Source organism: Pinus tabuliformis, chromosome 4_2 (assembly GCF_031772625.1).
Source record: "Pinus tabuliformis cultivar Carrire ecotype Pingquan chromosome 4_2, CPIR1, whole genome shotgun sequence".
Taxonomy (NCBI): Eukaryota; Viridiplantae; Streptophyta; class Pinopsida; order Pinales; family Pinaceae; genus Pinus; species Pinus tabuliformis.
Genome location: NC_142304.1, coordinates 492,470,127 through 492,542,215, shown reverse-complemented (window position 1 = coordinate 492,542,215; position 72,089 = coordinate 492,470,127).

The following is a 72,089-nucleotide window of genomic DNA, read 5'->3' as shown; positions in this document are numbered from 1 at the left end:
AGGCACCCACTAGACTAGAATATTCCATAGAGGATATGAAGAGAGCCATAGAGGCTAACAACTTAGTGTAGCATGTACTAGAGCATGTGGGAGCTCCTACATCCTAACACAGGCAGAGGATATCACCAGACATGTATACTGGTTATATGGCACTCTTGACATAACTCATTGATTCTGAGCCTTCTTCATTTGAGGAGGAAATTTCCCAACGAGTGTAGGTAGATGCCATGATTGAGGAGTATGACTCCATCATGAAGATTAATGTATGGGAGGTTGCGCTAAGACTAGAGAACAAGTCAGTGGTTGGTTCCAGATGGATATACAAAGTGAAACATGCAGTTGATGGTAGTATCAAGAAGTACAAGGAAAAATTTGTGGCTAAAGGCTTCTCTCAGGTAGAGGGAGTTGATTATGAGGAGACATTTTCCCCTGTGCCAAGATATTCCTCCATTAAAACCATTTTATCATTAGCTGTGCAGAAGGGGTGGAATTTCCACCAGATGGATGTGATGATTACCTTGCTCAATGGACTGGTTTAGGAAGAGATTTACATAGAGAATTATGCGGGGTTTCAAACATTTGACAGGGAGACACATGTGTGTAGACTCAAGAGATCCCTTTATGGTCTCAAGCAAGCACCCCATGCTTGGTACACTTGGATAGATACATATCTCAGTGGATTGGGCTTCACCAAGTGTGAAGCAAATTCAAATCTCTACTACATTGTGGTAAATGGAAAGTTTATCATTCTAGTCCTACATGTAGATGACTTGACACTAACAAGGGATGAGATGTTGATCCAATATTTCAAGGAGGACCTTAAAAAAGAGTTCGATATGAAGGACATGGGCTTGATGCACTACTTACTTGGTTTGGAGGTATGGTAGGGAGATGGAGAGCTATTTGTGGGTCAGGGGACGTATACCTCTGAAATACTTTAGAGATTCCATATGCAGGACTACAAGCCTATGAACACTCCTCTAGCTACCAGTTGAAGGAAGGAGGATGCTTCTACAAGAGAGACAATAAATTCTACCATCTACAGACAACTAGTGTGGACCTTGACGTATCTAGTGAACACAAGGCCCGACATATGCTATGCAGTTAATCAACTGAGTCAGTTTGTGGTGAAGCATACCAATCTTCACTTGAAAGCAACAAAACATGTGCTTAGATATTTTGGGCTATGGTATAGGAGGATTGATGGGTTGAAGCTCCAAGGCTTCACTGATGTAGATTGGGCATGGAGTCCATTAGACAGGAAGAGTGCTTTAGGAGCTATCTTCAGTGTTGGGTCAGCAACTATTTCCTGGTATAGCATGAAACAATAATATGTAGCACTTAGCATAGCAGAGGCTAGGTATATGGTTGTTAGTCAAGAAATATGTGAGGCCATATGGATGAGGAAAATTGTTGTTGGTATTTTCATTCAGGATATGGATCCTATAGTGATTTACTATGATAATTAGAGTTGTATTAAACTCTCTGAAAATCCAATATTTCATCACAGGTCCAAGCACTGTTATTAAAATACTATAAATGACAGAGAAATGCAAGACATATAATATGCAGAAAAACACAAACACATAAAACCAGAGAGACACAAAAATAGGTGGTTCACCCAGTTTGGGCTACGTCCACCTCGAACAACCAGTCCTTCCTTTCTATTATCCAGCAAAATGAAAAGACACAACCTACAATAGATCTGCTGTAATATCCTTTGTTTTCTCTCATAGTATCACCTCTCTGTTTCTCGCTCTCAGAATACACATATATTCAACAGCCTCAATACAATACCCTCATACAAAGAGAGGGGTTGCCTTCTAGGGAAAAAAACCCTAAACTAAACATAAATTCTACCGTCAGATCATTCGCCTAATGAATGGCCCAGATTGACTAGAAACTACTATACTTTTACAAGGCAATTTTACATCTGTTTTTAGCTTCAGGGGCACTGCCCCCGAAACCCTCACCGGGGGACCGCTGGCCCTTGAACCCCCCAGCCGAGGGGGATGCCCCCTCCCCCCTGAACCCTTGTGGGGGGGACAAGTCCCCCCCGGACCCCCCCGCATGGAGGGGTGTACAATCTTCCTGGGGTATACATCTAATTGAAACAAAGACCTTTAAATTAGGATGATAATCATGCTCCACACCCAACAAGCACATTGATACCAGGTACCATCACTTGAGATATTATGTGCAGAGGAGAATCATGACGTTGCAGTACATTCCCACACAAGAGTAAGATGCATATATTTTGACAAAGGCATTGTCAAGAGGAAAATTCAAGTTCCAAAGGTGCAGGATAGGAATGGTGTAGAACCCTTTTCTTGCTAAGAGGGAGTGTTAAAATTTAGCAAGAAAAGCCTTCATTTGACTTGTGCCTTTGTCAAATGGAGAAATTCGATTTTCCACATCAGTAGGATGAATTAGATTATAGTTAGCTGGAGTGACATGGCTTTGTCTCCTAGTTAAGTTAGTAAATTAAAGTTATAGCCTAGAAGCAGAGTTTTGCATGGGTTGATTGTTAAAATTTAGCAATCTAGTGGAGTTATTGTTAGTTAAACTCAATTATCTGAGCTCTAGTATTTAGTGGAGTGAATAGGAGTTCATTTGATTAGTTATAACAATTGTTAACTCATTGATCTCTCAGTTAACTAATCAATTTACTAAAAATAAACCTAATCATGTACGAAATTCGAATTTCCTATTTGGAGTGGAGGAAAAGGCACCTTTTAATTAGCAATTGTATATTGATTGAGTGTGCAATGCTTTTGCATTGAGTAAGTGGTCAATTATTTCAGGATTTGTGCAAGGAAATAGGGAATTATCCTATTTTTTGGGGGCAATTTCCTCCAGGATTGCACAAGGAAATAGGAGGAAGGTCGAGGCTTGAATTGGATAAGTGTTGTTCAGAGTAGGTCAGTAAGCAGGAGATCAAAATTACAGTGCAAGGTGTGCTTCAAGATTGAAGCAAAAAATTGTAATTGATCCATATTCTCATCTGAATTAATGCAAAAAAAATGGAGGAGGTTTTCCCAGTTGGGTTCTATTGTAAAATCATTTTGTTCCTTGTGTTTTGATGGTTGCATGTTATTGCATGTGTTTCTATCGTGTTTTTTCCTTTCCGTAGAATAGTATAAGCAATTTCTGTCTCTTGATTTGAGTTCAATTTCATTAGCCGTAGCAAATTTATTGTAATTTCTACAGATTGATCTCAATCTAATAAAGAAGAAGGTTGGTAGAATGAATTCGAGGTAAGTAAAGAGGGAATCATCTATGTTCTTGTGCCAATAGAAACCTTGTATTATGAAATCTGGTATTTTTAGATAAACATAATTGCACTTGATAATTTAGCACCTAAATAGAAACGAGCTTTAAGATTGAAGTGTACTATACATCAACTATTATGTTTTACTTTATTTTTTAGAGAAGTCTATTGCAAAGAAAGTCATGACAAAACTTCACGATGGATAGATAGGAGGAAATTGGTGGAGAAACTGTTGCACATGTTATCACTCAGGTTGTTCCCAAAAGTTGTAAGAAAGGGAATACGGTCGAGGTAACCATAGACCAATCTTTTAGATACAGATTCTAGCCAATCTGCATCCAGAGAGGGCTCTCTCTTTATGATTTAGCTTTGTTTTGAAATATATTAGGCTAGCTATGAAGTACAAGGGTTTTGTTTTGAGTTTGGTTGGAGTGATGGAGATTCAATAGAACAGTGAGGTAAAACTGAAGAGTTTCAGTCCATTGGGCATGATGGAGTCAAAGAAGGATAGCTTCCTGGATTAGGTTTCTTAATAGAGGAGGGTATCACAGAGCAAGGTACTCAAATATGGAACAATTTAAAGGCTGGAATAAGATGGAATGGGGTCAAGTGGGTGAAGGGCAATTAAGAATCCTTGATCATGCTTGATAGAGGGAAAATGGCTGATTACTGTTAAGGAGCAATTAAGAATTCCTTAGCAAATACTCAAGATGAAAGAATCAGGGGAAACAGGAGCAATTAAGAATTCACTGTTTATTCTAATTCTGAAGAAAACACAGAAAATAATAAAGATTGAAGACAAAGTGCACTCAAGCAAATTCTGAATTATTCTTTTTCTTTACTACTGAGATCATGAAACATAGATGATATAATAAACGTAGAAACTGTAAACACAAGTTAGAAAGGACTTATTGATCCATAAGCTGATTCAATAATTCTATAACATGGTCCTTAGCATCAATTCCTTATCCAGTAGGCCAGACAAAATGGTTCCAACAGCCTTTTATTCCAAAATTCTATATTACAGCACAGTCTGAGGATAATCTCCACCAACCAACCCCAAATACTTCGTTTGGGGGGGTATTTATACAAAATATCAAAATATCTGAAGGAGATAATATCTAGTGATGATTAATGCTTCTTTTACAAAAGATAGAGACAAACAGTCTCGGAAATAGGGAAACAATAAATTGACGTTGTGCTGGCCGCTCCCTCTTTATTGAATGTACCGGAGGTAGGTTCTGCAAGTTGGTTTGCAGTTGTCTTCCACTGATATTCCGCACTGGCTGCTCCATCTTGCCTGGATATTCCTTAGCCCTAATCTGATATACTTTGACCGGTATGACTCTCATTTATTTCTGTCTTCCACATTATGGTAAATGGTCTAAAATTTTCAATTCACCAAGGTACCAAAGATACCAAAGATAAGTTTATAGAATTTCTAACATACTTTGCCACCACTCCGGTCCTGGTAATTTATGTCTCTGAAGCTTCCTTAAAGTTTTGTCAGTCTCTGTGTATCTGAAGAAATTAGGTGGGATGGTGAACAGATGCTTCACCTCGTGCTCAATGTAGAATAAATTTTCCAGGCTGTCGTAGAGGGCCTAGCCAGATGGAAGTGATTTTACTCCTGAAGCACTCGTTGATGAAGTAATTTGATCAGTAGTATATTTATTCAATTTATGTACATAGTCTATGTGTTTCATCAGACGATCATCACTTCCCAAAGGACATGGTGATGAGCCCCAAATTTGGTAACATTTTGGGCTCATTTGGCCTAACTAACTTTGCTCAATCCTTCATTTTTCATAACTTATGCATCATTTTTTAGTATGTTTATGTCATTTGTACGGATAAGGGCAGTCACTATTCCTAGGTGGCTAACACGTGCTCATTTCAGGTTTTTTGACACATGATTGGAACAAAACCGAGCAGATAAGGACCAGGAGACAGCCAAGATGGGGTTGAGGATTCGTAGGAGGGTTTTCCAGCATTAAATGGCCTTCCTCGGGATCTTCACCCCCAACTCCGAGCTCCAACAGCCACCACAACCGGATTTAGAAGGCAGCCAAATGGATTTTGAGGAAGCAGCAGTTCACTACTAGTTTGGTCAGCCAAGTCCCACTGATTTAGGAGGCCAACTTGGGGCCTCGTGATGTATAAATGATAAGGCTTTAGCCTTCGAAAAGGAATTTTGGAACATTGTTGCACATTCTGCACTACAAGCTGCTATCTTGGTTTTTCTCTTTTGTAGCCATTATTGGCATGCTCTTTGACTTATGATTATTATTTTTTAATGGAAAGCAGTCCGATTTGATCTCAGTTCTGAGTTTTTAAAAGGAGCCATAGCTCTCGGGGTTGGGCCCAACCTGAGAGCCTAAGGCCTCCTTCTTTTGTATTGTTATCTTTTCTTTCAGCATTATGGTTTTCTTTACTTGCATTTGAAACGCAGTTTGTTGATTTAGATTTCTTGGTGTGGTTAAGTAGGTCATTGTTAGAAGATAGAGTTGCTTCAGCTGTTTATAATAGAGTGAAGAGATTGGAGTTGATAAAAGTTCCAGAAAAGGGTTGCCTGCACACTCATTTTCACCTCTTTCTAGGGGCTGGAATTGCAGACATTGCTACCCACCAAAAACATTGGTTTACGTACTCATGCAATCTTTGGTGCAATATTTTCGTTTGTAGTAGTTGTCCATGCGCTCAGACCTCTTGGAATGTTTCTTTGCTTCAGTACCATACATGGTTTTCTTTAGAAATAACGTTGCTGTTCATTGGTTCCATTAAACAGTTAGGACAAATTAGGAATGTTTTGATTATGTGCAGGACGTGGATGATTTGATTCAGTTTATACTGTGCAGTGCTACTCCCTCACTCTCTCGTCCTTCTAATCCTTGCCCAGGCCAACTGCTCATCTCCCAATTAGACCCCATGTCTCTCAACTACTTTACTGCCCACGGTATCCTACCTTTTCGGCCTTCACCCTCTACCCTCCTTCAGACAAACTAGCTTAGCACACCCCCTCATCATCTCATCTCTCTGTCACTAAGTCATTACAAACCCCTCTCCTACCTCCCTATTCACCCATGCAGCCTCTTCCACTCACCCATCACCCAAAATCCGATTGTAGAACATCCTGTAGGAATTACTGAACATCCTGTAGAAATTCTGAAACATCCTGTAGAACCCCTGCAGACTTCCTGTAGAAGCTCATAAACGTGGTCTCTTGGTAGCCAAACTTTGTGCAACTCTCGGGAAGGGTGTTAGGGACCCCTTAGACCCTCTCTGAACTTTCCCAACCTTTTTCAAGCCTTTCTCCTCCTTGATCCACCTCTGCACGGTAAAAAAACTAGTTAAAAGCACATGCATGATTATTCTAATAATTGAAACAAAAATACAAAAAAATGTTTTCTTCAGATAGAGGTAGTATAGACACATGAATTTTACCTTCATAAAAGTAATGGCATCTCTTTCAGTAGTTTGCATTCCCATCTCTGCATTAGTAAGACTAGCTGGTAGAATTAGGGTTTGCTAGGGTTTGCGTTTCTTGTTGGATTTCAGTTCCTTTCTGCAAATAGATTAGCTTCCTTTGAGTTAGCTTTCGTCCATCAGTTAAAAAGCTTCTTCTACGAGCTCATAGAAGTTGGCTTGAGCCCCTAGCAGACTTGTGCCAGCCGACCAAGTGACAGCTGCGGCAAGAGCTAGTACTTGTGCATACAGCACCGTCGCTTCCAAGTTTGTTATGAATTACCGGGTTGATAAAATTAAGGAAGGAAGCTCCAGGAGTTGTAGCATTATTGCTACAATACTGGAGCCCACCATCTTTTTGGCGTCGTTGCCGGGGAAGCGTCAGAGTATTAGTGATTGTTGCTTTTCTTCTATTTTCCTACTCTCGCCTTCTGCTAAGTAGTTTATTTCATTTCCATTCTGCAATTTCCTTTCTGCAAAAGTAGCATAGACATTTCCTGCTTTCATAGATTAACATTTCAATTCCGCAATTTCATTTCTGCAAGCGTAGATTAGCATTTCAATTCCGCAAGCGTAGCCTAGCATTTCATTCCTGCAATTTCATTTGAGAAAAATAGATTAGTTCTTTCATGCTTTCATTTCAATTCCGCATTTCCATTTCAGCAAGATAGTTAGTTGCAGTTCAATCTGTTTTAGTTTTGCAGGTACCAGAAAAAAACCAAAGCAATCAGAAGTCTTTTCATTTCATGCCTCGTAGAAATCGAGATAAAACAGGCAAATTCTTACCCAACACCCCCACCACATCACTGAGTCACCCTTCTCTCTTCTTTGGTGACAGTGATCCAGAAGAACCTATAGGCGAACCTCCTGAGATATACGAAGATCCTATAGCAGAAGAAGAGTTAGAGAACACTCCATCTGAAGCTATGGCTGACAATAGGGGAGAAGATGAGAGAATTGAAGGTGCCTTCCCCATTCGAGAGACCAATGGAGACATGCAAATGAATAACATCAGCCCCTCCGCTTTACCTCACTTCCATGGACTGACTACTGAAGACCCTGATACCTTCCTGTGTGAGTTTGCCGTCCTTTGTCGAACCTATGACTATACCGAGGATGAGCATAAAATGAAACTCTTCCCCTCTACCCTTAAGGATGCAGCATTACGCTGGTTCATGGGCTTACCTGAGAACAGTATCACCACTTGGGCTCAGATGCAGCAAGCTTTCAATACCAAATATCGGGACTACTGTAGGTCCAAGGAAACCAAGGGAGAAATCTTTCGGATGACCATGGGGAATGATGAGTCTTTAGAAGATTACGAGGAAAGGTTCCAACTTAGCTATAAACGGGCCAGGTGCACACTTGACCCTGAATCCCTCAAGTTGGTCCTGCTCCGAGGAGTCCCTGAAGACCTCTTAGATACCCTTTACATGCTAGCTTGAGGAGATATTTACCAACTACCTTATGAGGACATAAAGACTGTGTTTAGAAACCACTCTGGGGCAGCCCGAAAAAGAGGTAGAGGAAACCTCCTCTCAGCTGGTATTCCTTTCTCCAAACATGAGTTTGCAAATCAATTAGAGGACCTCAAGAGTGAAGTGAGATAGACCATCTCCATGCAACTTGATACATTCCGAATCCAGCAGAAGAAAGAGGAAGCTGAGAGGGCTTTGGCTATCTTCTGCCCTAGGTGTACAAGGAAACACCCTAAGAACGAGTGCCCATTACATTCGGTTGAGGTATGTTTTGTTTGTGAGGAGGACCACCCCACAAACCAATGTCCGACCTTACCTGGGCTTAAAGCCATGTATCAAGGGACGGAAGCGCCCACTGAACCTCTCTATTTCCTCAACCAAAGGAGATCGCATGGACCTAGACCTTACCAACAGGGGATGCAAGGGACACCTCAAGCTTATTACAGCCCCAACCAATCCGCTCCTATGCCTTCCTGGGGTCCCCCTGCTCATCCTTCCTGGTCTATACCTCCTCCATGGTCTTACCCGCCTCAGTACCATACTCAGCCCACTACTCATTCATTTCACTCACATGCCCAGCCACAGCCTCAGTGGAATGCACCTCAATCAGGGTGGAGGCCCCAGTACAATACTCCTCCCGCCATTTTGCCTCCACCACCAGCTCAACCACAACCATTACCTCCTGCTCCTCCAAGGCAACCCAAAATGCCTGCTCAACCGAACCCGAACCCCAACAACATACATGCCTAGCAGGTATATACTGTGGAAACATCATGCCCTACCTATGCTGTGGAGATCCAGGAGATCAATCCGCGATCTGGAAAGACTCTTCCGGATCGCCAACCTCCTCCCCCGGAGGACGAGGAAGATAAACAGGAAAGTGAACCAAAGGCCATTCCACCCTTTCCTGAGAGACTAACGACCACCACACAACCCAACCCAGAGGAGGATGAGCTTCTGGGAGAACTCGAACAGTTGTGTGTGAGAATACCACTTCTCCAAGCCATCAAAGATGTACCGATATACAACAAACTGGTTAAGGAAAAGTGTTTAAGACACCCAGGTAGGCAGAAAAGAGATGCTTCAGCCATGAATGTCATAGGACAGCTGTCTGATCTTATGTTGGGGCAGGCCATCTGCCCAAAGTATCTGGATCCTGGGAGTCCTGTAGTTGATGTCCACATCAATGGCACCATCATACCACACACATTGATTGATCTAGGGGCTGCCATTAATGTGATGACCAGAGATACCATGCTCAAACTCAACCTTCAGGGTTCCTTGAGAAAGACCTCGACAGTCCTGCAACTAGCAGATCGCTCCACCGTGACTCCCGAAGGGATTGTAGAGGATGTCTTGGTCTCTATTGACTCTTGGGAGTACCCTGCAGACTTCCTGGTTCTACAACCAAAGGCAAATCTTACTGGATACCCTCTTATCTTGGGAAGGCCTTGGTTAGCCACTGCAGATGCTTACATAAGCTGCCGTGCAGGGAACATGACCATCAAAAATGGTCCTATGTCCAAGCAGCTAGTTCTGTACCCTCCTGCCCAACCCTTATTAGAGCATGACTTACCACTTTGGTTGGAGGAAGGAGAAGAGGATGAGGTGTACTCAGCACCTTTGTGCACCCTAGACACCACTAGGGGAGGCCTCCCAACCGAGGATGATTTGATTGAGACCTTGATCCAAAATCCACCTCCCAGTGCATTATCCTTAGAGGAATTGGTGGAGGATGCCCAAACCAGCACCTTAGTGGACCTTTGTGTGACCAACCCTGTCGCTCCCAGAGTCAAAAATGTGGAGTTCGGCCCTGAGAGAACGTTAAAGATCAGCTCCTCCCTATCTCCTTCCCAGGAAAAAGAACTATGTAGTCTTTTGGCCAGTCATCTAGATGCTTTTGCTTGGAGCTATAAGGAGATGAAAGGAGTCCATCCTTCGGTCTATACCCATCACATCTACATCAAAGAAGACTGTAAACCGGTTATGCAACCCCAAAGGAGAATGAATCCAGCCCTTAAGGACATCGTAAGGGAGGAATTACAAAAACTGTTGGATCCCGGATTCATTTACCCCATCTCGGATAGCGAATGGGTATCCCCTTTGGTGTTGGTTCCCAAGAAAAACGGGAAGTGGAGAATCTGTGTGGACTACCGAGAATTGAACAAGGCCACCAAGAAAGACCATTTTCCTCTACCCTTCATAGATCAAGTGTTGGATGGACTGGCAGGAAAGAAGTTTTTCTCTTTCCTGGAAGACCAAGATAAGACCACCTTCACTTGTCCTTGGGGTACCTTTGCTTATCGAGTTCTTCCCTTTGGACTATGCAATGCTCCTGCCACCTTCCAGAGAGCCGTCTTGAGCATATTTTTTGAGCTAGTCCATGATTCGGTGGAAATCTATATGGATGACTTCACTCCTTATGGGTCCAACTTCCAGGAAGCATTGTCCAATCTGGGAAAAGTCCTAACCAAGTGCATTGAGATGAACCTGTCCCTTAGTCCTGAAAAGTGTGAATTCTTGATGACTGAAGGGACCGTGCTAGGCCATACCATTTCTTGCCAAGGGTTACAGGTGGATCCTAACAAAATTGCTCTCATCAAGAAGGTTCCACCTCCTCAGAAGGTAAGAGATGTTCGAAGCTTCTTAGGATTAGCAGGGTATTATAGGAGATTCATTAAAGACTTCAGCAAGCTAGCCTCGCCATTTTTTAGCCTCTTGGCAAAAGATGTTGAGTTTAAATGGACTACGATTGTCAGAAGGCTCTGAATGAATTAAAGGACAAGTTGGTGTCTGCCCCAATCTTGAGAGGTCCAAACTGGGCCCTACCTTTCCACATCCACACTGATGCCTCGAACAAAGCCATAGGTGCAACCTTAAGACAAGTTGAAAAAAAACTTCCATACGCCATTTACTTTGTCAGCAAAAACTTATCCAAGGCAGAACTAAATTACACTGTAACTGAGAAAGAATTCTTGGCCGTGGTCCATGCACTGAACAAATTTCGACATTATATCACTGGATATCAAACATTTGTACATACTGATCATGATGCAATTATATATTTAATGAATAAACCGGATGTGAATGCTCGTATTATTAGATGGTTACTTTTGTTGCAGCAATTTGATTTGACTATTGTTGACAAGCCAGGTAAAGAAAATGTTGTTGCTGACTTTTTGTCTAGATTGGATTTACCTGCAGGAGAGGATGGAACAGTGGATGACCAGATGCCAGATGAACATCTGTTTTCTATTTCAATACTCTCTCCATGATTTGCTGATATAGCAAACTACCTTGTCTCATCACAGTTTCCTCCGCACCTATCCTCAAGAGAGAAGAGTAGGATCATACGGAAGAGTGCCTCATTCACTTGGATCGGGGGCAACCTGTTCAAGCTTGGCCCTGATCAGATCTTAAGGCATTGTGTAAAGGAGGAGGAAGTCTTTGATATCCTCCTAACCTGTCATGACGAGCCTTGTGGAGGACATTTTGCAGCCAAAAGGACTGCCTTCAAAATCCTGCAGGCAGGCTACTATTGGCCCACACTTCATCAAGATGTCAGAAGGTATATCAGGCAATGTGACCGATGCCAAAGAATGGGGAAACCGACTCCAAGGGACGAAATGCCTCTCCAACCTCAAGTGACTCTTGAGCCATTTGAGAAGTGGGATATGGATTTTGTGGGTCCAATCAATCCTCCTTCGAGGCAAAGGTCTTACATCATTGTGTGCACAGACTACCTGACAAAGTGGGCAGAAACCAAGGCAATCAAAGTAGTGACAGAAGAAAAGGTGGCCGAGTTCTTAAGAGAGAACATCTTCTACAAATTTGGCTACCCAAGAGAGCTAGTCACCGATCAAGGAAGCCAGTTCACCTCCAACTTAATTGAAGACCTACTCGCTCATCAAAAAATCAAGCATAGGACTTCAACCCCCTATCATCCTCAAGCAAATGGGCAGGTGGAAGTCACCAATAGAGCATTGGAAGGGATCTTGACTAAGGTGGTGAGCAGCAGCAGGAAAGATTGGGCAGATCGCCTGGTTGAGGCCACATGGGCTTACAACACCACTTGGAAGACCACAACCGGCTTCACACCTTATGAGCTGGTCTATGGGAAGAGAGCTTTGATGTCAATTGAGTTCGAATACAACACCTTGAGGATGGCAGCTCAGCTGGACCTGGATCTCAGCCATGCCCAACAAGAAAGGTTATTGCAGCTGAATGGATTGGATGAGCACCGAATGCAGGCCCTTCTCCACTCAGAAGTGGTTCAACTTCAGAGGAAGGTGTGGCATGATCAACACCTCGATGACAAGCAATTTCAGCCGGGAGATTGGGCGTTGTTGTATGATTCCAGGCATAAGGATTTCAAGGGGAAGCTGAGAACCAGATGGCTGGGACCATATGCAGTGGAAAAATGTAATGACAATGGATCTGTTCTTATTCGGACCATTGATGAGGAGGCCATCCCTATGCTTGTCAATGGGCATCGACTAAAGATCTACAGAAAACCTCTTTCAAGGCAAGAATTCATCAAAACTGTGGAAAAATCAGTGCTAGTCATAGAGAAGGGTTCTGCCTCTGTTTTGGGCATACCCTGAAGATCTTAAAAAAAAAAAAAAAAAGGAAAAAAATAATAATAAAGATCCTTGGGTGAAAACCTTTCTGAGGCTCCCAAGGCAGATGGTAGGGGTGAAAACCTCATTGAGGCATCCCTGCTGTCTTTCTGAAAATGTTTGAAAAAGACCCTTGAGTGAAAACCTCTCTGAGGCACTCAAGGCAGATGGTAAGGGTGAAAACCTCATGGAGGTGCCCCTGCTGTCTTTCAAAAAAAAAAAAAGAGAAAAAAAAAACAAAAAACAAAAAAACAGGGAAAGCAAGTTCACAATGTGGCAATGCATGCAGGTTGTAGGTAGTCCATGCAGGAAAAGAGGCCCCTCAACTCAAAGACAAGGGTCCCTACTATGCTACCAGGTGACCTCACCAGCACTCCCTCTATAAACACTCATCTCTTCCAAGGTCTGGGCATGATTTGATCACCGTTTAGCCTTCTACAGGAAGCTACAGGACTTTCTACAGGAAGTTCTATATTTCTACAGGAAACTTCCTGTAGAATCTTTGGACGGCCCAAAACCGACTGTGTGGGGAGATCTAGCGCCCAAGGTCTGACACGGAGGCATGCAAGCTAATGTTTTCTCCATCACGCACTGCTGTCGCCTCCTTCTACCACCCCAGTTGCCATGCAATGGAAATACCTGCACAGTCAAATCAGAACATTGAATTATCAAAGGAAGCGATTCTCAAATGGAAAAAAGGATGCAGAGACACCATGCACTACTTATCAAAGCCATCCGAGGGCCCTGCGATCGTGATCGTGATGCCACCGTCTCCACCGTTTCAGCATGCACCCGAGGAGGAAAAACTGCTACAGGACATCCTACAGGAATCTCGTAGCAGTTCATCCAGCTAGAGTGTACACTATCAAGGCGCCTGCAACACATAGAGCGGGCACATGCACCATCCGCAGCCAGGTAATAAGCATCGTAACCAACAGCAGTCTACGAGGAGGAACCCCCGTGCCTGTGCATGAAGCAGCAAAAAGAAAATCCAATCACCCTCGTCCTGAAACCTGAAAATAACGTCGCGGCTGCACAGGTAAGTGCCTCACCCTTTTTTCGTCAAATTACATGAATAATACTCTAAAATGTTTTCAAGTGTGGAAATGAATGGGTTGAGCAGTCGGGTAGCCTTTCAAATGGCCACCACGAACAGTCATATGGTCTCGTCAGATTTGGAAAGTGTTGGTCGTGGCAAGCAAAATGGGTAATGGACACGTGAGAAGCGTCCAGTCGGGGAGAAGCGGTGATCTAACGGAAATGGCGGCAGCAGATATGCAGGGAATGATGCGGCGGTCAGGGGAACTTGCAGTGAAATGAATAGGTGACGTCGTCTAATGGTCCGGCAGGGACAGCTCACCCCCGTGCCACGAGTTCGGCCGAGATTCAAATCCACCGGATAGATCGTCACTCCACTCATTTATCGCCAGTCGTTTTGTAGTCGAGTAAGCGTCCGAATTTCTCTGAAGCTCGTTACTCCAAGTCCTCGGCTCGTTCAGACGTCTGGTAAGGCGCAGAACCACTGACGTGCTCTCCGGAACCTGCGCGCGACTTCTACAGGAAGCTGCGCTACAGGAAGCTCGCCGCTACGGAGGAAAATTGATCTATTCACGTCAAAGGTGGCGAATTGGAAAAGGTAAGCCTGAACCTGTTCCTCCCATGCAATTGGTTTGAAGGGTGGCGAAGTTGATGTCCTAAAAAATGTAAAACTACAGTCTGAGCATAAAATTGCAAGCGTCATCTTCCTTTTGCATGAAAATTGTCGTCGTAGTATATGCAGGGTTTTTTACAGGATGTGGTTTGTAATTGAGCCCCTGTCAAGGCTCATCTGTAGATAGCCAAGAATTCACGAATTGTGTGCATGACAGAGGCGTAGTTCTGCGCTCTGTCTCAAGCAATCTGAAAGGCCATCTTTTGATACGCACCCGCCACCTCCGGCTAACATAGCAGGCTTTCACCATGCCGGGTGGATTCATCAGAAAGGAACCGACAGACTCAAAGAAGCTACGGGAAAACCCGGAGGTGGTAGAACTGTTCACTCGTGCGCGATGGATGTCATTCTGCGACAAGCTTCAAGGTTATGATGATGAGGTGGCAGAGGAGTTCCTGCGAGCTTTGAAGCCAAAATCAAAAATGCTGGCCGTTGTCAATTTCAGGGGTTTGAATCTCAGACTCACCCCACAGTTCATCAGCAGAGTCACTGACCTCCCAATGGGGGTACCACGGGACGAGGAGAGGAAATTAGGCCAGAAGGCTAAAAAGGATTTCTTTCCACCGGAGGAGAAATTCTCAGAGGATAAGAACGGGGTTCGCAGAGCTAGCATACAGCCGCTTTGGAGTGAGGTCAGCCTCCAAATTATGAAGTATATCACGTGCGAAGGACGATTCAGCATCGTATATGGGTACCATTTCCGGCTGCTCATAGAATTGAGGCACCAAATGGACCTACCTTCAGAAAACAAGCTAAGTATTCCTTACTTCCTCCTGCAGTCCATGACTGAATGTGCCACCAAATTACGAGAGGGCACGCCAGACTAGGTAGCCCATCATGGGCTCATTAAGCTCCTCATGGAGGATGCACTCCACACCTACACAGTCCCTCTCTCGTGGGAAGCCTTCCGAAATCTGACTAAGGATGGCGATATCAAAATGTTGACCGAGGAGCTCACCTCCTCCAGCAGCGAGGAGAAGGAGTCAGTACACACAGAGAAGAAAGGGAAAGGCCAAGAACCCGCGGCCAAAGCACCGAAGAAAGAACAAAAGGGGAGGCAAGAGAAACCCCAGGTTGCCGAAAAGGAGGGTGACAAATCCACATTGACACCCAGAGAGAAAAGGCTACAGAGTAGGGTGGAAAGGACTGAACAAGTCCACGTCAGTAAAGGCACCTCAAAAGTGGCCTCAACCAAGTCAAAAAGCAAAGCACCCTCAGCCAAACAGGCTAAAACGGTGCCACCTGTTTCTACAGGAAAACCAAAAACGGCTTCTACAGGAAGCCAGAAATCAGCTGATACAGGGCCTTCTACAGGAAGCCCTGAGAAAGGAAAACCAAAGGAGAAGACAGCCGAAATTCTTGCAAGGGAGGCAACAGTCGTGCTGGCCACCCTTAGTACCCCTCCTAAGCTGAAGGAAAAAAGAAAGAGGGAGATCCCTCTGTATTTCAAAGCCAGGAGAAGTGTGAGAATCAAAACAGGCAGGCCCCAACCTCCATCCAGCAGCCCAATTACTATAGAAGATGTTAGCGCTTGAGATTTCACCCTAGGCTGAGGAAGGTAAACCTTCAAGGTAACATCAAACCATTACACCTCGTAGCTGATGAAAATAACAATGAAACATATGTACATACCTCCTTCTGGCTTGCTGGGCACTCACTGAACTTGAACTCATGACCTTGCAGTGATTTTGACTCAAAACCCTAGACCTAAGACCTGGGACCTCAAGACAAAAACAAACATGACTCAATTTCATTGTGGTATGACCTGATCCAGCAAAGCCAAGAAGGGAACAAAGACCAGCCCTCCATTCAGTTTTATGGCATGCCTAGCGGGATGCAAAACTGACACTAATGAGACACCTACCTATGCATATCCAAAGAGCTATTGATCACTGATGGAGGGCTCAAGACCGACACTAACATTGGCTCCAATGGGGATGGCAGCTCCTTGGAGGTGCCAAGAACCTTAGACCTCTAGGAGAGCAGACCAGTGGTTTATTCATTGGGCAATGGAGTCATTATTTACACATGTGACCCAACACTTTGACACATTTATTAGATGAAAACTTGACTGAACACTGACTGCAACTTAACTTAAGCTTGACTCAAACCGACTCAATGACAAGCTGAAATAATTTGAAAAACTCACTCAATAGACCAACACAAATGACTCATGACTGACTTAACTAAAACAAGAACTTACAAAGCTTGTTGAAGGGCAGCAGTCCATCAAGATTTGAAATCATGATGACAACCACCTGTATTTCTTACAAGACAATATACATCAAACTATATCAAAATGCCAATGCAACCAATCAAGCAGATGCCTTCTTGATTGATTCTCCTGATCAGATCTCATGATCAACAATAGATAGTGGTAACTGGGCATCCAAAAACATAGCTGACCATGATCTCCTTCATCACTGAACACTGCAATAAACACTATCACTGCTGACTGTAACAAATCTGCCATTGGATCCTGGAAAACATGAAGACTTGACATTACCACCTCTTGCTGAAAGAACAAGGTTTCCTTTGTTTCAAATTCTGATCTGCCTTCATCATGTGCTTCAGAAAGAGTATGTTCCTGGTCCTCAAAAAACTCTAAACAAATGGATGAGCAGATCTCTTCTTGGAAAAACATTTCAGCGCATGAAACATATGAAGACTCTGAATGGAAATCCTGAATGCTATAATCTTCTATGGTGTGAATGTGCTGTAGGTCATCTTCATATGATATCACAACCAAATTATCAAGTTCCTTATTACATTCTTCAATCATAAGGAAAGAAACTTCAGCTGATTCTTGAAGTGCACCAATGACATTTCTATCATCTACCATAAATTCATCCAAAGGAACTATTTCACTTACTTGAATGAAGATGTCATCTTGCTTTTCATGAACTGACTGAATTACCTCCTCATGCAGGCTCTGTTCTAATGGCATGAGAACATTTGGATCAAAAACTTTGTCTATGGTCTCAACAACAAAATTCTCCCTTTCAAGATTCAGCACAAGGTATTCTTGGTCACCATGATCTGAATCTAGAACTGAAGTAGCTGTCCTGTCTTCTTCAATCTGCATGCTGTCTTCTTCTGTGGGCAGATCTGAAATAGGACCCTCTCTTTCATCATTTTCAGCCAAATGGCCATCTTCAACCTGCTGATCTGCGTTAACTTGAGCCGGAACAAGACCTCTCAAAAGTAGATCTATCTCATCTTCAGATAGAGGAGATAATACCTTTTGTTTTCTTTTGTTCACATAGTGAGTGTCTTCATTGATTTCAAGTGAAGGAGTATATAGATTTTCCTCATACTGTTGATCCATTTCATGCAATTCCTGTTGACTGTCAAGATGCAAAATTGTTTCATTTCCCACCGTACTAAGATCTTGGTCCTGCTGCAAATTTTCATGATCATCTCTATGGGAATCCACTAGGTTCTCATCATGTTGCTGAAATGGATTCTCGTACAGAGCCTCCATGATCTCTTCATCCATGAAATTATCATCTTCATAAAACTTCTCAAGGCTTTCAATAAAACTATAGGCATGCTTGCAACAGTCTTGGACTAAATTCAATGATGGATAAGAGTCCTTATATCTTTCAATGAACATAGCATGAAAATCCTTTAAACAGTAAATACAAGCAGGTGGCAAACTTTCATACCATGATTGGGCTGTACCTTCCAGAGTGGCCAAGAATATCTTCATCAAGCAATCTTCAGGAAAATCAACCTTCAACTTGCGAATATGCATATGAAATCTAACAAGATGTAAAGCAGCATCTTTCTTACCATCATCATTAAATATAGGCAGATTCCTTGACCAATCTACCTTTGGAATTTTATTTGGAAAACCTGGGATGTGATCTCGGCTCAAGGGAGCATATCTTCTTGCAATCCGATCCATCTTGAAAATCTCAAAGCTACTGATCTCTGTGCAGTGAAGTCACCATGAAGCATAGGTTGCTGGATTCTTCAGTGAAAGGAGTCGCCAAGTGAATGATTCAGCCTTTCAAGTGTCTGATCGTTGTCCACTATCAACAATCAGATCTGAACTTGATACATGTACTGGGGTGAAATGCAATCGAGGTGTCCGTATTCACAAGCTCACGGAGATTGACTGAAGCAACGTTTATCTACTAACGCTGATGTAAAACAAAAGCGTTTTCGAAGGCTACCTAGCGTAACTTCAGGCTCCGTCTAAGACTTGCGAAACAAACACATCAACCCACAAACAAGTTTGTTCTCCCCAGTATGGTCGCCAGTATGTTAGCGCTTGAGATTTCACCCTAGGCTGAGGAAGGTAAACCTTCAAGGTAACATCAAACCATTACACCTCGTAGCTGATGAAAATAACAATGAAACATATGTACATACCTCCTTCTGGCTTGCTGGGCACTCACTGAACTTGAACTCATGACCTTGCAGTGATTTTGACTCAAAACCCTAGACCTAAGACCTGGGACCTCAAGACAAAAACAAACATGACTCAATTTCATTGTGGTATGACCTGATCCAGCAAAGCCAAGAAGGGAACAAAGACCAGCCCTCCATTTAGTTTTATGGCATGCCTAGCGGGATGCAAAACTGACACTAATGAGACACCTACCTATGCATATGCAAAGAGCTATTGATCACTGATGGAGGGCTCAAGACCAACACTAACAGAAGATACGCCTACCTCACCAAGGGAGAGGTCCCCCTCAAAAATATCAGTCACTTATGAGCGGGGGAGCCCGAAGACAACTACTTGGAAGGAGAGAATGGACAGGTTGGCTTCAAAAGCCCGGCTTAAGGAGACAGAGAGGATGGAGGGAGAGGCACCCTCATCACCACTTAGGGAAGACGAAGTAGAGCCACCGAGGGAAGAAGAGAAAGAGCATATTCCGGAACCTAGTCCCCAGCCAAGCTTGAGCTCGTATTATAACTTTTTGGAGGCTGGGAAAATTATTCCACAAAAATTCACAGTGCCACTTTTCTTTGCGTTGGAGGAAGAAAGAGTGAGAACCCACACGTGGATGAAAATAGCTAAATCAAAAGGAGTGGCAGATATAGGCCCCTTGGAGGAACAACTCAAGGAGGCAAGAAAAGAATTAGCTATGGCCAAACACGTGGCAAACTGCCAGCGGGTATTCCTACACGAAGAGAACAAGAAACTTAAACTACAGCTACAAGAACTAAAGAAGGAAAAGGGCACATCCTCAGGGGACACTACAGCAGAACATCAAGGCAGAGAAGGACTACAAGTTGGTATTGGGGAGCCACCCTCGCATCTACAGGAAAGGGAACTGCAAGCATAAATCGAGATACAAGCTCTCAAACAGCAGTTGCAGCAAAAAGAGGCACAACTGGCTTGCATGGCCAGTTGGGCCATGGATGCTCTACAATGCAGACAGCCGGCCAAATCCTATGGCCTGTACCTACGAGACCAGTGGCTGCAATTTCAGATTAATGCATTGGCACAGAGGGGTATCTCCCAACTCCAAGACCCCCAGTAGTTCACAGCGTTATAAAATAGCAGTTCATCAGAGGATAAGGCCAAACTCTCGGAGTTATATCTCCATAATTTGGCCCTTCCTAATGTGACTACATGGGATCCCAACACAGTTGTAGGGGATATGCAGTTGATGGCATTTGCCTCATGGTTGAACCATGAAGAAAAGAGGGCAGCAGAGGTCAAAGAGGTCATGGACCGAGAATTACATGAGCCACTGCTGATTAGAGCAGAACCAGGGGATCCCACTGCATTGATATCGGCCCACCAACACTTAGCCACCAACCCTCAAACTTTATTGAAACACATGGATCAACAGGCACAGGCCATAGCACATTTCGAGGATATGGAGCGACTATTAGGGGACAACTGTGTTCATGCTTGCACCCGCCGATGGAACACATTTTCCCACAGCCTTAAAATCAGATAATATCATACTCCAACTCGAATGAGGGAAGCTCTAGCATGGGTGGCCCTCTACAAGAAGTCCATACAGAACCTCCAAGCTAGCTGGATTGGCCTCAAGCTAAGCCCACCTCTACTGTTAGGATTGATGGAAGGCAGCACAGAAAAAGAAGAGCATAAGCAGTGGGAAGAGGTGGAAAGGAAGGCTGGGTTCCATGCCAGTGAGGAGGAGACCACTTCAGAAGCCTGGGATGTGAGGGTGGCGGTGAAAGCAATGAAGGACGAGGAGCTGGATTAGTTGCTCAGGAATGAGCAATCATTTTAGTTGGGGGGTGATGATGAGCCCCAAATTTGGTAACATTTTGGGCTCATTTGGCCTAACTACCTTTGCTCAATCCTTCATTTTTCATAACTTATGCATCATTTTTTAGTATGTTTATGTCATTTGTACGGATAAGGGCAGTCACTATTCCTAGGTGGCTAACACATGCTCATTTCAGGTTTTTTGGCACATGATTGGAACAAAACCGAGCAGATAAGGACCAGGAGATAGCCAAGATGGGGTTGAGGATTCGTAGGAGGGTTGTCCAGCATTAAATGGCCTTCCTCGGGATCTTCACCCCCAACTCCGAGCTCCAACAACCACCACAACCGGATTTAGAAGGCAGCCAAACGGATTTTGAGGAAGCAACAGTTCACTCCTAGTTTAGTCAGCCAAGTCCCACTGATTTAGGAGGCCAGCTTGGGGCCTCGTGATGTATAAATGATAAGGCTTTAGCCTTCGAAAAGGACTTTTGGAACATTGTTGCACATTCTGCACTATGAGCTGCTAGCTTGGTTTTGCTCTTTTGTAGCCATTATTGGCATGCTCTTTGACTTATGATTATTATTTTTTAATGGAAAGCAGTCCGATTTGATCTCAGTTCTGAGTTTTTAAAAGGAGCCATAGCTCTCGGGGTTGGGCCCAACCTGAGAGCCTAAGGCCTCCTTCTTTTGTATTGTTATCTTTTCTTTCAGCATTATGGTTTTCTTTACATGCATTTGAAACGCAGTTTGTTGAGTTAGATTTCTTGGTGTGGTTAAGTAGGTCATTGTTAGAAGATAGAGTTGCTTCAGCTGTTTAGAATAGAGTGAAGATATTGGAGTTGATAAAAGTTCCAGAAAAGGGTTGCCTGCACACTCATTTTCACCTCTTTCTAGGGGCTGGAATTGCAGACAGTGCTACCCACCAAAAACATTGGTTTACGTACTCATGCAATCTTTGGTGCAATATTTTTGTTTGTAGTAGTTGTCCATGCGCTCAGACCTCTTGGAATGTTTCTTTGCTTAAGTACCATACATGGTTTTCTTTAGAAATAACGTTGTTGTTCATTGGTTCCATTAAACAGTTAGGACATATTAGGAATGTTTTGATTATGTGCAGGACGTGGATGATTTGATTCAGTTTATACTGTGCAGTGCTACTCCCTCACTCTCTCATCCTTCTAAGCCTTGCCCAGGCCAACTGCTCATCTCCCAATTAGACCCTTGTCTCTCAACTACTTTACTACCCACATTATCCTACCTTTTTGGCCTTCAATTCCCTCTACCCTCCTTCAGACAAACTAGCTTAGCACACCCCCTCATCATCTCATCTCTCTGTCACTAAGTCATTACAAACCCCTCTCCTACCTCCCTATCCACCCATGCAGCCTCTTCCACTCACCCATCACCCAAAATCTGATTGTAGAACATCTTGTAGGAATTACTGAACATCCTGTACAAATTCTGAAACATCCTGTAGAACCCCTGCAGACTTCCTGTAGAAGCTCATAAACGCGGTCTCTTGGTAGCCAAACTTTGTGAAACTCTTGGGAAGGGTGTTAGGGACCCATTAGACCCTCTTTGAACTTTCCCAACCTTTTTCAAGCCTTTCTCCTCCTTGATCCACCTCTGCACAGTAAAAAAACTAGTTAAAAGCACATGCATGATAATTCTAATAATTGAAACAAAAATACAAAAAAATGTTTTCTTCAGATAGAGGTAGTCTAGACACATGCATTCTACCTTCATAGAAGTAATGGAATCTCTTTCAGTAGTTTGCATTCCCATCTCTGCATTAGTATGACTAGCTGGTAGAATTAGGGTTTGCTAGGGTTTGCGTTTCTTGTTGGCTTTCAGTTCCTTTCTGCAAATAGATTAGCTTCCTTTGAGTTAGATTTCGTCCATCAGTTAAAAAGCTTCTTCTACGAGCTCATAGAAGTTGGCTTGAGCCCCTAGCGGACTTGTGCCAGCTGACCAAGTGACAGCACCGTCGCTTCCAAGATTGTTACGAACTACCGGGTTGATAAAATTAAGGAAGGAAGCTCCGGGAGTTGTAGCATTATTGCTACAATACTGGAGCCCACCACTTGGCAAACCTTTTTTATGCAAGACTGTAAAATTTTTTGTGAAATAATTAATCTCTACCTGCATGTCCTGGCATCTCCTTTCCAAATTTTGCATTAGAGTTCTCATGGTTAGAACTCTCTTGATTTCTAGAATGGTTCCTGTTCTGTCTCTGATTTCTAGTGCTTACAGTTCTTCGTTGGTCTTGGTGTTCAAAAAATGTATCAGCTGGTTAGCTTGTTCAAGCATCTGTCCCAATAAAGCTCTTGTCTTTTGAATCTCCACTTGGGCCGCTCTTATCAAGTCAATCTACTCATAAATGACTTGGATAGACCTCCACACATTACTAAGGGATTGATTGATGTTGGTCCACAAAATTCCTCTGATTTCTGCTAGAGGTTTATCTAGAGAGAGATCCTTTTCTAATGCTCTCACTTTGTTCTCTAATGTTTTGACCTCCCTTGTTTTCTCTGCCACATTCATCTTGGATTTATCATAATTCTTTTCCACCTTTGCCAATTTCTCCTTCACTAGTTTCAATTCTGACACTTGTAGTTTTAATTCTTCCATGGCTCTTATCAGTTCCTCTGTACTCATATTGGTACTGTTGCCTGGTGCTGCTGCTGTTGCTGATGTACCTGTGATGACCTCTGCTGTTGATGCCGGGATAGTGGGAGGCAATGTTGTTATAAGTGTGGAGGGGGCAGTAGTGACTGCAGGGATTTCTTCAGGTGGCTGGGAGGTCGACTCTCCCTGCTTTTCCTTTAGCGCTTTTTCTAGTGCCTGCTCAGTATCGATTAATCTTTCATTGAGTTTCATAAGCAGGTCCATCATATCCTCTTCAGATTTCTGTTGTACAACTTCTGCAGTCTGTGGGTGCATGGAAGGAGGCAGTTTCAGCTGTTTTCTTAGGGCAGCAATGTCCTCTTCCTTTTTTTTCATTAGTGCCTTTATGCCTTTGGCATCTTTGGGATCATGTCCCAGTTCAATGATAATTTCCTCCAAGGATTTGATCATGTTGTCCTTTGCTAGAGAAGAAGCTTTCTCTAAATCTAACTAAGCAGAGGTATTATTCAAGGAGTTTTGTAATTTATGAGCTAACATAGCTTTATCAGCCAGTGTGGAGTATACCATCTCTCCAGTCTGTTTATGAAGCTCAATCTGGTCCATGGGATGAATATCCTTGGCTAAGACCTCCAGATTTGTCCTGATGTAGTCAGCTGCTGATTGTGGTTGTTGCACCTTGGGCTTAAAGTAACTCATTATCATCTTTCCTTCTTTTATGTCATATGCTAACATTAATCTTTGCTGCTTTGTGGGGGCCATCTTAAGATACTGGTTGTAAATTTGAAGCCTTAGTGGATCATTCCTGGCCTTTATCTCAGTGAATGTCCTTTTGATGTCCGAGGCCTGTTTGCTTTGTGGCCTAGTGGATGAAACTTCCACACTCTGCTCCCTTTCTATCTCTTGCCTGTGTGAGCTAGTTGATGTCTCTATCACTGGGGATGTTTGCTAGCTGGTTACCCTCTCACCTCTTAGACTGTCAATGGTTTCCTCAATAATTTCATCCTCTGATAGAGGATTCAATGGTTGCCTCTTTGAACCCGACTGTTCTAACGGTCCACTGATAGGTGTGGCCTCTTCTCTATCTCTTTTCTTGCCTTTTTCCTCATTTAGAGGAGTTTGTAATGCCGGGACCTCTGCTGCTTTAGATTGGGCAGGAGGAATTTGTACTTGTTCCTGTTCTTTGGACCCCCCTGGCTGATCAGTGATGATTGGTTGTTCTGTTGTTTCCACCTCTTTTCCCTTTGAAGTCCCTGTGACTGATGTGCTAGTTCTTTATGCAGGCTACTGAGAAGTTCCAGCAGAGGATGTCCCAACTCCTGATTGTTGAGCCCACTTGAAATATACCTGTGCAAAAGAGTCAAGGTCAAGAGTTTTTTCAAGATCTTTCATAGCTTTTTCCATCTTTTCTTGCTCACTAATTTCCTCTATTAATGTACCTTCTACCCATTCTTCCTGATTTGCATACTGCTCAATTTCTGGGATCTTATGATGTACATACACTGATAACATGTTTCTTACCCTTCTATCACTTATGAAACTACAAGGGTCATATGGTACCCACTCAAAACTCTTCTTGAATTTAAGGTGGTTTTCTAATATGTTCTCAGCATCTTTCCATGCATCCCTAGAATGGATGACATAAGGGCCCAACTGGTTTTTGATTCTCAGCTGAGCCTTCTTCTTTACATTACAAAAGTGGGTTAAGTCTGAACAGATGAGCTACCTGAAATATTCTAATGCAAATAACCTCATAGGCACATACCTAGGCAACTTGAATGGGCATAATTCACATCCATATATTCTGATTTCAGTGTGATTCTGGTAGAGGTACCAGTCACCTATCCTGTACTATTTGGAAAGCTGTAAAATCTTTTTCATGTCACCAGAAATTCTAGGAGGAGGAGCTCCTATCAACAGAGTGGAGGCTGGGTGTACAAATAAGTCAATGAATTCACTATAGGTATAAGGGGAGTCACAGTCATGAAAAACTGAGCTCCAAAAGATCACAGACCTCCGATTTCCTTTTGAGTCTAATTTCCTGATGGGAAATGGGAAACTGTCTGGGTGATAATATAACAACAGATGGTATATGAAAGATGTATATTTAAACACTCATTCCCTTTCCAAATTCATGAATTGAGCATGGATTTTGTCAGCAATGAAAGTGGCATAGTCATACTTGACAGCAGGGGGCTGTCCTGGAGTAAAGATAGATAACAGAACCAGGGTGATATCATCCACATATTCACTGGACCTAAATCCCAAGATCAAGGATATCATGTCAAGAATGAGTTTTCTAGTCTCAGTGAACCAGACATGCAAATAGGGAGGTGGGCCTTGGGGTTGACAGTTTGGTTTCATGAACATCTGGGCAATACGAGTTATTTCTGAGCTGGGCAATTGAGAGGCCTTTTCAAGCAAAAATCCCATGGAAAGACGAGCGAGGGGTTCAGTGGAATGGAAATGTATCATCTCATTGATGGATTCAATAGTTATGTAAAAAAGGACAGTTTGAGAAGGTGACATAACTGCTCTGTGGACAGGGTCATAGCTGGCACAGCATTGGTGAATGATATCTGGGAAAACATGGACTGAGGGAAGAAAGTACATGGGAAGGTTTGATTCCCACAGTCCAAAAATGTCAGAGTTGCTTAAATAGCTATCCCTTATCTGGCAGAAGGTCTGAAGATGATTCCCGTCACCAGATGGGTCTTTTATTTGGAAATCTCTGTCGGCCAAAGGTAGATAATTCAAGTCTTTATGAGGTGCATTCATGGGCGCGACATTCAGGGCTATGGGAGCTTCCATGTTTGGTTCTTGTGTTTTCAAACAATAATTTCGGGTTCTATGGAAAAATGGGCAAAACAGTTGTTTTGGGTGTCTTGGTATGACAACTACGAACTGATTTTACTTGAATTTGGCTCTTTTTCGGTAGAATTCACAGAGAAAAAACGAAATTACCGATTCGGGAAGTGAATTGGGGTAAATACCTGTTTTAAAGGTGAACTGTGTAATTTGCATGTTGCAGGACAAGCTGTAGAGCAGGATGTTGGAGTTTTTTGGGCGGGTGGTAGACTGGACGTGATTTGCAATCAACCAGACGTATTTTGCATAAAAACTGTGTGTAGAAAAATGAACAAAAATGACATTTTATCGTGGCTTTAATAAAATTTTGGCTTTGGCGGGGCTTTTTGGCGTTATCGTGCGGCTGACGTCACGGAGATGTGACATTTTGTCGTGAAGCAGAGGGTGGTAAGCGGTTTCCCCCCGCACCACTTTTGGGGTTTGGTGGTTTTGGGCGGGGAGGTAGCGATCACAGCAAGAGCTTGATGCATGGCAAGGGTACGGGAGTAATACTGTTGGTTCCCCATGAGTTAAAGGTCGGATGGAAGGGGGGGCGCGATATGAGCATGGACCGTTGGATGAGTGGGCCCAGATCTGACGGCTGATGGGCATCGGAGATGGCGGAGGGTTAAGGAGCGGGCCCGATATATTTAAATAATGGTTTTTAATAATATCGGGGCGGGTTTGATTGGTTCGGGGGCGATGGTTCGTTAATTAACCAGAGGTTAATTAGTCCCATATGGCGTGCGGGGTTTGGGTTGTTAATAAATTTCAAATAAATCTATTAATCCCCGATAAACATAATGCTATAGTCGTATTCGACCAGGGGGCGGGATATTAATACTTTGGGGTTTTATTGTATATTTACATTAATACGGGGAAGGGTATTCTTGCAAGGGAATTATATAATAAAATTTAATATGGAAAATGACTGAAAGCGCCAAGTTTAATGTTTAGGAAACTCAGGCTTAAAGGGGAAAAGAGGGGTTTTTATGTGATATTTGTACATTTTCCTAAGTAAAAGGGGTTTTACTTAGGCTTTTTATGAAATGAGATGAATGGAAGGAGTTGTTTGGTGATATTAAGCAGATCTTAATATCACTGGGGAAGTTAGTAAATGATTTCAGGGAAACATGAGGGGAGTTAGTCATGCCTCTGCCATAGTACCTGTGATAGAGGTAAGATTATCATTCTGAGAGACAAAATCAATCACAAGTCTCTTTCTGCAACATCAAAACTGCCTACCCAGCCTACTGTACCTAACATTTTTTCTTCTTTTTCCAAGGGTGCATTTAGACTAGCAAACCCTTTTCAGCTTTTCTTTTCTTTACATGGCAAGCCTATCTAAGTCTGCACTTATTTCTTCCAAGGGCTCAGGTTAAACAATTGAGCTCCTTTGCTTCTCTACCTACCTAATTATCTGCCAAGTTTAAACAGTTTGGACAAATTTTTATTCTCTATCTCTAAAACAGGAAATTCAAACATGAACTGGCCAAGATTAAGTTGTTTGGCCATTCATCAACTACAGCATAAAGTTCAAAAAACTGCACATGATACTTTATTTACATAAAATGAAATAGTAGTGGCATTTGGACTTGCACACTCTCCTGGTCCTTTTTTCTTTGGGGTTCAATTCTTTTCTTTTTTCTTTTGACCATTTATCTTTTCATCCTTTGAATTTTTCTTTTAGGGTATACCCTCTTTTCATTTTTTAAATTTTTTGATCCTTTGAGAATATGGAAAACCTTTGCAACAAGGAAAGGTATTGATCCAGGTGGATATTGGTGGCCACCTGCCAAGTCCACCTGGACCCCCACCTTTGTCTTTTTCAGCATTTTCGGTTTCCTTAATTGTAGCACAACTTACTATTTTTAGCAGTTTTTCGGGTCCTGGACTTCTGGAGCCGTTTTGAGGTCCTAAACGACGTTTTTTGGAGAATCCGGGGGCAACATGGGTCCATGGAATGGACTGATGTTGCTCGTTCCAACAATGGTAGTGTTCGGATAGATCTTTCTAACGAGATATTGTATACGTCAAACGGAGATCATATGCCAAAGTTACGACCCCGGGAAGTTGATGTACCAATTTACCCCAAACGGGGCCCACAGTTTGGTGTTTCATCGCCATCAGAAGTGGTCTACATACCTGCAACAGTTCCACTTGAATATCAAGTATACCACCAATAATGTTGCAAAGATTGCCCAGCAGCACCAATAATGTTGCAGATTGCCTCAGTCGACCACCGATCATGGCGTTAACCACCATGCTCAACTCTTGTGGGCACGAGACTTCTGATTGGCCACTTCTCTACAAAAGCGACCCAGAATTCGGCCACACATACCAGACACTCTTGGAGGGTCAGCATGTTGCAGATTTTCACCTCTAGGATGCCCTATTATGCCACCTCGGTCACCTTTGTGTTCCTTCAAGCGAGCGTGCCAAGATGATTTGGGAAGCACACTACAGTCGGCCTGCTGGGCATTTCGGGGTCGAGAAAAAAGTGGTAGTACTGCAAAATTATTTCTATTGGCCGAATCTTCGACAGGATGTTGGGAAGTACATCAGGTCATGTACTGCCTGTGTCATTGCCAAACCGACCATTAAGAAGCACGGCCTCTATACCCCATTGCCTACCCCTAGTCGACCTTGGGAATCCATCTCCATGGATTACATGTCAGGCCTTCCTTCCACTAAACATGGAAATGACTGTGTTTTTGTGGTTGTCGACAGGTTCTCGAAGATGGCCATCATGATGGCCTGCAAGAAGAATATCACAACAGAAGCCACTGCTAAAATCTTCTTTGAACGAGTGTGGGTGTACTTTGGGATCCCACAATCTATCATCTCAGATCGGCACAGTCGGTTTCTCAGCACATTCTGGTCCAGTCTCTGGTCAATGCTGGACACCAAACTCACGAAGTCCACAGCCTTCCATCCTCAAACTGATGGCCAGACAGAGGTTGTCAATAGGATGATTGTGCACATTCTGCGCATGTATAACTCAAAGCATCCACGCACATGGGATGAGAGCCTCCCCTATGTTCAGCACAACTACAACCGAGCTCTTCGCAGCTCCACTGGCCATAGCCCTTTTCAGGTGGGTTTTGGATTCTAGCCACTATGCCCCATTGATGTGGCCATGCCACTTGCAGCTACTCACATGAATTCGGCTCATGTCCAGTCCGAAACAGATAAGGCCACCAGCTTCATTGAGCGCATCCAACATATTCGCCAGCAGGTCCATGACATTCTTGAGAAATCAAATGCCAAGTACAAGCAGCGACATGATCAACATCGGGTGCCACACAAGTTTCAGGTGGGCGACAAAGTCTGGTTGCATTTGCAAAAGGAACGCCTTACTGGAGCCTATTGGAAATTTAGACCACTCTGATATGGTCCTTACACCATTACTAAGGCTATGGGAGACAATGCATTTGAGCTCAGCATTCCCCCATTCTTTGGCCTGCACCCAGTGTTCAATGTGGACTGCCTTCGGCCATACTTTCCACCATTGCTAGACACATCCGACATTGCAGAACAGCTCAAACCCACAGAAATAAATCCAGATTGCATGGAACAAGCTGCAACTGATCGGATCATGGACACACAGATCAAGAACACTCGCCAACAGAATATCCAACTGTATCGAGTTGTCAAAGCAGGCCAACTCCTTCAGCAGGGCAAGTGGCTCACCAGGGAACAAGTTCAGCAAAAGTTTCCTCATCTCATGGAGGAGCTCAACGCAATGGGGACCATTTCTTCCTAAGGGGGGAGGAATGATCCAGGTGGATATTGGTGGCCACCTGCCAAGTCCACCTGGACCCCCACCTTTGTCTTTCTCAGCATTTTCAGTTTCCTTAATTGTAGCACAACTTACTATTTTTAGCAGTTTTTCGCGTCCTGAACTTCCGGAGCCCTTTTGAGGCCCTAAACGACGTTTTTTGGGGAATCTAGGGGCAACATGGATCCATGGAATGGACCGATGTTTCCCGTTCCAACAATGGTAGTGCTCGGATAGATCTTTCTAATGAGCTATTGTATGCGTCAAACGGAGATCATATGCCAAAGTTACGACCCCGGGAAGTTGATGTACCAATTTACCCCAAACGGGGCCCACAGTTTGGCGTTTCATCTCCTAGGGTTAGGTTTTGGAATGTTAAGGGTTTTCCATTGTTTCTCAACAATAAATAGGCCTTCGAGCCTCATTGTAACACAGTTCAGAGGAATGTAGCCATCACATCTCTTCTCAGAGATAAGCTACCATCGCCCTAGCTGGTTTATTTCCATCTCTGGTTGTAAGCATATTTCAGTATTTTCCATTAATGAAATGAAGTATTATTTCCGCTGCATCTTTGTGTATATGGTTATCTCTGTAATTTGTTGCATTCTTGTTTAAATCCGGATCAGGTATGAACATATTGCAGAGCTAATCAAGTCAATCATGAAATATGATACCTATTGGTATAGGAGTATAACATCACACAAGATTCTTTAGGTTGATTACTATTGGCCAACTATGTTTAAGGATTCATATGCATATGCACGCAAATGTAAAGCATGTCAGACAACTGCAGGAAAAGAAAAAATACCAACTTTTCCTCTTCAACATGTTGAAGTAGAAGGCTCATTCAAACAATGGGGTCTTGACATCATTGGTGAGATAAATCCAAATTCTTCAAAATTGAATAAATATATTGTCAGTGCAATTGACTATTTCTCCAAGTGGACTAAAGAAATCCCTTTGAAAAAGGTCAACGTTGAATAAGCAATGTGCTTTCTTGAAATATATATAATACCGAGGTTTGGAGTTCTTATATCTTTCGTATTTGAAAACACTTCTTATTTTTCATCCCTCAAAATGACTTAATATTGTTTAGATAAGGGCATTAAAATTAAATTTTCTGCAAATTATTACCCTTAGGGTAATGGATTAGCAGAATCAACCAACAAAATATAATCCAAATATTAAAGAAAACTATTCAAAATCATCAAATAAATTGGCATAATCAACTCCCTAATACTTTATGGGTTAATAGAGTTACTCCTACGAGAGCATTAGAGAATTCTCCTTACTTTCTTATCTATGATAAGGAAATAATCCTCCCACTGAATATTTTCTTACCATCCATGCAATTAGCTGAGGATGTAAATCGAAGATATGGATGTTGGAATTGATACCTTACTGAAATAAGAGGAGAAGAGACAAAAACCTAAAGCGAATTTCCATGAACACCAACAAATCATTAAAAGATGGTTTAATGTGTTGAATTATTGTAGTTATGGTTGGTATTCATAATTGATATTTTATCCCTCCATATATGTGTAATATTAAATTCAATACATGTTCTTCATTTTTGTTGGGTCCCTATAATACTAGTAATTACCCCATTACTATTGTAGTTGCATCCCTTATTAATATTGTTGTGCCCTATTATCCCCATATTGTTATTACTCTGCCCCATAGAATCCCTCTATTATTATTTTTGTGGCTTTATATTATTATTGTTAGGTCGGCTGGGTATATTGTGACTCCTTAGACTCCTATATATAGAAAGGAGGTTTTTTCATTTGTATCATCCAAGAATTGTTCATGTGTGTAATGTTAAGGAGGTTGCCCCCCTCGAAGAGGCTGAATTCTAAGGCGTTGATCTCTTTTTTCTATCTTTTTGTGAGATGGTTTCATAACATTTGGTATCAGAGCTTTGGATTCTAGGGTTTCGCTGCTCCAAACAGGTCATCGTGGAATTTTCGCTATAACCTTTTTTCTCCGACGTTTCAGAAGTTTAAAAAAAAACCCATTTGAGAAGAAATCGTACTGAACGTCGGGTCCAAATTTCAGAGCTTTTCGCGCTATATTTGCGGAGATATGATCTGAGGAAGTTGGCTTTTTGCAAACTCCTGAATTACATTCCAAACACGTGACCTGGGGAAAATTGTCATAACTTTCTCTCTGGGGATCGGATTGAAATTTCGTCAGAAGGTACAGAAATAGGACGGACTTTAGTTTCTTTTATGCATTTTTTAGATCCAAAGGTCGAAACAGTGACTTGTGGCACGTCGTACAAGTTCGCTCTACTGAACTAGTCTATAATCAAGTCACTGTGGGAGATTTCACATAACTCTTCCTTGGAGAATCCAATTTGGGTCAGACTTGTGGCATTGGAAAGAGGACACAGAGGGCTACTGTAGATCACAAATTCAAAACTATATGATTGGAAAGTACAGAGATACATCAGAGGCAATATCGAGCTCCTACAAAGTGAAAAAAGGTGTGTAGATTTTCTTAAATTCTTGCTTAAGCTTGGTTTGAAAATTTATTTTGAAGGAATTCAAAGGACATAGTAGAGAATTATTATCGGTAACTGATGCCCTGAGGAAAGAAAATGCAAACACCTAGTAAGGAACCTGAAAGCTCTAGCATGACTCATGAAGAAGAGGAAGAAATGCTACATGATATATCAAAATTACAAGAACAAGTGCAACAAATGTCACTGTCACAAAAGCTAACAGAAGCTAAGATAAATGGCGTGGAAGCTAAGATGAATGGCATGGAATCTAATATGGACAACTTGAAGATAGATTTGAACACAAATTTGAAGACAGGCATGGCAGATTTGAAGACAAATTTGACAAATTTTCTACAAGAAATACTTACCAATGGTGAAAAGGTAGTAAAGGAAACTCATGATGCGAACAAAAGAAATGTTAATCATGATTTATTAGACTCTAATGTGGGATCGAAAACCCACCATATTCAAAAAATCGATATGAGGAAGTTTGATGGCAAGGATCCCACAACATGGATATTACAAATGGAGAAATTTTTCGATCTCAATAATGTGGAAAACACACAAAAGGTACGTATTGCAACTTTATATTTGGAACCAAATCAGTTTGTATGGTATCAATGGCTTTTCTCTCATAAACAATTTATCACTTGGGCAATTTTTATGGAAGAATTGATAGCACATTATGAGGATACAAAAAGCAACACTTTTTTTAGCCAATTGATAAGTCTCAAACAAAAGGGTTCAATAATGGAGCACATTGAGGAGTTCCAAAAATTGAACATAAGGGTAAAAGATATTCCAGAGGAGCATAGGATTGATGTGTTCATAGGGACTTTAAAGGATAATATCCAACATGATGTTCGCCTTTGGGAACCTGATTCATTAGAGAAGGCATTCAGGTTAGCAAGAAAAATGGAAAGCAAAATTATGGCAACCAGGAAGCATACCACTCACAACTATAAAGATGGAAGTGTGGTTGCTCCTAGTCTTCCACAACCTCTAAGGTTGACACCACAACAATTGGAAGAAAAAAGAGCAAAAGGGCTTTGTTACAATTGTGATAGCAAATACACTAAAGGTCATAAGTGTGCTGAGAAGAAATTATTCTACATAGATTGTGAAGAGGAAGAAGAAAAGGAGCAAGAAAGGTCAAAAGAAGAGGATATACTCCAGGAACAAAGCCTAGATAAAGAAGAAATGAATCCAACCATATCTTGTAATGCATTGGCGGGAATTACCACTCCTCAAACCATCAAGATAGAAGGACAAATCAAGAAGAAAAAGGTAATAGTGTTGATTGATTCAGGAAGTACCCACAATTTTATTCATTGTAAGGTAGCAAAAGAATTGAATTGCTTCTTATACCCAGCACCAGAGTGTCAAGTGATGGTTGCAAATGGAGGAACAATAAATTGCTCTGGAAAGTGCCATAATATCAAGCTATCGATGGGAGAATATGTATTGACTAGCCCAATGCTTTCCATTCCAATGGGAGGTGTTGATGTTGTACTAGGAGTATAATGGCTACAATCCTTGGGTACAATAGCTTTCAATTTTCAAGAACTTTTCATGAAATTTTCCGTGGAAGGAAAGGAAGTTGAATTAAGGGGTATTGCAGGGAAACCGGGAAAGATAATTAGCTCTAATGGTATGACAAAGCTTCTAAAAAAGGAACAAAGGGGTGTAATTGCACAATTATGTTCGCTAGATGTTTCCACATTGCAATCATCTATTTCTCCAGATCTCCAAAAAGTCTTGGACAATCATTCCAAGGTATTTGAGACTCCCAAAGGTCTCCCACCTATTTGTGATCATGATCATGCTATTCATTTGATTCCAGGAAGTGTTCCTCCAAACATCAGGCCGTACAGATATCCCTATGCCCAAAAGAGTGAAATTGAATGTATGGTTGCAGAAATGCTAGAGGCTGGTATAATTCAACCGAGTCAAAGTTCTTTCTCTGCTCTAGTAGTATTAGTGCACAAGAAGGATGGATCATGGTGCATGTGTCCGGATTATAGGGAGCTCAACAAGCTCACTATTAAAGATAAGTTTCCCATTCCCGTCATTGATGAATTATTGGATGAATTGCATGGATCAATTTACTTCACCAAGTTGGATCTTCGTTCAGGATATCATCAAATCAGAATGAAGACTAAAGACATTCCGAAAACAGCATTTAGAACTCATGAGGGTCATTATGAATTTGTGGTCATGCCTTTTGGCCTTACCAATGCACCTTCAACATTTCAAGGTTTGATGAATTCCATTTTCAAACCATTCCTTAGAAAATTTGTGTTAGTATTTTTTGATGATATACTAATCTACAGCAAGTCTTGGAAGGATCATGTTGAACATGTTGACAGGGTGCTACAACTATTGGAGGAGAAACAATTATATGCAAAAAGATACAAATGTTTCTTTGGAGTACAAGAGGTGGAATATCTGGGTCATATTGTATCTCATGAAGGAGTTAAGGTAGACCCTAGCAAAATTAAAGCCATTAAGGAATGGAAAATCCCCACATCCATAAAGCATCTGCGAGGATTATCGGGTTGACAGGGTATTATCGCAAGTTTGTTAAGAATTATGGGAGAATAGCAGCACCTCTAACAACATTATTGAAGAAAGATGCATTTTCATGGACTCCAGAAGCAAAAAAGGCCTTTGAACATCTTAAAGAGGCAATGTGCCAAGCACCGGTCTTAGCTACACTGGACTTCACAAAAACCTTTATTGTGGAATGCGATGCTTCAGGAAATGGAATTGGTGTTGTTTTAATGCAAGATGAAAGACCCATTGCTTTTGAAATTTGTCCAATCAAAGGAAAGTTTTTACACAAAGCTATTTATGAGAAGGAAATGTTGGCAATACTCCATGCACTTAAGAAATGGTGACCCTACCTAATGGGAAGACACTTCAAGGTAAAAAGGGATCATGATAGCCTTAAATACTTTTTAGAACAAAGATTATCCTCTGAAGAGCAACAAAAGTGGGTCACAAAGATGTTGGGTTATGACTTTGAAATCATCTACAAAAAAGGGAAGCAAAATGTGGTGGCAGATGCACTCTCAAGAAAGGATGAGGATGTGGAAGCATTGTTGTGCACCATTTCTATTATCCAACCAGATTGGATAAACGAAGCAAGGGAGGAATGGAAGAATGACGAAGAAGTATGGGCACTTATTCAAAAGTTACAACACGATTCTAGTACGTCTGATACATTTAGCTAGCAAAATGATTCTTTATGGTACAAAGATCGTTTATACCTTTGTAAGAATTCCCAACTAAAACAAAAGATTCTTATGGAATTGCACACTTCTCCCTTAGGAGGGCACTCAGGATTTTTAAAAACTTACCACAGGGTTAAGAAGGAATTTTTTTGCGATGGCCTTAAATCGGATATTCAAAAGTTTGTGGCGGAATGTTTGGTTTGCCAACAAAATAAAGTTGAAACAATTAAGACACCGGGTCTATTACAACCTTTATCCATTCCAAGCCAACGTTGGGAGGAGGTTTCAATGGATTTTATCACAGGTTTACCCAAGTCTGAGGGAAAGAGTGTCATCATGGTGGTAGTTGACAGACTTACCAAGTATGCACACTTTTGTGCATTATCACATCCATTTAAAGCCAGTACGGTTTCTACTACATTTATGGAAACAATTCAAAAGCTACATGGAAACCCAAAGATTATTGTAAGTGACAGAGATCCCATTTTCACTGGAAATTTTTGGACAAAATTATTTTCTTGTCTTGGTACTCAATTAGCTCATAGCTCATCTTATCATCCTCAATCTGATGGGAAAACTGAGATAGTAAACAAATGTTTGGAAGGATATCTTCGTTGCTTTGCATCTGATAAACAGACACAATGGGTCAAATGGTTGCCTTTGGCTGAATGGTGGTATAACACTTCCTTCCATACAACAACAAAAATGACCCCATTTATGGCACTTTATGGATATCAGCCACTATCCATCACATCATATTTAAGAGAAAATTCTAAGGTTCAAGCAGTGGAACATCACATCGAACATCAACAACAAGTCCTCCAACTCTTAAAGGATAACCTCATGTTGGCACAGAATAGAATGAAACAACAGGCAGATCAACATCGTAGCGAAAGAAGTTTTGATGTAGGTGATTGGGTATTCCTACGGCTACAACCATATAAGCAAATGTCCCTCAAGCAAGCTAAGAAGGATAATAAATTTTCACCAAAGTATTATGGTCCATACAAGGTGTTGCAAAAGATTGGTACTATGGCATACAAATTGGAGCTTCGATTGCACCCAGTTTTCCATGTTTCATGTTTAAAGAAGGTTATAGGCGACAAGCTCCTAGTTCAAACAATATTGCCAGAACTTGACGAGGAAGAAAAAATTATATTGGAACCAGAAGCAGTCACAGAAACAAGAACTCGACAGCTACGAAATCGATCAATTTCATAGTATCTTATCAAGTGGAAGAACTTATCCGCTGAAGATTCCACATGGGAGGATGAGAATGTTATACAGAAGTATCCAGAACTACTCAAGTGTGGAGGACAAAACTTTTTTTGAAGGAGAGGGGCATGTTGGGTCCCTATAATACTAATAATTACCCCATTACTATTGTAGTTACATCCCTTATTAATATTTTTGTGCCCCTATTATCCCCATATTGTTATTACTGTGCCCCATATAATCCCTCTATTGTTATTTTTGTGGCTTTATATTATTATTGTTAGGTCAGTTGGGTTATATTGTGACTCCTTAGACTCCTATATATAGAAAGGAGGTTTTGTCATTTGTATCATCCAAGAATTGTTCATTTGTGTAATGTAAAGGAGGTTGCCCCCTCGAAGAGGCTAAATTCTAAGGCGTTGATCTCTTTTTTCTATCTTTTTGTGAGCTGGTTTCATAACAATTTCAACTTCAAAAACATGGGATTTTGAATTTTTGCCTCCAAAGGTAAGGTTGGATTCAAGTCAACCCCATTGAAGGTTGACACCAATTCAGCTTCCCAGAATCACTATATATATGCCATTCGACTTCCTCCTCTTAACCATTCAGATCAATCACAGAATAAAGTATCATCTGCTCATCCATGCGAAGTAGACATGGAAAGGAAGGATGGAGTTGTCTAGAAGAAGACAGATCCCTCTCTCTCTATCCTTGTTTGATATCACACGTGTATCAATTAGGCTAAATATTTATGGGCGTTTTCATTGTGAGTAGGCTGAGATTTTTTGTGGAAGGAGTAGGTTCGAATTTTGGCATGCTTGACTAACCTTGACCGAATATTCAAGCTACATTTTATCTCATCTTGTGGACAATCTGCCTTGGAATGTTTTTGGTTAGTTTTATCTTGTTTTGACTAGAAAGATTAGAGGTATTTATTGATGAACTAAATAATTTCTCTAAGAAAAATGTTGTTGGGGTTTCCCCCAAGTGTGTTTTCCCATGGTAAAATTCTTGTGTCTCTTGTTTGGCTATCTCTTTATGATCCTACTGGAATTTTGTTTCTACTACTAAGATCTTTTATGTATTTGATTTATGATGAATGTGAATGCAACAAATAGTAATATAAGAAATAATAAGAATCAATTATCAGATTAGGAGACCCTTAAAAATTCAACATGATAAACATTCAATCATAGATAGGGATGTTTCAAGTGGTGATCTAGTGTTCAAGTGAGATAAGAGTCATGAGGAAAAAAGAAGGCATTCCAAGTTCCAACATTTATCGCTCGACCCTTTCCAAGCTGAGTGTAAGGGGCCGAGAGACTTAAGATTGTCCTTAGGAAAGTTGAACAAGTCTGAAATCCCTCAAGGGCTAGGAAAATTAGGTTGTAGACCAAGGGAACTAAAACTCTTAACAATTCAAATCCATAATGCCTTAGAAATGATGAACAAAAGTTGCAAATGATAATGATTCAACCATGAAGATGCCAATGATTTTGAAGAGGTCATGGATGTTGATTGATCTATCTTAAAGAAAACATGGAGAAACCTTGATCCTGCTCTTGAGAAATTGAACTCATAAAGATGTGGAGGACAGTTTGAAAGCGCTCTTAGTGCATAAGGATTTTTTGATATGATAAAGGTACACTTAAATATCAGATATTCTATTTCAATAATCAAGGAGGAAACATGTAAAGCGTATGTTCTTTGATGTTTTGAACGAGTGATGTCATATATAATGGTACATTTATTCCTATATTCTCTGTTTTGAATACCATATCAAGTCTTGTATGATGAGAATTTTATTGAAAGGTGTATATGGGAGGAAGATTGGCTTCATTATGATCATAGTTTCATTCCTTATTTCAGAGTATGATTGAATATGTGTGCTCTAATTGGGTATGTTACAAAAAATCAATCCCTTATTATGTTTACAATTTATATTGTTACCTATAATCTGTGGAGAGATTAAGTGCATAAGATTGAAATATGGAATGGTGAAACCAATCTTAAAAAAGGAGTAAGAGTTTGATCACATGTGAAATTGTGGAAGAAAGTTCAGGTTTGACAAAATCACAAAATACATATGACTAATCCAAGTTTTGACTTGAGTAATGATGAGATCAAGGAGTTTGAATTTTATGGAATAAAATGAACAAATTGAGAACAAGTGAGAAATTAGTAATCCAACATTCGATGGAAGCCAATGTTCAAGACACAATTAAAATTTGTGCCAAAAATGTATAGCTATCAGTTCTGATGCATGCATATGTGTGTTTTTTTGTAAGGATGCGATTTGATGCAAATTCAGTCCACAACTACCATCTACAATCCAATCCAAAAGGTAAGAGTTTCAATGATCTTAGATATATATTTTATTATAGCATAAATACCATGTAACTTATTCACGGACTTGTTTGATAAAGTGCAATCTATTTTCTCTTGAAAATATGAAGACATCCTTGTAAAGAACAAGTTATTGCCGCTGGTATTATGAAGAATAGGTTGAGTTCCATTTCAAGTTTGGAGAATGAAGGCCTCTTTAGAAACATGGGTCATTTGTATAACTGAAGCTGTTATTATTATTACTACTACTATGATGAAGGACAGGCTACTTGTAATAGCCCTGGGTTAAGTTTCCATGTAAATAAATGGGCATTATAAAAGGAAAAAATAACACCAAGACCAAGGTCATGGGAAATGTATTCCAAGCTAAATGAGGGGAAACACATTAAAGTGGGCATCATTTGTGGTTATTTATTGGCTGTGGAAATTGGCATTGGCATTGGAAAAAGGAAAAAGTCAATAAATAGAAATTAATTAAAGAAATAAAGAAAAATAGGAGAAAAGGAAGATGAAGGGACAAGAATATGCAGGCAAGGGAAAATGAAGGAAAAGGAAGCAAAAGGAGAGAGAGAACATTCTATGCCTCTTGTAGCTACTCTTAGTCATGCATACACTCTTGATCACTTCTTGGTTACTCTTGGATCATTCTAGCATTCACTTGGACATTGAGGAATTCTCACTTGGACTTGGAGAGAGAGAGCACTTGGAAAAAATCATGCAAGAAAGCAAAGGAATTCGTGAGAATGAAAGAGAAGGTTGGAAAAGAAGCTACAATAGGAGACCATTGTAGGTAACAAGTTACATGTGTGATTTCCTTTGTGAGATTTAAATGCATGGTACATGCATTTGGTTATTTGTTCACTTTGCTATAATTACATGGGATTCACCTAGATTGACAGTGGTTTCAATCTTTCCTTGCAATTTCTTGGATAGCCATGATGTAGTGGGTTCTCTATTTTGATTAAGCTTTGGATGGACGGTAGACTTTGGATCCTGGTTTAGATGGTATCGGGAAAATTCCCAAGGGTCGAGGGTGGAGATGATGTTTCTCCTGGAACTCTTGATGGATGGGTGGAGATAGGAAAATTCCTCTGGGTATGGTGAAGAAAGTTGGAGGCATCCAAGCTTGTTTGGTATTAGTGATTTTTGAACCGATTGAAGTGAAATCAATGTGGTTGAGCTAGAAGTCGTTTAACCTCTTGATTCATTGGTTGGTTTTGTTTTGGTTTATCCCATGTGATCCCACATTCATGTTTGGAATATGTCACAGGGGTGATTTGTTGAAATAAAGTATTGGTCAGCCCAATCTATGGTCTGGTGGTACGTGGAAGTTCCTAAATTGGTTGGATTTATGCATATGTTATTATGTGTTATTATTTAATAATGATCTATGAGAAAAAAGTTTTAATTTATGTGTGATTTTATGACTATTTTTTCATGGTCTCATTCTGGTTCAATGCAAGTTACATACATGGTATAACTCTCATTACATGATGTGATCTTATTATGGGTCCATTCCATGGTTTGGTAAGCTCTTGGTTATTTTATATGAATGCATCAACTAATATATATTTGTTGCAGCTAGTAAGAGAGGGAAACAAGCATTCTTGAAGAACATATGATGAAACTAATTAAAACAATGAACAAACTATGCATCCATGACTTATAGGTACCACGATCACAAAATGTTTATAAAAATTAATAACATGTGCAGACAAGTTAGACCCCATTTCCGTAACTACATCTTGGGATTTGGGTCATGCATAGTTACTCTCAACTCATGTTTACCTTGGTAAGTATGTTAAGGTGGGTAAATGAGGGGCGGGGTGTTACACTACTTGGGTTGAAAGGGTCAAAATCAATGTTTAACTGAGAATACATAATTTCAAGAATATCATTACTAGTACTGCTGATGCAGTAATCGAGTATTTCTTGGGTCTACCATATTATTTCTTGATGAAGACATCTCGCATTTATATACCAATCTTTAATATTGATAAATTTGTTTATTATAACATCAAAATGGAACATCCTTTGATTGTTTGATGACATGATGAACTTCATCACATATGCTGAACATTTGGATATGAAAAATAAATTTTGCAGATGACAAAGTATGGTAGACTTACAAAGGATGAAATGAAAATTCTAGGGTTTGTAAACCCTAGCATACTAGAAGGACCTAGGGGTTATGGATAAAACCATAGAGCTAGACCCAAATCAGTGTTTCTATTGAAATAAGAAAACCTAGCTCATGCAAGGAAGAAAGGACATCACAGAAATGATGAGGATGAGGTTGGTAAATTTGCAAGATGGTTGCAAGAAGGCTAAGATCAAGAGGGAGTTGAAAATTCCCTTCAATCTATCATAAGATAAGTAACTTATATCTGTCTTCCTTAATTATATTGTTATCGTTTTACTATTAGTTAGCTTCTTGTATTTTTATCCCATGCTTGGTTATAATTATTCTTCCTTGGCATCCTAGTGAGGATTGTAGGTACATAGTGAAGGATGCCAAGGCTCTGGTGGCAAATAGAAGTAGTGGAAGAATGAAACAAAGCTTGTAACAAGAGAACTCTCCCAGAATTAATGATTTGTGTTGAGAGACACTACATTAGATGAGATCCAATCTTAGAGGGAGCAGGAAGATCAACACATTTGAAGTATCCTTTGATTGTGTTGAAGGGAAATTAGTGAAGACTTCCAAATTGATCTACAAGATCTCGCGTTCAAAAAATGGCACATAGACAAGTACAAAGAAAGATTCGATACTAGAAGGTTCTCCCATAAATAGGGAGAGAATCATGAAAAGACATTTGTTGCAGTTGCCAGGTACACTTCTATTAGAATTATTCACTTCTATTATGGAATTACATTAGATGGATGTAGAGGTTGTTTTTCTCCCTAAATAAATTGAGGAATAAGTGTACATAGGACCACATCAAGACTTTGAGGGTCATGAAGGATTCTGTTGATTTAAAATGGAAGAATATAGCTCAAACTTGGATTGATGGACCAAGTTTGATCCTATATGATTTGTTTATGACTGAAGCAAAAGGACTCATGTGACAAAGGAAGTAGTCAGGGATTCGTCAAGAGCCTTGTTTTAGCTTTAGAGGGAGTTGACCTCTGAGTTTGAGATGAAGGACCTATATTTGATGCATTACCTCCCTTATAAAAATAAGAATACTATTAAAGATCCCTCAAAGGATTTTGGAATCTTGGAATTCCATTGATCTTGCTAGGCTAGATAACTGATATGCTACAGTAACTAAAAAGATGCAGCGGTAGAGGGAGCAACCAGGATTTCCACAACGCTATCTATTTTAGAAAGAACACCCAATTAGGGTAACTAGAAAGTAGCCGATTAGATTATGGTTGAGCCAAGGCATGTGGATCAACATGTATTGAAGTACCAACATGGTACAATTGGTTATGGAAAAACTAGTTATGGTTTGAGATATGTCTCAAATAGTGAAATACAACTGCAGGGATACACAAATTCAGATTGGGAAGAAGATAGATAGAGTTCATCGGGATATTACTCCAGTTTGAGTTACGTTATAATTTCTTATATGAGAAAGATGCAAACATTTTTCGCTATCAATATTGTAGAAGCCAAATATATTTCCACTTGGTTGGTGAGTTGAGAAGTAGTATGGCTTCAAAAATTACTTGCAGGATTTTTTGATCAAGTGCAAGTGAGAACCATGATGACAAGTCAAATCACAGTGGGATTTAGTACCGAGACATGGTACAAAAGGAAGCAATGTGGCTCCAATACTATTCTATAGACAAGCAAGATACTGATAAAACCTCTATCCCAAGATGAAGTTTGTGTACTTTGAGGACAAGTTTGAAGTGCCGCTCTTAGAAAGAGGGAGTGTTGAAGTTATATCATCAAGGAAAATTGTTCTCCCTGGGTCAAGTATATTGACCAAAATTAAGGACAATGATCTAGAGTATTGATGTGATAGCATTAGGGACAAACATTATCCTTGAGTCAAGTATGTTGACTAGGATTAGGCATAATGGACAGGAAGAGGATAGTCATTCTTCCTAGGTCAAGTATGTTGACTAGAATTAAGAATGGTCGAAGAGGCCAAAAATTTCTCAACGAGAGAGTTGAGTGGTTACCTTTCAACATCAGTCTCAGAAATACTCTCCAGATAGGTTGAGTGAGCACATTTAGCATCGTGGCATAGAATGATGCCTTTGGATTTGGGACTAGGATTACTCACTGTGGATTGAGTGCGTCCCTAGGGTTTCACCACGGGTCAAAGAGATTGACCAGGATAATGGTGAACCAAGACTAGTCTCTGTACCATGGGTCAAAGGTGTCGACCAAAACCATGGTGACTAGTTGATGCTAATGATGTACCATGGATTAGAGATGCTAACCAAAATTATGGTAACTAGTTGATGCTGTTGATTTTCTAGGTGTTAGAGTTACTGACTAAGATATGGTAATCAGATGATGTTGATACTGATAATAAATGACTAAGTTGTCTAAGCATTTTCTTAAAGAAATTGTTCATCAAGAGAACATTTGGATAGTCATTATGAATACCTCCCTAGATAAGAGGGAGTGTTCAATTTTTGTAGTTATGGTTGGTCTTCATAATTGATATTTTAACCCTCCATATATATGTAATATTAAATTCAATACATGTTCTTCATTTCAACTTCAAAAAGAGGGAATTTTGAATTTATAACTATTGAATTTCTCCAAATGGAAGGTTGGCTTCAAGTAAACCACGGTGAAGGGTCACACTTATTCAAACTCCCAGAATCACTATATATATGCCATTCGACTTCCTTCTATTGGTCAATTAGGATTAACCACATAAGTAAGTATCATCTACTCATATATAAAAGGAGATAAGGAAATGATGAAGTTGTATATAAGAAGACTAATCTATCTCTCTCTCTCTCTCTCTCATTTAATTTCACATGTGTAACATATAGGTTGAATCTTTCAGATCATTCATTGGGAGCAGTCTGATTTTCTATGGAATGAGTAGGTCCGAATTTAGGCCTACTTGAATGCCCTTGATTGAATCTTCAAGATGAATTTCATATCATCTCGTGGAAGACCTATCTTGGAATATTGCTAGTCAGTTTGATCTTGTTTTGACTAGAAGGATTAGATGTATTTCTTGATGAACTGAATAATTTCTCTAGGAAAAAGGTTGTTGGGTTTTCCCAGGGTAAAATTATTGTGTCTCTTGTTTGGCTATCTCTTTCTTTATGATCCTATTGGAATTTTGTTTCTACTATTGCGATCTTCTGTGTAATAACTTTATGATGAATGTGAATGCAAGGAAGATTAATATAAGAAATCTTAAGAAGTAATTAACAAATTAGGATATCCTTGAAAAATCAACATGATAAACATTCAGTGACAAATAAGGATTTGGAAATTGGTGATCTAGTGCTCAAGTGGGATAAGATTCATGAGGAAAAAGGAAGGCATTCTAAGTTCCAACATTTATGACTTGTCCCTTTCCAAATATCTTCAAACCTTGGTCCTTCAACTTACATTCTGTAAACATTAGAAGGCAAGGTTGAAATTTTGTTCGTGAATTGCCATATTTGAAGAGATATTTCTCTTGAAAATCAATAGACCATATGTAAATAAATTTCCATTTACTAAAAGAAGTGGGTTTCCTAAAATTTTCATTTTATTTTTGTAAATACTATTATGTTTCTTTTTGTACATAAGATTATGTTTTTTGTTTTTGTTTTTTTCTGTATAGTCTCAGCAAAAGTTACACTTGTCGAGAAATGTATGTTTATCATTATAATATTTATTATTCAAACATATGAAAATGTTAAGGGAAAAGTAATCTTCAATTATATACAATCATTCATGCTTGATATGAATTTATTTACTAAAGCTTTTCATTAGTTAAGAAAGTACTTCACTGATATTTTTGGGAGAGTACCTTTCACTTTCACATAAAATAATAGAATTTATTTGATTGATGATGAATAATAAAATGACAAGTTATAATTATTAATGCACTAACTCTCATATGATGTCGCTCTTAGATATCCAAAAAAATGCAAAAGAAATACACATATTCAATACCAAAAGGATATCAAATTAATGAGTTGAAAACATTTCAAAACAAAAATGTGGAAAGTATTAGAAAACTCATTGGGGCTATGAATGCTTTTTGGAAGTAGGTTATTTATTCTATGGCATGAACGCATCTTTTTAGGGGATATGAACATTCGCATGTAGCGAAGAAATTCCTGGTTAAGGAGAGATGATGAAAACATGAAGAAAATTGTTTTGTTAATATTAAAATTAAAAACTCAATATTAAAAAATTTAAAGTTGATTGAATTATGCTTGGCAATAATAACTAAAATTCATCATTTGGCTCTTCTATAAATTTCAGCCATGTTATGAGCACTTCCTTTGACTTGCCTTATTTTCTAAATACCAAGAATTTTAAGATTGATTGTAATTTTAGATGAAATTTCTAAAATCTTTATGATTTATTTGAATTTAAATATTTTATGTTAGAGATAACTATTTCTACTAGTGTGTTGCCATTTGCTGCTAAGTCTACAACAACCCTTTTTTTGTCCAATCAGAAGAAAAAAATAAAAAATTTAAAAGAGTAGGGACCCTTTTAATTTTTTTTAGGTTTATTAAGAAACCTCCCAATGAAAAAAATGAAGTAATAAAATCATTTATTTTCCTTAGTGAGAATAAATTTTAAGTTGTATAGGTCAAAGGTCGGTCTGCAAACTAGAACTTTATATTTTTAGTCCTCCCAACTACCTCTCCTTTTGACCTCCTGACCTTTTCTCGACTGTATCGACTCCTGACTTCTCGAGTGTTCAATATTGATTTATTTTGATTTAATGCTTTCATTGTTTTTTGTGCATTTTTAATAAAACCAATAATTTTGTGAATCAATATTCAAGTTACTTGGTGTTAGTTTAAATGTTAATTTACTAAATAACCTGACCTTCCGATTGCCCAACTGCATTCCACCACTTCTTCTTCTTCTTCTTTTCTGCGTAAAGGCTACTTCTATTAAAAACGAGAAAAAATATTTACAGAGAGGTCAAGACCTCAGAGGAGGCTAAAGCCATCCCTCAACCAGATATCTTGATAGACATAAACCCCTGTGACAACAATCCCGGGATTAAGAAGACTTAAGACATGTTTTTCAGATCCCTTACAGACAAAAGTGCGAACCAAAGTTGTGAACATCACTGCAAAACTATCGAGGACTATGGCGTTACTAATAATCATTCTGCCCTGATAGCCATATACAAAATTTAGCAAAAACAATGGCTTTCTGAGCCATGACCTGATACAACTCATTAGACTATAATGGCTGGTATCGATACCTAACCAGGAGTTGAAACAGAACAGAATTGACATAATCCAGAGAAGCATAACAAAATGATATAAAGACCAGAAGGGAGACTGCCATCAGTGTGCATTGTACCGAAGAAATCAAGCATGTTTCAGAGAGTCCGAAGCGTCCTTTTCCACCTGGCTAGGAGAGCCCATCCACATGTCGACGGCGTTGTCCCCATCTCCCATGTCGCCGCCACCTGGAGGAGCTTCCAAATTCAGGTTGCCACCAGGAGGGTGCTCCGGTTCGACCGCAGGAAAATTGCGTTGTATAGAATCAACTGGAGGCTAAGGTGCTTCAGGCACATTCCCCTCTTCCTGCACATTGTCACAATTGAACACAGTTCCAACCACGTCTCCCTAAAGAACACTGTCGTCCTGAGATTGAGACGTTGTGGTATGAACATAGCTGTTGGGTTTATCCTCCTCCTCAGCTAAGATAACTGTAATGCTGGCTGACAGAACGAGTTTATTGAGTCGACTGTGAAATTTGAAACGAGTGGTTTGGAAGGAGTTATGCGGGAAGGGCCTGCCATGATTAGAGGGTGGGGAGGCTGAATCCAGCAGAACAATATTCTGGGGGGCAGACTAAGAAGCACGGCCACGATTACCACTGGTGCCTCCACGGCGAGAAACACCACGGCGTCGCACCATCTTCAAACTAACAGAGAGACCTGAGAAGGGAATTAAGCAGGACCAGACAAAATAGGGGCAAGAGTGGGCGAACCAGATAGAAAACAGATTCCGGATAAAACCCCAAGCAGCCAGAGCAAAATTGGGGTGCGGGAAAAAAAGCAGACGAACATGGAAGGAGCCGATGAGAGCGATAGCTGGAACCAGAAGCTGAGCCATGAATAAAACAGCCTGCACGGGATCTCGAACAGGGCGCGCATTCATTGTCGAATGCTTAACCATCATTCTGTACCCCATTGCATTCATATCAGTTGCGATGGTTTTGTGGGAGCTGTGCCGGATTGCCAGGTGCAAAGACAGCTGCCGGCGGAGAGTTAATCCGCCTTAAATGAGCCTTGAGGACACCTGCATCCGGGTAACTGCATTCCGCCACTTGAAGTGACAAGCAGTTGGTTATTTATTACATAATTTACTAAGACTTAACGTTTATCTCACGCTATTGGAGGTTATTAACTCCATACGTTTTTCAAGAAAATAACCTTTTAGCTTTTCAAAAACCCATTACAACATTGTAATTTGAGATTTACGCTATAAGTTATTCCCTACCCTCTACCTGTGTTTTATCACTTTTTATTCAAAGAAGTGTCAATTTTTCATAAGTTCAAATCTCTTCAGGTTGGTATTATCTTGTTTCTTCCTTTGAATTCACCTTTCAAATTAATGATTTTTTTTTTTAATATCTTATCATGCTTTAATTATTACTTAAAAGTGAAATGGGTAAGAATGAGAAAACACAACCTTCCAAGGTAGCATTCCTAAACATCAAAATGAAAATGAAAGCAGTAGAAGCTCCAAGAGTTTGAAGGAAGAAACCTCAATTCCATATTTATTTTAGAAACAATTTACAGAACTCAGAATGTAGGTATACTTCATGGGAAGAAACTTATGTTTTTTTGAGAAAAACAAGTGGAAGAGCCCTGATTATTCAAATGACAAGTCATCTGATAATGTTGTGGAGTTTAAAGCGATAAAAAGGAAAAAATTGCATAAGGTTGTAGCTAAGGCTACTATGTTTCCTTATTATGATATGGTAAGTTGGATTTTATCTCGTGCCCATGTTCAAAATTGTTCTATTATTGACCATAATAGGAATGTGATAACTTCATGGAGACTTGAAGTGTTGAGTTCAATTTATAAGCTGAGTCCTCTTGATATTCCACTGAACATTTTTTTATTTATTTATTTTCATAACAATGTCCTTGGTGAAAGGAAAAATATTACATCCCACTTGTTAAGAAGTGGCTTCATGACCTTGAGGGTTCCAAACTCAAGACTAGTAAGGATTATCCAATAGCTCATTTCAAAGGGCCTCATAGGTTTGTCATCAAAATTCTCTCTAGACTAAATGGTGAGTCAAACCTTGAGCACTGCAAAGTGGAAAGGGTTCCACTTGTTATTCTGTCCTAGAATTTATTAGAAGCAATCAAATTAGCCCTAGTCGCCCCTCCAAGGTTTGACCAAGGATTTTTCATGTCTACCTATCTCATGGATGTGGTAGTTGCATCAATACCTTTCCCTTTAAAAGAATGGAAGTACCCCTTAAATCATGAAGAAACTATACATAATTCTTGTTCTATCTTGTGGGAAAGTAGATATAAAGACCATTTTTATGAATTTTTGTTTGGAAAGAGTCCACCAAGAGTAAGTAAATAGTTCCAATCTGCCTTGTTTGAAATAGGAGACTAGTCCACTAAGGATAAATTTTCTTATATCGAAGTTTATGGAAGTGAGGCAGGACCTCAAGTACTGTCACGATATATTCCAGATAGATTGGTAGTGAGGGAAATTGCTAATCAAACAATATTGAATGGAGTAACCATATTTTAGTACAAAATGTAAAATAAATTATGGCCTTCTTTCCCTATTAGGATTGGCCAAATGATATTAAAGGATAGAGGGCATGCTACTAAAGAAGCAAGTGATTTACAGGATATCTCGTTACCTTCACTACCATTATATAAATATTATCCTAGGAATGTTATTGTTGATCATTGCATCTCAATTACTTTATCCAAACTATATGTTCATTAGCAACATCCTTTCAATTATGTTTTTATTCATCATGATAATTTTGATCAAGTTGTATCAAAGGCTCATTTCATGAGCATGGAGGAGAAGGTTAACTTGTAGAAGTTTGGAGAAAACACTTGTGAAGTATACCTTAGTAATAGAAGTATGTATTCTGGTATAACATTGGAAAACTTAAAACTTTCTGAAGGTATTAGTTTCTGTTTTACTAACATCCCTTTAGAGTTTGATTTTCAATTCACACAGGAGGAGAATGTTGAAATTAAAGAGTTGCATGTTTTTCCTACTCCAAATGATAAAACCCATATTCAATTAGTTTCAAACAAGACTTATCAAGGAGTTAGTCAGAAAAGAATATCAATACAGCCCCAATAAACATAACAAATAATAGTACAAGCACAAAGTATCTCTCTTTAGGAGAACATGATGATAGATGTTGAGTCTCATGAACAAATAACTTAACCTCAACCTGATGACCATATCAAGAATTATTCCACTGAAGTAAGAAAAGTTAGAGAGACAATTAAATCCCAAAACACTGTTCAAGCAATTATCCAGTAAATCAATAAATATATTGAAGAGAATCTAGCATCACCAAATTAGGAGATTCAGAATATTTCACTACATACTACTCTAGTTTCTATAACAACTTCTCAAAGCACATAGGAGTAGCTAATTCAAGAAATTGTACAAACTCCAGTTTCATTAATATAGGTTATAAAGGTTGTTTCTCCACAAGCATCAATTACTCCCATCTCCACCAATATTCCTTTTACTTCTTCAATTTTCAAGCCTATTTCAGAAGTTGCACTAATGACTGAAACTATACCTTCTTTGAGTGATTATTATTTCAACTCCCAAACCAGTTCAGTAGTCAAGAGATCTAAGGAAAGAAAACATGACTCTATTGAAACAGTTTTTGAGTTGAGTTGGAAAGCTACAAGAGACATTAAGGAAAGAGAAAATGAGTCAACATCAACACTTGAATCTTTTGTGACTTATACTCAGAGCCAAGTTAAGGAGTTAATTGAAGAATTTAATTAAAAGATAAACATGATTAAGGAGCTTGAAGAATAATTGGAGAAGAATAAATTGTTTGGTGTAGAACAATGAAAAATTCATTCCTTAAAACATAGAGAGGGATTTACTTTGGCAATATAATAGATGGAGACAACACATAATTTAGAGAAATCTGATATAGAACAACAATGACGCTCAAAGTTGCTAGACTCAAATGACCTACATTCGCAACAAATTGCAACTTTGAAAGAACTCCAGAATAATGTAACCAAAGTTCTCAAACAAGGGACATAGATCAAAATCCAACTAGTCCCCTTAACTCATCAAGAATAGTTTCAGGCTCTGCATCAATAATTGAATCAAATTCAAGAGGTTTCTGCAGGTCAGTGCTCTTAGAGAACACGATTTAAAGGTAAATGAACAACTTAAAGGGATACAAATTAAGTTTTTCAAACATATGGGAAATATTTACGAATTATTTTAGGAGTTAGTATTTCTTTCAAGTAAAATATATTCATTAATCATGGATGACAAGTTGATAAAGCATAGGTTTGGTTTGATTTCTGATTGAGAGAAACAATTCACTCTTGAAAATATTAAGAATTTATCCGAGAAAGATAAAAATCTAGTGTGAGCATCATTAGATGAAAGGGATTCAAATTGTAATAAAATTAAGGAATGGATTACTCAAGTTACTAAAATTTGTGATGTTGTTTGGGATTTTGGTCTAGACATAACATATGAGTTTGATATGCCTAAGCCTAAATCTATTTGAGAAGAAGTTCCAACATAAATCAATCAACTGGAGGTTGAAGAAAAAAGAGAATCAAATGAAAATTTTATCAAGGAAATCAATGTGTCGGTTGTGCAAAATGTTCAAAAATTATTTCAATTTCCTTATGAGCAGATGAAGTTGATATCTAAATTTTCATTCGAATACAATGCGAAAAAGAGATAAAATGAAGGATTTGTGTCTAAATGCCAGATCAACATTGAGAATTTCATGCTTATCCAATTTTCACATATATCTGAAAGGTTCACAGAGTGGTCTCAATACATTAAAAATAATGCCTCAAGGAAGTTGGCAGATGACTCAATAGAAGTAATGCAACCGCAGGAGGAAAACTAAATGGCCCACCCAAAAGATAGGGTGAATGTAATGAATCGATAAGATTTCATTTATTGTTATCACTTTAGGAGAATATCTTTCAAAAAATTTATCTTTAGAAAATTTGATCTTATCTTTAATTTATTTTAGTTATTTATACGACCCTTTACGTTGGAGTAAGGGTTGGAAATTGTTGCACTATACACTTTGGTTTTCTAATCAACATATTGTAATCAATTTTTTGAAGGCTAATCATACATTGATGTTTATTGATTGGTGTGATCTGAGTATTGTATGATCTTTTATTTATTTAAAAGACATTGATTGTATTTTCCTCTATTAGTTTTTGGTTTTGTTTTTATTGATACCTGTTGAATTTTGGAATGTACTTTTGTCTTCTATTTTGAAACAATAAAGTATATGGATTGTCGAGTTAATTAATCACTCCAAATTTATTCTTAGTTTAATTTGAGTAAATTTACATTCATATTCGAAAATATAGTTTGACAACCTTGCTCTCGTTATCGAGATATATTTATTTTATGTCATTTAAACTTATTCAGTTGCATCCAAATAAAAATATAAAATACATAAAATACAAACCCCAACTTTTCATAATATCCATAAACAAATCCTAAAAATCAATCAACTGATAGACTAGACCCACATTCTAATCTAAGGTAATCACCATCTCAAACAATCTGCAACATTGTTCAAGTTTTGCACTTGGGTGATTCCTTGTTTTTATGTGTGTGTGTGTGTGTGTGTGTGTGTGTGTGTGTGTGTATATATATATATATATATATAGATAGATAGCATAGATCGATCTTAACTCCAAATCTTTTAAGCACTTAGAGGGACCGAATCTCTCAAGGTGCAAACCTCATTTTGAGTGTAAAAGTCGAGGAAATGTTTGCAACTCGAGAGATTTGATTCCTCTTGATGCTTGGTAAATCCATAGTTAATAATATTATTTATATTTATATAAATTTCACATCTCTATATATAGAAATATTCTTATTTCTAATTTTATTAAAACATTGATAATACATATAGTGGTATTTTTCTTTGACATGTTTTTGTAATTTAATTCCGTATTGTGATATTCATAAAACTGGTTATATATGTATAACTTATCATAAATATTGAATTTTTATGTGCTTATTATTATTATTTTTTAAAGCTGATGGAACCTTTCATTAATTAGAAAAAAGTTACATATAGCGCGAATTTGTGAAAGAAGACCAAAATCTAGGAGATTCTTCATCTCAAGTTTGGTTGACACTTGCAAGCTACCTACCAATAATAGACAATTAGAAAATAACTATGACAATCATTACTACATAGAAAACTCCTTGAATATTTAAGAATTCAAGGGACAGAATGATGTTAACATTGGCACATTTTTCCTTGAGTTGACCAATTGGAACCATTTGCTTGAATCAATGCATTATTGGTCTTGAGGCCTTGTTTTTTGGCTTCCTTGTCTTACTTAAGACCACCTTGAAACACTTTGTGTGAACCTATTGTGGTAAAATCACAACCCCACCATTTTTAGCTTATTATCTTCATAATAATAATGGGGACCCTTTAAATAATTCTAGTTATATCGCCTTTTTGGTTAAGTGTGCGACAATTTTGTGAAATTTTCATTTTCTTCAGATTTTCATTATGATTGCTTCATTGCATTCAATTTCTCGTTGACCTTCCATCGGTTCTTGTCTCATCTCATTTGCACTCATGATTTACAAATGGTGCTTATCCGAAGTTTGATGATTTTTACCACCTGGATTAACAAATGTTCAAAATGTATATTATTTTATTTTTTATAAATTAATTAGTTTTAATGATAAATATTAATTTTTAATTTATTTTATTTTAACTGTTCTACAGAACCACCACAATTGAATATATATATATATATATATATATATATATATATATATATATATATATATATATATATATATATAGATAACATGGATCCGAATCTTAGAAGTCCTTTCTAATTCCAATTTTAAGATCCAAGATCCCAAAATTAATATTTATAATAGTGGTTGTAGTTGTTTTTTGATATACAAATAATATTAAAGTGGTTGTAGTTTATATATGAGGGAGGGAGGTCCCACTCCAACGTGGGCCTCACCTCACTTCACCTTTCCTCCCTTATTCCTCCTTGGTACCTCATAATCCTTCCATCTCGTAACTCCCTTTTCAATTTATCCCTGAAATCCTCTTCCTTCCGAAACTCGAGACCTCCTTATATCTCCCTCCTTCCCACTTCATCTCGAGAATCCTTTATTTCATAACTTCATTCGGCATCAATTTCGTATGACTCTCGATATCCCTTATACCTTCGACTTCTGAAATCACTCTACCTCCTTATAACTCCCGAGAACCTCACCTGGAATTCACCTTATGACAATCCTCTCCTCCACTCCATACATAACAAGGAGAGTTGCAGAGCAAGTAGTCCCTACCCAAGAGCATGATGGCAGGAGCAAAGTTGCAGGGCAGGAGCAAAGTCTGTTACAGAAACAAAGTCTGTTGCATACCCATGTTGAAGTCTACAATGCAATTCATACATGCTTTGTGCAAAAGAAAGAGCTTGGTTTGATATAGCAGACTCATATAATTTTTAGATATGTTGGCCTAGTCTAAATTCTAGCATGGTATTTGATAGTGCAGTGTAATGAAATTTAGATATGCAGAACAGGTCACAGAGGAGAGATAATTTTGCATTGTAGAAAACAACAGTAATACCCATGTTGAAGTCTACAATGCAATTCATACATGCTTTGTGCAAAAGAAAGAGCTTGGTTTGATATAGCAGACTCATATAATGTTTAGATATGTTGGTCTATTCTAAATTCCAACATGGTATTTGATATTGCAGTGCAATGAAATTTAGATATGCAGAATAGGTCACAGAGGACAGAGAATTTTTGTTAGGTCCCTATAATACTAGTGATTCCCCCATTACTATTGTAGTTGTATCCCTTATTAATATTTTTGTGCCCCTATTGTCCCCATATTGTTATTACTGTGCCCCATAGAATCGCTCTATTGTTAATTTTGTGCCTTTATATTATTATTGTTAGGTCAACTTGGTTATATTGTGACCCCTTAGACTCCTATATATAGAAATGAGGTTTTGTCATTTGAATAATTCAAGAATTGTTCGTTTATGTAATGTAAAGGAAGTTTACCCCTCGAAGAGGCTGAATTCTAAGGTGTTTATCTCTCTTTTCTATCTTTTTGTGAGCTGGTTTCATAAAATTTGGTATCAGAGCTTTGGATTCTAGGGTTTCGCTGCTCCAAACAGGTCATCATGGCATTTGCGCTATAACATTTTTTTGTGCGATGTTTCAGATGCTAAAAAAAAAACCCATTTGGACCAAAATTGTTATGAACCTTGGGTCCAAATTTTAGAGCTTTTAGTGCTATATTTGCGGAGATATGATCTGAGGAAGTTGGCCTTTTTGCAGACTCCCAAATTTCATTCCAAACAAATGACCTGGGGAAAATCGTCATAACTTTTTTTTTGAGCGTCGGATTGAAATTAAGAAGTTACAGAAATAGGACAGACTATAGTTTCTTGTGTATATTTTTTAGATCCGAAGGTCAAAACGGTGACACGTGGCACTTCATACAAGTTTTCTCTTTTGAAAAGGTCTATAATCAGGTCATCTTGGGAGATTGTACATAACTCTTTCCTGGAGAATCTAAATTCAATCAGACTGGTGGCATTGGAAAGAGGACACATAGGGCTACTACAGATCGTAATTTCAGAACTAGATGATCCAAAATTGCAGAGATACATCAGATTCAATATCAAGCTCGTACAAAGTGAAAAAAGGTGTGTAGTTTTTTTAAATTTTTGCAGAAGCTTGGTTTGAAAAAATAGTTTGAAGGAATTCAAAGGGCATAGTAAAGCATTATTATTGGTAATTAATGCCCCCAGGAAAGAAAATGCAAACACCTAGTAAGCAACTTGAAAGCTCTAGCATGATTCATCAAGAAGAGGAAGAAATGCAACATGATATATCAAAATTACGAGGCCAAGTGCAACAAATGTCACTCGCACAAAAAGTAACAGAATCTAAGATGTATGGCATGGAAGCTAAGATAGATGGTTTAAAGAAAGGCGTAGAAGCTAAGACGAATGATGTGGAAGCTAATATGGATGGCATGGAAGCTAAGATGAATGGCATGGACACTAAGATGGATGGCATGGATGATAAGATGGAAGAATTGAAGATAAATTTGAATAAGTTGCTACAAGAAATGGTCGTTAATGGTGAAAAGGTAGTAAAGAAAACTCATGATGAGAACAAAAGAAATGTTAATCATGATTTCATAGACTCTAATGCTGGATTGAAGACCCGCCATATTCCAAAAATCGATATGAGGAAGTTTGATGGCAAGGATCCCACAACATGGATACTACAGATGGAGCAATTTTGCGATCTCCATAATGCGCAAAACACACAAAGGGTACGTATTGCAACTTTATATTTGGAACCAAATCAATTTGTATGGTATAGATGGTTTTTCTCTCGTAAAGAAATTGTCACTTGGGAAATTTTTATGGAAGAAATGACAACACATTATGAAGATACAAAGGCAACACCTGTTTTAGCCAATTGATAAGTCTCAAACAAAAGGGTTCAATGATGGACCACATTGAGGACTTCCAAAAATTGAACAGAAGGATAAAAGATATTCCAAAGGAGCATAGGATTGATGTGTTCATAGGGACTTTAAAGGATAATATCCAACATGAGGTTCACCTTTGGGAACCTGATTCATTGGAGAAGGCATCCAGGTTAGCAAGAAAAATGGAAAGCAAAATTATGGCAACCAAGAAGCCTACCGCTCACAACTATAAAGATGGAAGTGTTGTTGCCCCTAGCCTTCCACAACCTATAAGGTTAACACCACAACAATTGGAAGAAAAAAGAGCAAAAGGGCTTTGTTACAGTTGTGATATCAAATACACTAAAGGTCATAAGTGTGTTGAGAAGAAATTATTCTACGTAGATTGTGAAGAGGAGGAAGAAAAGGAACAAGAAAGGTCAAAAGAAGAGGATATACTCTAGGAACAAACCCTAGATAAAGAAGAAATGGATCTGACCATATCTTGTAATGCATTGGCAGGAATTACCACTCCTCAAACCATCAAGATAGAAGGACATATCAAGAAGAAAAAGGTAATAGTGTTGATTGATTTAGGAAGTACCCACAATTTTATTCATTGTAAGATAGCAAAAGAAATGAATTGCTTCCTATATCTAGCACCAGAGTGTCAAGTGATGGTAGCAAGTGGAGGAACCATAAATTGCTCTGGAAAGTGCCATAATATCAAGCTATCCATGGGAGAATATGTATTGAATAGCTCAATGCTTTCCATTCCAATGGGAGGTGTTGATGTTGTAATAGGAGTCTAATGGCCACAATCCTTGGGTACAATAGCTTTTAACTTTCAAGAAATTTTCATGAAATTTTCTGCAGAAGGAAAGGAAGTTGAATTAAGGGGTATTGCAGGGAAACCAGGAAAGATAATTAGCTCTAACAGTATGACAAAGCTTCTAAAAAAAGAAAAACGAGGTGTAATTGCACAATTATATTTGCTAGATGTTTCCACATCAAAATCATCTATTTCTCCAGATCTCCAAAAAGTCTTGGACAATCATTCCAAGGTATTCGAGACTCCCAAAGGTCTCCCACCTATTCGTGATCATGATCTTGCTATTCATTTGATTCCAGGAAGTGTTCCTCCAAACATCAGGCCATACAAATATCCCTATGCCCAAAAGAGTGAAATTGAACTTATGGTTGCAGAAATGCTAGAGGCTGGTATAATTCAACCTAGTCAAAGTTCTTTCTCTGCTCCAGTAGTATTGGTGCACAAGAAGAATGGATCATGGCGCATGTGTCCGAATTATAGGGAGCTCAACAAGCTCACTATTAAAGATAAGTTTCCCATTCCTGTCATTGATGAATTATTGGATGAATTGCATGGATCAATTTACTTCACCAAGTTGGATCTTCGTTCAAGATATCATCAAATCAGAATGAAGACTAAAGACATTCCAAAAACATCATTTAGAACTCATGAGGGTCATTATGAATTTTTAGTCATGCCTTTTGGCCTTACCAGTGCACCCTTTACATTTCAAGGTTTGATGAATTCCATTTTCAAACCCTTCCTTAGAAAAATTATGTTAGTTTTTTTTGATGATATACTAATCTACAACAAGTCTTGGAAGGATCATGTTGAACATGTTGACAGGGTGCTACAACTATTGGAGGAGAAACAATTATATGCAAAAAGATCCAAATGTTTCTTTGGAGTACAAGAGGTGGAATATCTGGGTCATATTGTATCTCATGAAGGAGTTAAGGTAGACCCTAGCAAAATTAAAGCCATTAAGGAATGGAAAATCCCCACATCCATAAAGCATCTGCGAGGATTTCTCGGGTTGACAGGGTATTATCGCAAGTTTGTTAAGAATTATGGGAAAATAGCAGCACCTCTAACAACATTATTGAAGAAAGATGTAATTTCATGGACTACAGAAGCAACAAAGGCCTTCGAACATCTTAAAGAGGCAATGTGCCAAGCACCAGTCTTAGCTACACAGAACTTCACAAAAACCTTTATTGTGGAATGTGATGCTTCAGGAAATGGAATTGGTGTTGTTTTAATGCAAGATGAAAGACCCATTGCTTTTGAAAGTTGTCCAATCAAGGGAAAGTATTTACACAAAGCTATTTATGAGAAGGAAATGTTGGCAATACTACATGCACTTAAGAAATGGCGACCCTACCTAATGGGAAGACACTTCAAAGTAAAAACGGATCATGATAGCCTTAAATACTTTTTAGAACAAAGATTATCCTCTGAAGAGCAACAAAAATGGGTCACAAAGATGTTGGGTTAAATCATCTACAAAAAAGGGAAGAAAAATGTTGTGGAAAATGCACTCTCCAGAAAGGATGAGGATGTGGAAGCATTGTTGTGCACCATTTCTATTATCCAACCAGATTGGATAAACGAAGCAAGGGAGGAATGGAAGAACGACGAAGAAGTGTGGGCACTTATTCAAAAGTTACAACAAGATTCCAGTACATCTGATACATTTAGCTGGAAAAATGATTCGTTATGGTACAAAGATCGCTTATACCTCTGTATGAATTCCCAACTCAAACAAAAGATTCTTATGGAATTGCACACTTCTCCCTTAGGAGGGCACTCAAGATTTTTAAAAACTTACCACAGGGTTAAGAAGGAATTTTTTGGGGATGGCCTTAAATCGGATATTCAAAAGTTTTTGGTGGAATGTTTGGTTTGCCAACAAAATAAAGTTGAAACAATTAAGACACCAGGTCTATTACAGCCTTTATCCATTCCAAGCCAACGTTGGGAGGAGGTTCCAATGGATTTTACACAGGTTTACCCAAGTCTGAGGGAAAGAGTGTCATCGTGGTGGTAGTTGATAGACTTACCAAGTATGCACACTTTTGTGCATTATTACATCCTTTTAAAGCCAGTACATTTTCTACTGCATTTATGGAAACAATTCAAAAGCTACATGGAAACCCAAAGATTATTGTAAGTGATAGAGATCCCATTTTTACTGGAAATTTTTGGACAAAATTATTTTCTTGTCTTGGTACTCGGTTAGCTCATAGCTCATCTTATCATCCTCAATCTGATGGGAAAACTGAGATAGTAAACAAATGTTTGGAAGGATATCTTCGTTGCTTTGTATCTGATAAACAGACACAATGGGTCAAATGGTTGCCTCTGGCTGAATGGTGGTATAAAACTTCCTTCCATACTGCAACAAAAATGACCCCATTTATGGCACTTTATGGATATCAGCCACCATCCATCACATCATATTTAAGATAAAATTCTAAGGTTCATGCAGTGGAACATCACATCGAGCATCAACAACAAGTTCTCCAACTCTTAAAGGATAACCTCATGTTGGCGCAGAATAGAATGAAACAACAAGTAAATCAACATCGCAGCAAAAGAAGTTTTGATGTAGGTGATTGGGTATTCCTACGGCTACAACCATATAAACAAATGTCCCTCAAGCAAGCTAAGAAGGATAATAAATTATCACCAAATTATTATGGTATGTACAAGGTGTTGTAAAAGATTGGTACTATGGCATACAAATTGGAGCTTCCTACAACTTCTCGAGTGCACCGAGTTTTCCATGTTTCATGTTTAAAGAAGGTTATAGGCGACAAGCTCCCAGTTCAAACAATATTGCCAGAACTTGACGAAGAAGGAAAAATTATATTGGAACTAGAAGCAGTCATAGAAACAAGAACTCGACAACTACGAAATCGATCCATTTTAGAGTATCTAATCAAGTGGAAGAACTTATCCGCTAAATATTCCACACGGGAGGATGAGAATTTTGTATAGAAGCATCCATAACTACTCAAGCATTGAGGACAACACTTTTTGAAGGAGAGGGGCATGTTAGGTCCTTATAATTCTAGTGATTCCCCCATTACTATTGTAGTTGTATCCCTTATTAATATTGTTGTGCCCCTATTGTCCCCATATCGTTATTACTGTGCCCCATAGAATCCCTCTATTGTTATTTTTGTGCCTTTATATTATTACTGTTAGGTCAGCTTGGTTATATTGTTACCCCTTAGACTCTTATATATAGAAAGGATGTTTTGTCATTTGAATAATTCAAGAATTGTTCATTTATGTAATGTAAAGGAGGTTTCCCCCTCGAAGAGGCTGAATTCTAAGGCATTTATCTCTCTTTTCTATCTTTTTGTGAGCTGGTTTCAAAAAAAAATTGCATTGTAGAAAACAACAGTAATACTACAAAACCAAAAGACCAGCTATTAGGGAAATAGAATCAGGGTTTGTCTCCAACAGAAAATATGGGGTATAGAAATACACCACTATCAGAACGGTATTTGATTGGGCTAGAAGTCATTTTAGCAGTCATAAAAACCATTCATCATTAGTAGGAATATTTATTTTAGACATCCATGCAATAATAGGTAAACTATACTGTGCATCACTATGACTTATGTAGTGAGAAGAAACTTGCATACTCCGTGCTTCAGTTAGATCAACTAGTCTTGATTCCATTATGGCTAAGAATGTCCATTTGCTTGGATTTCCTTTCCTGTCTTCCTCTCACATTCATAAGCAGAATTGTGGTTTTTGTTGTTATATGCCACTTATTTAGATGACTACCTGCACGTGGTCTTTCCTCATCTTTGCATTTCTTGCCCAAAGAGATGACTTGTTCTTCACATTAGTGGGTATCCAGAAATTGATTTGGATGACCTTAGAGCGAACACAGAGTATGTTGGTTACAGTGCAACATCTCCTTCTATCCAACGTTTTAATTAATTATTAGCGGCTAGGTTACACTTTTTAATGAACTGTACTGCGTTAGAGGGAATTACTTTAATGAACTTTAATTATTAGCAATTGTTGGGTGCATAGATATGGTGGGTGAATAGAATAGGTAAACATAAGTTTAGAGCAAGGAAGGATCTAAAGGTCCTGCTATCAATGTAGTCTTCATTAATGAAAAGTATCTGCTAGGGGTTAAGCCCGGTCGACCTCCATCATGGAGTTCCTTTATTTGGTTTCCTTTAATCATGCAAGGCATTTGATTGTCTCTTATGCATCGTCTAAAAAAAATCACTTATTTGTGAACTGTGTGGGTTTTTAGCCTTTATCCCATGCCCTTTTTACGTTCAAATTCCATTTTTCCAGTGGCGGTTAGGCCAGGCACATTCCTGTTTTGAAGGCCCGATGTCTAATGATAATTCTGTTGTTAGTTCTGTGTTGCTTGTTCACAAAATTGTCTTCCCAACTGACATCTCTCATTCTATGTATAAAGTTGCTGGCACTGATCATTAAACATATGAGCTGATCTTCTTATGAAGCACCACTTGCGCGTAGCTTAATAGTTTCGGTGGTTCTAACAACCAAGCCTGCCAGACCCTTGATGCTCATTGACCTTGAATGAATGAGTGATCATACTTTCTTGCCTTAGCCACTATTGAGGAAGAGTGACTCTGTTCCTTTGACCACTATGAGGAAGAGAGACTGATAACACAGATGATCCTTACCAGTGAAGCAGAAACAATACATGTTGTTAACAAAACAGAGTCTCAAGGCCCATTTATCACACTGGCCTCAAAAACTTAATTATCGTATTTTTAGGCAGAGCACCAGTAAAGGACCTACAGGCCTATGATCACTTAATTTCTTGTGAAGAATAAAAACCAATGCCAAGGCAATAGAGCTAGCATGAAACCTACCTACCCAGAACCCTCCTTAATTCCTACCAAGCTTCCCATCCCCGATGATGAAAGAAGGATAAGCTAAAATAGGAACTGGAGGTACAAGGTGGTCGTAGATCAGGATAGGAAATGTGCATTAAAAACCTAGCTCGAAGAAGCTTGGGATAACACCTTGATACCCGTGACTCCAAAGAGAAAAGCCACCTTGAAACCATCAGCTCTGGCAACAATGTATGCAGAATTACCAGAATTTCAGGATCATCTATCAACTAAGACAAAATCGTACACAACAACGATTAAAAACTAAGACAAAATCATACATAGCATAGTTTAAACAACTAGCAGGCGATTAACATGATTCCTAAAACAAATTATTAACATGATACTTAAAACATTGAAGGTGGAAAACATTTATACAGAGAGCGAGGCATACCATTAAAATCAGTCGTGGTTCACAACACAGAGCACAAGGAAGAACTCCATACACAACAAAACAGAGGACATAACTTCAACATTTTACTATATAATAGGAACACTTATGACATCCAAATAACACTTATGACTTATGACATCTAACTAAGTGAAATGTTGTGGTCAGGTGTTTTCTGCTACCCATTTCCCTGTGTAACATATGCACTCTATTGTGCGCTCTTATGTGTCTCCAGAACCCTGAAACTTGTGGCCAGGTTTTTTTATGTTGCCCATTTCTAGGAGTAATCCCTAGCTGTAGTCATTGATGGATCAACTCCAACCAAAATGTTTTCTGTTTCCCATTTCTGTGCGTGAGCCCTAGCTGTAGTCATTGATGGAGTGACTCCAACAAAAATGTGGCACATTGAACAATGTCATTATGCCTAACTTGTATAGGCTCCTCATCCATTTCTTAGGGTTCACCACCTCAGCACCATCAAGAGCATGGTCAATCTGAGCATAACCTGAGAATTTGAGATCAAGGAATAATTGATTGTCCTGGATGATGTAATCCATGAACCTGAGCATTGGCACTGTGCCATAAAGAGACCCTAACACTTAGACTTCAGATGGCAATGGCTACTCCAGCATGAGTGTAGGATTAACATGAGGTTTAGTGTGCGTTGCAGGAACCTTAGTGGATCTGGTAGTAGAAGAAGGCAAGTAAAGCTTTCAATTTTTGTTGGTATAAAAGTTCTGATGCTGCATTAGGGATGAAAATGAAATTGAAAAAATATAAGACCAGGTAGGTTGTAGAAAGGGATAAATGTAGGCATCTAAAGGTTCTATCCTAGCAATGTTGTTTGAATTCCGTATCTATGGCATTTTATTCTCCTTATTATATCCTTAGTACCCAAAGGGTTAGAAGAGCTAGAAGGGAGGCAAGTTGCTAACACTTAGAAGTGAATAGAAGGGCCAGAGCTTGAACCAAGCTACTATGGAATCAAGCTATTAACGCTAATGTTGTCTTCGCCAATTTCCTATTTCCTCAAAGTTAGACCGCAACTGAAGGAAGGCAGAGGAATTTCCCAAAGAAGTAAAAATTCGGGATCTCTTGCTGCTAGATCTAAGATAACCCCACTGATTAGATAACTGACCAAATGGACTGGAAATTCCAAAGGAGGAGGGAGTCTGAGCTGTGTCCTAGTGTCAGTGTGGCTGATCATCTAAAAAGACCAGTTATGCATGAGGTAGCAACCTAGAGAAGAAAGCGTTATGTCCCGAGCTATGTGTAACTAACCTTACTTGAGCTAAAGTAAGTAGAATCTAATAGAATACACACCTCTTTGCACTAAGTTAGTATCATAGCTAACACAAGGTATCAAGAGAAAAGGCCAGGATCTCCTAACAATGTTGTATGTGTTCATTCAACTCATCGCTACCGGGTTCGACATTTCTCCTCTCTTAGATAGGTTGTTTATACTCTTAGCCTATACTACCAAGTCATAACCTTTTATCGTTGAGATCTGTATCAAAAAAGGAATACCTATGAAGAAATCTACAACCAATGGGATTTCGGGAGCTCCACAACAACTAGACAGTTTCTTTATACCCTCATCCTATACCACTAAGCCAAAACCTTTTACCACTAAGCTTTTTATTAGAAGAGGAATACCCACAAAGAAATCTTCAAACAATGGGCTTGCGAAGAAATATGCAAACAATGGGCTTTCAAGAGCTCTATAGCAATAACAGGGAACAATGAGAATGACAATAACCCAGGTGAGAATGACAATAACCCAGGTGAGAATGACAATTAGGGTGTCCTTGAACAAAGGTAGTGGTATAGCTTAGTTAAATCTCCTCTGCTACGAGGTAATCACCCGACGCAATTACTGATTCAAGTTGAATGGGCTTTCAAACTGGCTCTGCTCATATCTGGGCTGCAACTGCCTCCACTGGTTTTCGAAGCTTGGGCCAGACATGGCTGTTCATATGCAAAAGGAAAAATCCTGGGCCAGACATGGTGATTCATATTCAAAGGAAACAAATAATATTATAAGGGCCAATAACACTGTAATGCCAGAGCAGCAACATGCATTCACCACTCGACAACTTCAACTACCACTTGACAACTTCAACCATTCACCACTTGGCAACTTCAACCCTTAAATGACTTTAGCTTATAATAACATAGTTTGGCATTTCATAGCAAGCATTTAATAACTGTAGACTAATGCTAGCATTAGTCTTCACTTCTGAAATAATTCTGAAATAAAAGCGACAAAAGGCAAACATAACATATGCTTCTGGCCTCTCTGCCTCGGGAAGAGGCCAAATAAGAAGATGAAATATATTGCCATATAGTTAACAGACGAAACCATGTATATAAACTGCAGACTCAAATGTATAAGCTGTAAATTCTATAAATGAATTAATGTTAAAATCGCGATTCCAATCACTGTAGTTCCATGCCAAATGGTCGAGACTAATAAAAGTCCCCCCCCCCCTCCCGCATTAATCTAGAGACCCTTAGAAAGAGTTACCAAAAATCCACTCACAAATATTTTTTATATTTTATTAACATTTGTTTTTACATTATAATTTTTAATATTATAATTTTTAATTAATTTGTAATTTAGTTTATTTGTAATTAATTTAATTGTATATAATTAATTAATCTAATAATTGTAATTAATTAATTATTTTTTTAATTGTAATTATATAGTTAATTAGAATTATTAATTTAATTTAAAATTAGGATTTTTAATTTAAAAATGTCTAATTTTGGCCAAAGCATCTATTTTTTAGAATTCTGATAGTTTTGGCATCCTCGCTTTGGAGAGACATATCTCAAGATTTACTTGGCCAAATGAAGCTCACAATAGCTCGTTAGAAAGCTAGGACCGAGGAAAATAATATGGAATGTTAATTTTGTATATTTTTTCATTTAATGACGCAAAAATTCAGTAGAAGACAAAGTGACGAATTTGTAACAACAATTGGTTTTTCCTAATTTGGTTTGGGAAAATTTCATTGCCTTGAGAAAACTGTTGTCACTAATTCATCGTCCAACATTGTTCAAAAGATAATCAGATCCATTTTAAGCAATCACATCTTGGAAATTTCTTTGGATTTTAATTTATTTTTTAGCAATTTGTTGAGATAATAGTTCTTTGATTTTTATTTTGTGAAATAAATTTATTTTAATTTCTGATTTTGATTGGTTTATAGTATGATATCAGTTGGAGAAGTTCATAATTGAGGGACTTTGGAGAAATGGAAAGAGACCAACAAAGAGAAGAAAGGAGAATTTACAACTCTAATTCACGATCTAGAAAACTACTCTCAACAATTCTCCATTGTTGAAGATTCTTGTAAATGATTAAATAATAGTCTTGAGAATGAGGAAGGGGTTCTTCTTCTTTGCAACTAGTGAATTATGAAGCACTATTGTAAGATATTATTAGCTATAGGTGAAAGGAAAAATTCAGATCTAAGGTATTTGGGGAAAATTATGTGATTTATCTTGTAGTGCATTTACACTTTTGTAGTGTACTGTAAGTTGAATTATGGAGAGAAGGAGAATTTTGAATTATGAGAGAGAAGATTGTTTTACACTACTGTAACCAATTTTTTCAAAGAGCTGAAGCTGCTCATGGAATGCAAAATTTGTAATAAAATTCTGGTACGATTTTAATAATTTTTCATTCCAATGCACTATTGTTTGGGTTGTAAGTTAATCTGCTATTACTAGAATTCCTCTAATTGGATTTAGTTTCTGTTCTATGCTAGGCACTTCTATTGTATCAACTATTTTATTCTATTTAAGTTGTACAAGACCTATCTCTAAGGAACATAACAAAATTAGAACTAATATGAATTCATTGAAATAGGAATGTACTGAGCAATAACTATTTATTGTTTAAATACATTCCTGTTTTGTTTTTTCTTTCATTAATTAAATGAGCTTCTTCTTTTAATGATGACAATTATATAACGAATTCAATCACATAAACAATCCTCTTTCCTTGGTTAGTTAGATCATCTACTCCTGAATTGAGAGAGGGTTGTCCTTTTCCAATTCGAGATAGGATTAGTTTTTGCTTGCATATTAAGCATATTAGACTAAATCTACATTTAGATTTAAGTCTTCATCCTGGGTCCCCTTACGCAAAAGAAAAAATTAGGTGTGGCTTAGTTGAACCCCTAAGTCAGCTTAAGGATTTTCTTAATTGTATGTGCACAACATGAGCACATATCTGATTGCTCTTTTTTTATTGGTGAGTAGTAGATAAATCACAAGATAACAGGGAAAGATAAGGAGCAAATGGACCAATTGAACCAGTTGGAGCGATTATACAAACATATAGGAGTCAGATTTTGGACTCTGAACAGGTGGCCTTCCCTGATGTTGATGAGGTCATTTTTGTCCATTAACAGAACCCCGAGATAGGACTTTGCAAAACTTGATCTTGACTAGTCTTCTTCCTTGCATTGGAGATAGGCCTTGTAAAGAATCCTAACATGATAAACTGACATGTCCTTCATATATTTTCCATGTCATTCTTCTGCAAGGGAAGTTAGTCATGGATCATCCAAATCCATATCTTCTAGTAAGGCTTGTGCTTCAGCGTGTTCCTATAGAGAGCGAACCATTTCCTATAGTATTGGATTTGTCCGGTACTGTTCTAGAAACATATGCACGGCCTCTCGAGGATTTAGTAAGGGCTCATGGGTTTTTCCTCTTGTTGGTTGTAGGATTGATTGAATATTATCTTTCTTTGGAGCCTCCTTCAGAGAGGAGAGAGACTTGAACCTATTTCCAAATCTAGGGATTTGGTCAAGATTTGAGGTACCTTAAATTTCTTCTTCTTTGGGTGATTTTCCCTAAATCATCTTTCTTTTTTTGAGACAGGTGTCCTTCAAGTGATTCCTTTGCATTCATCAGAAAATACCTAATAAGATTCCCGTATTCATGACAATGTTTGCATTTAAATGGGACATGTTCATAATCTAGAGGCTGCTTCCAAAGACTATCTTGATAATAAATATCTATTGAAATATGGAAGAGGTAGGGAGATATTCATATTAACATAGATAAGAGCATATGATGTCTACCTCCCTCTCTTTTTAGCCTTTAATTCTTGAAAAATCCTCCAATGGCATTGCCCATGCCTTCAAGGGTTTCACCCTCCTAATATTCCTTTGGAAGAGAAAACAATCAAACCTACACTAGAGAAACAATGATGTCTTCCTTCTCTAAATTATAACACTCCTTCCAAAATTGCATGAAAGCCCCACATTGTTTAAAAAATACAACCCTCCATCAAAAACCCTCAATTTATCTTCCAAGCTAGAGAAAATGATTGTGAAGAACCCTTTTGCCCCTAGCTCTAGTTATTTATTTCTAAAGAAAAAATCATAATTTTCATTAAAAAGATGAAAATTACATTTTTTATGTGCACATGTATGCACTCAAAAATCTGCTTGCACAGTTGGCATTGTCCTCACAAAACAACAAGGACTATTAAGCCCTTTTATATACATCATCATAGTTTGTCAAGAAATAAATATCTGTTGTGAAACAATATGTTGTGCCAACAGTGAAACACTGTCGTGCCTAGAGTGGAGGTACAAAGTATCATTCATAAAAAATAATATAAAACCAAAAAAGTAACAACATTATATATCCATTTGCATTCCCTCTATGAAGGGTTAGTGATAAAAATCTCGTGCTTGAACACTGTTCAACTCTATGATTTTCCAAATTCCCAAATTATATAACACCTTCTTTAAACAAGGTGTCATCCTTTGTGTTCCTTTCCCTATAAATATGTTAGCAAGAGATATGATCAAAAGATTGCTTTAAAAGATTGATCTCCTCAAGAATAGGGCCTAATGTATGTATGTGTCATCTAGAAGTATTATTGAACCAATTAATAACAATCTTTGAATTCCCAAAAATCTACATTCTATGAACTCCCTTATCAATAGAAAACATCATAAGAATTTTTAGAATCATAAGCTTGGCATAACTCTTTGTGCCACTTCTGAGTCCACTCTTTATTTTATAAATATGGTATTGATATAAATACAATACAACCACTCCCCCGCAACCACCTCCAGTAAGAGAGGCATCATCAAATTATGACTATGGAAAAGATTGATCAATGTCTTCCTCTTATATATGCCACATCCTATGGGGAGTTTTAGAATTATACAAAAGAGAAAAGATGGTAACAATATAAGCAACAAATTTATTCAATATATTTGTTTTGTCTTGAAAAATTTAAGCATTCCTGACAAGCCATATGCCCCATGAGATGAGGAGGGGAAGACAATATTCTTGTTTTAGATTTGCATTATTATGCCAAATTTCCCAAGCCTCCTGATAAGATGCACCCTTCCATAAAAGTGTAATGCCCATATATGCTCTAATAGATGACCATATACCCATTGGAAAAGGACAAGAAACAAAGAGATGACTTACAAATTTTGTTGATTGCTTGAATAAAGCACACCAATAGGGACCAATAACACCCCTCTTTATTAGGTTGTCCCCTGTTGGGACTCTATTTTCCAGGATGCACCACGGAAAAAGGGTGTGCTTTAGTTGGGAATTCAATCTTGTAAATATTCTTCCACCACTAATCAAGGTTCTCTAATCTTCTGTCACCAATAAGAAAAACACAACCCATTTTAGGGGTCTATTCTCCAACAAGAGCATGAGCCCATATGACCAAGTCTTCTCTATCTCTAAGGTGCACGTGGGATGGATTAAGAGTAACAATGTATTGTCACCATAGAATATTGAATTCCTGGGGAATATTTAATTGAAATTCATCCTTCCACCCCTAAGACCATATGGACGTCCTATTGTGATCAACTATCTTAGCCAGCGTAAACCTTCCATCTGTATGTAAGAATTCAATCAATTCAGGAGGCAAGTGAAATTTTACCCCACTTCCAACCCAAGGATCAATTCCAATTTTAACCTTTTCACCATTACCTACCTTCCATACCAATCCTTTTCAATCACCTGAAAGGAATGAATTACAACCTTCCAAATCACTGAAACTCTTGGCCTATAGTTACTAAGGGAGTAGAACCATTCTTATATGGACATGGGGTAGATATATTTCCTATGGCCTACCTCGATCCATAGACTATGAGTAGATATACATATCCATCCCAACTTTGCAACCACAACCTTTGCAAAAAAATGGATGTTTTTAAGGCCCCACGTGCCCCACTCCTTCGGAAGAGATATTTTGTCCCATTTAACCCATGAGAAGGTCCTGCCTTCCTTTTTCTCAGCCCACAAATATCTACATCATATATTTCTTTCAAAAGTCAGAATACCTTTTGGGATCCATGATAACGATGACCAGAAAAATGGGATATCTTCAAGGACATATTTTGCGAGGATACATCTGCCAACCTTGGACAACCATCTGAAGATCCAATATTTTAACCTATTTTCAATTTTTGCAAGGAGCCAAAACCAATTTTTCTTCCTATAGTCATTGGGATTTAGATAAAAATGCAAGCATTTGAGACCTTCATAAAAAATGTTAGATTTATATGGAAGGAGATTCCGAGCATTGTTATATTCATCCCTTGATAAACCAAGAGAAGACATGGATTATTTTTGTTGGTTTACTTGCATATCAGTGGATTTCTCAAACAGAAAGAGAATCTCCTTAATAGTGGTCATGTCCTACCGAGATCCATCATATAAAAGAAATATATAATCCATGAATAGATGGTGGGTGATGAATAGTTTTTCTGCCACTACAATACCCATTATATCTTCCCCCCTTTTGGCTCTTGATAACATCCAATTGAGGCCTTCAACAAATAACAAAACCAACAATGGTGAAAGAGGACAACCCTATCACAAACCCCTTTGAGCATGGACAAAAGAGGTCGCCACACCATTTATGAAGACAACAAATGAAATAGAAGTTATACAATTCATGGCCCAACTTAAGAAAGGGACATCAAAACCTTTGTGAGTCATAAGAAGGCAAAGATATCTCCAAATGAACTTGTCATATGCCTTAGATAAATTGATATTCATAACCAACGCATTTAAGTTCTTTGTCTTCAATCTATGGAGCCCTTCCTGAGCAACCTTGATGGCCTCATGAATTTGTCAACCTTCCAAAAAGGAAAAAAAATTCCTTTGATAAGGTCCTTGATATGATCAAATTTAACCTGTTTGTAATGATATTGGAAATAAATTTATAAATGCAGTTACAGAGAAAACTAGGCCGAAAATCATTAGAATATATTAGATAATCAGTCTTGGGGATAACTACAATAAAGCTAGAATTAAAAGGCTCATGAATTCTACCATTGATCCTAGATTCTTCTAGAAATCTCAAGAGGTCATGGCCTATGATATCATACAGTTCACTAAATAAATCCACAAACCATTTGTTCCTCTGAAAATTATGGAGGACATTTTTGTAATTATTCCTCAAAGGTAGGTTCCATAAGACTCTCAATTTTGTCATTCTCAACAAATCTAGGAAAACATTTGGCTAGAGATATAACCTGCATAGTAGTCGCTTCATCAGGGGCCTTGTAAAGATTGTTGAAGATATTTCTTCCCAATGCTGCCAATTCTGCAAAATATGTAGCACGTCCACCCTTAGGGTTATCCAAGGCCCAAATGGTATTCTGAAAAACTTTATGTTTTCATCTCCACTCTATATCCTCATTGCACAACTTTTTAGGTGCCACACTTCCTCCTTTTCCTCTAGGATTCTTCTCTTTGATGTTTCAAGTTAAATAACCTACTACTTGGCATCATCAGATAAATAACCATCCCTTTCAGGTGATTCTAGCCTCTCCAATTCCTCCTCAACATCCTTTAGACCCACCTCCTTCCTCTTCCTTTCTAGTTAAACCATGAAATCATCACCTGCTTCACCTTCTTGACATTCTCCACAAATATGGCCGCTACTGACTCCTCCCTCTCTGGGTTGAAAAGTATACAATTTTCAATAACGAATTTTCTGAATGATGCATCTTTAAGCCAAGATGAATTAAATTTTAAAGGAATAACTAGATTTCTCATGTCCCCCTTCAACTCCAAAAATATTGGATGGTGATTAGATTCACTTCCCATACCAATCCATTGACAAAACAATGGGGTCTTGTCTAACATAAATTATGCCATAACGAAGTGATTAATCCTTCTTGCGATCCTGGCCTTAGCAATCCTTTTGTTTCACCAGGTTGGTTTTTTCTTTATTAGGTCCATATCACAAAAGTGGTGCTCGTATTTGCATGCAAAGTATCCAGAGAGGAGGTTCGGCTGGGCTCGAGGACCCCAAATTTCCTAGGTCCCAACAAAGAATTTTAAGTCCCATCCTACCACCACATTATCCTCCTTCATGAAAGAAATATCAAATATACCATCATAGAAAATCGACCTATCATGGTGCATACCATAAATGTTGATGACCTTATGTTCCTTTCCCAAATTAGATGAAAAAATATCAGCAACTAGGCCTAGATCCAAACCCTTTGAGCTGATGAGCTTGGTATATTTTTTATTAAACCCCAATGTTAAACCACTCAATCTTCATTTGACATAAAAGGCCACAAAATTATATCCGGGGAGGATAGTTTCCAAAGATCTATCAATAACCTCACCATTCTTAAGAGTCTCTTGCAAAAAAATGATATCAGTGTGTTCAGAGAGGAGTAACCTCTTTAGAGTTAGTTTTATGGAATAACTAGCCAAACCCAAATAGTTGAAGGATATAAAAATCATATGGGAGAGGCATCAGGGGCTCGCA